Source organism: Loxodonta africana, chromosome 3 (genome assembly GCF_030014295.1).
Source record: "Loxodonta africana isolate mLoxAfr1 chromosome 3, mLoxAfr1.hap2, whole genome shotgun sequence".
NCBI classification, from domain to species: Eukaryota; Metazoa; Chordata; class Mammalia; order Proboscidea; family Elephantidae; genus Loxodonta; species Loxodonta africana.
This window is the reverse complement of record NC_087344.1, coordinates 195,556,522-195,621,478: the sequence shown is the minus strand read 5'-3', so window position 1 is coordinate 195,621,478 and position 64,957 is coordinate 195,556,522. Positions and strand designations below refer to the sequence as shown.

Below are 64,957 nucleotides of genomic sequence, written 5' to 3'. Positions count from 1 at the left end.
AAATAGAAGATCTCAACAGACCCATAACAAGTGAAAAGATTGAATCAGCAATTAAAAACTTCCCTCACACACACACCAAAAAATAAAAATAAAAAAAGTCCTGGACTAAATGACTTCATTGGAGAATACTAGCAAACATTTATAGAAGTGACACCAACCCTTCTTAAACTCTTCCAAAAAAACAGAAGAGGAGGGAGCACTTCCTAACTCATTCTATGACGCTAGCATTAACCTGATCAAAGCCAGACAAAGATACTACAAGAAAAGATAGCTACAGTCCAATATCCCTTATGAATATAGAGGTAAAAATCCTCAACAAAATACTGATAAACCGAATCTAGCACCGTATTAAAAGGATCATACACCATGATCAAATGGGATTTTTTCTAAGAACGCAAGAGTGACTTAACATTAGAAAATCAATCAATGTAATACATCGCATTAATAGAACAAAGGAAAAGAACCACATGATCATCTCAATCAATGCAGAAAAGGCATTTGACAAAATCCAACACTTTTTTCGTGTTAATAAAAAATCGAACTAGGACTAGAATGGAAATTTCTAAATGTGATAAAGCTCATCTATGAAACCCCCACAGCCAACATCATACTCAATGGAGAAAGACAGAGATCTGTCCCCTTGAGATTAGGAAGAAGGATACCAGGATACTTGCTGTCACCACTACTATTCAATATAGTACTAGAAGTCCTAGCCAAAGCAATTAGGCAAGAAAAAGAAGTAAAAAGTATTCAACCCAGGAATGAAGAAGAAAAACTGTCCCTATTCTCAGATAATATGATCCTATATATAGGAAATTCCAAAGAATCCACAAGAAATCTACTAGAGCTAATAATTAATAAATTTAGTGAAGTTGCAGTGCGCAAGGTCAACATACAAAAATCAGTTGGGTTTCTACACTAGCAAAGAGCAATCTGAAAAGGAAATTAAGAAAACGATTCCATTTAGATTGCATATAAAAAAATAAAATACTTTCAATACTCTTAAGTATTTCATTATTTTATATTTATATTTAACCAGGGACATGAAAGACTTGTTCAATGAAAACTATTAAACATTCCTGAAGGAAATTAAAGATCTCAAATAAATAGAAAGATATCTTTGTTCCTGGATTGAAAGACTTAATACTGTTAAGATAACAATACAACACAAACTGACATATATATTCAATCCAATCCTCACCAGGATGCTTTCTTAGAAATGGAAAAGCCCCATGCAATTTATATGGAATCATAAAAAAATCCAAACCAAACCCACTGCTGTCGAGTCGATTCCAACTCATAGCGACCCTATATGGAATCATAATTGGCCCCAAATAACCAAAGTGATCTTTAAAAGAAGAACATAGTAGGGGGACTCACATGTCCCAATTTCAAAATGTATATAAAGCTACAATAATCAAAACAGTCTTGTACTGGTATAATATAGACATACAGACCCATGGAATAGAATTGAAAGTCCATAAATAAACCCATATATCTATGGTCAATTAATTTTTCACAAGAATGCTAAATCCATCCGATGGGGGAAAGAATAGTCTCTTCAATAAATAGTGCTGAGAACAGTGGATCTCCACATGCATAAATAAATAAAATAAAGCGGAATCCAGGCCTCACAACATTTATGAAAATTAACTAAAAATGGATCAATGACCTACATGTAAAAACTGAAACTATAAAACTCTTAAAACAAAACATAGGGTAATGTTTTGGGACTTAGCTTTCAACAATGGATTCTTAGATACGACATCAAAAACACAAACAACAAATGAAAAATAAATAACTTGGACTTCATCAAAATTAAAATCTTTTGTGAATCTATTGACATTATCAACAAAGTGAAGAGACAGTCTACAACATGAGAGAAAATATTTGGGACCATATATCTGATAAGAGTTTAATGTACAGAATATACAAAGAACTACAATTCAACAACAAAAAGATAAACAACCCAATTGAAAAATGGGCAAATAAATTGTACACTGAAGAAGATACACAAATGACCACATGAAAAGATACTCAACATCATTGGTCATTGTGTTGCTGGTAGTGGCACAGAATAACGCACGTAGTTCAACCATGTATATAAGACTAAATGGGCACACCAGCCCAGGGGCAAGGACAAGAAAGCAAGAGGAGACAGGAAAGCTAGACGAGTAGAATGGGGAACCCAAGGTCTAGAAGGGGAGTGTTAACACATCGCAGGGTTGGCAACCAATGTCACAAGACAATATGTGTATTAATTGTTTAATGACAAATTAATTTGTTCTGTAAGCTTTCACGTAAAGCGCGCACACGCGTGCACACACACACACACAGATTACAACTTGGAAACCACATGGGGCAGTTCTACCTTGTCCTATAGAGTTGTTATGAGTCGGAATTGACTTGATAGCAACAGGTTTGTTTTTTCTTTAAGTATATTGAAATGCAACTGATTTTTGTGCTTTGGTCTTATATCCCGTAACTTTGCTGAATTTGTTTATTAAGGCTGATAGTTTTGATGAGTTCTTTATGATTTTCTACACGTAAGATTATGCAATCTGTGAAAAGGGATAGTTTTATACTTCCAATTTACAAAAAACCAAAACCAAACCCACTGCCTTCTATTTGATCCCGACTCATAGCTACCCTATAGGACAGAGTAGAACTGCCCCATAGAGTTTCCAAGCAGTGCCTGGTGGATTCGAATTGCTGACCGTTTGGTTAGCAGCCATAGCTCTTAACCACTACGCCACCAGGGTTTCCACTTCCAGTTTAAAAAAAGATGCCTTTTATTTCTTAATTGATGTAGCTAGAACTTCCAGTGCAATGTTGATTAAAAGTGGTGAAAATGGGAATCTTTCTCTTATTCTGATCTAACCCACTATTTTGATCTAGGGGGAAGTTTTTCAGTATTTCACCACTGAGTATCAAGCTAGCTATGGATTTTTCATAAATGCCTTTTATCAGATTGAGGAAGTTCCCTTCATAACTAGATTGTTAAGTGTTTTTAGAATGAAACCATGTTGGACTTTGTCAAATGCTTTTCTGCATCAATTAATATGATCATGTGGGGCTTATTTTTCCTTCATTCTAATAATGTGGTATATTATTACATCGATTGATTTTTATATGTTGAACTGCCCTTGTTTTCCTGGAATAAATCCTGTTTGGTTATGGTTTATAATTCTTTTACTGTATTTTTACACAAATAATGCATGCCATCTGTGCCGTTTCCCATGAGGTATTTTTGTAAGAATACTATGCTAATTTTTTACAGCAGCATGTAAAAAAAGTTGGCAAAAAAAATTGCTTATGAAAAATACCACATGGAGGAGGGCTTGGTTGGCAAACAAACATAAAAGGTGTGTTATTTGTGTAAAAAAACCCAAACCCATTGCCGTCAAGTTGATTCCAACTCATAGCAACCCTATAGGACAGAGTAGAACTGCCCCATAGAGTTTCCTAGGAGCACCTGGTGGATTCAAACTGCTGACGTTTTGGTTAGCAGCCGTAGCACTTAACCACTATGCCCCCAGAGATTCCTATTTGTGTAAAAGTATGGTAATATTCTGCTGGGCTTGGTTTGTTTGTATTTTGTTGAGAATTTTTGCATCTTTTTTATAAGGGATATCAGTCTGTAGTTTTCTTGTGATGTCTTTGACTTTGATATCAGGGTAATACTGGCCTCATAGAATAATTTAAGAATTTTTACCCACTTTTCTATTTTTTTGGGAATCTGAGAAGGATTGATGTTAATTGTTTTTAAATGATTGGTAGAATTTACCAATGAAGCCATTTGGTCCTGGGCTTTTCATTGTTGGGAGGGTTTTGATCACTGAGTCAATCTCTTTGTTCTGATTTTCTATTTCTTCTTGTGTCAGTTTTGGTAGTTTGTATATTTCTAGGAATTTTTTCATTTCGTCTAGGTTATCTAATCTGTTGGCATACAATTGCTCATAGTATTATCTTATAATCCTTTTATTTTTGTAGAGTTGGTAGTAATGTCTTCACTTCCATTTCTAAATTTAATAATTAGAATCTTCTCTCTTTCTTTCTCAGTCTAGCTAAAGATATGTCACATTTTTTGATCTTTTCAAAGAACCAAGCTTTGGTTTCATTAATTTTCTCCATTATTTTTCTATTCTCTATTTCATTTATTTCCACTCCAATGTTTTATTTTCTTAACTCTCTTTCCAAGCGCCTAAAATTTTTGTCCTGTGAGGAACTGATATTTTTACAGAGATAGAGATGTTGATTTACTTCAAGGAATTGGCTCATGCAATTGTGGGGGGCTGGCAAGCCCAAAAAATCCATACATCAGGTGACAGGTGGGAGACTCCTGCAGGCTTGCATCCCAAGATCCATAGGTCAAGTGATAGTAAGAGTGAACAGTGAAGTGAAAGTTCTGCCAAAATATCTATTTATAGTCTGGAGTCAGAACATGCTCAAGGAAACTCCCTTTGCAACTGCTTGATTGATTGCATTATATTAAATTACATTGTGGAAGATGATTACATTGTGATAATTACATTACATTATGGAAAGCAATCTACCCAAGGCCAGCTGATTTAGTCACATATAACTACTCTGTGACAGCAACTAGACTAGTGTTTGATCAAACAACTGGGAACTTAGGCAACTTGACACACAAAATTAGCCATCACATGACCTATGATTATGACCTAACTTTTATACTGTTATCTTCTGGTTAAACCAAAAAAAACCAAACCCGTTGCTGTTGAGTCGATTCCAACTCATAGTGACCCTAGGACAGAGTAGAACTGCCCCATGGGGTTTCCAAGGAATGGCTGGTGGATTCGAACTGCTGAACTTTTGGTTAGCAGCCAAGCTCTTAACCAGGGCTCCATCTTGTGATTAGAGGCCTCAAAAATTAAGGAATCTTAAAAGCCTCATTACCGATTAATTCTTGAGGCTCCACTCATTTCATACTTAGTCTCAACAGAGAAATTGCATTTGAATGCATTCATGTCCCTGCGCCTTGTTCATACTCTGCCCACTGTCCAGGATGCCCTTGCCCTCTTATAAACTGGGTTCTTCTTTAAAGGCCCAACACATGGTCCCTCCTCTCCACGGCTTTCTCAAATGTGATATTTATTGTACCTTCTTCTATGTTGCCACAGCACCTTGTACCTTTGTCCAGTGTAATTTGTCACATTGTAGGGTAATCATTTGCTGACATGCTGACTTCCCCACCTGGACTCTGATCCCTCGAAGGGAATACCCAAGCCTTGTGCCCGGCACATAGTAGGTCCCCAATAAATATTTGTTAAATTGCTTGAAGTTGTATATGTTCACTCTCTGCTGGAGAATGTTCTACCTGGTATATTCTTATATCCAGAAAAGTGGCCCAGTTCAGCTTTCAACACAGTAAGTAGCAAACTACAACCTCAGCTGTTAGTATTTTGATAAGAATTTTTGCATCTGTAGGGTCGCTATGAGTCAGAAATGACTCAACGGCAACGGTTTGGTTTTTTATATTCATAAGGGATATTGATCTGTAGTTTTCTTGTGATGTCAACTGAGGCTATAGTTTGCTATTTACTGTGTTAAGAGCACAAATGTGATCAGAGCTAACCATGGACCGGGATGTGGATACGCTCTAAACCTACAGATAAGGCAGCTTTTTTTTTTTCTTTTGGACCTTTACACTGAACTTGTTTCATGCTGAGCCAAAACAACCAACTGTAGCCCTCTTTCCTATAGACAGACTGTAGTCAGTTGTCCAGTTAGAAACCCAGTTTCCTTTGACTTTTATCTCTTTTTCAGAATGAGCTCAGTGCTACCTTTCTTCTCCCCATTCTAAAATACTGCTTTCTTTATACCCTCCTTCTCAAAAATGTAACATGTTTCTCAATACCCTCCAAAATAGAACCGTAATTTTTCAGGTGATCATTCAAAATTTTTCATGTTCTAATTCCAAATTCCAATCTGTTTAGTATTTATTGAATTTCCTGGGCCAGGTTCTGAAGGAATGGAGAGCTGACTAAGACATTATCCACGTTCCCAAGAAACACATAGTCTAGTGGATAAGAGAAACATGTGCACAAAGGTACTCCAAGTGTCCACTGGCTCCACATTCCCGCCAGAGACAAGGCAGGACCTCAGCACCATGTCAAGCTTCAAGTGGTTCCCTAGTGATTTATGAGGGTACCCAAAGGAATGCTCCCCATGGGCCCCCAAGGCAGCTTGGCAGTCACAGCCACCATGGGGCATCCTCCTGATTCTTAGTCTCCTCCTCTGGTTTCGGTCATCCACACATGCTACCAGGAGAGCCACCTGGGGGAGCCCCCACTGCCCTTCCTACCCCAATAACATCAATACCCATGTCAAGGGTGCTGACCCAGGACACACTCAAAGCATTAGGACTGATTCCAAGCAGAGCTGAGAAAATGGCCTCCTTGTGTCCTCTGTGACACCCCATGTCACCTAGAAGTAGCTCTGCTTGTGCTGAAAGTCTCACAGAGGATCATTTGAATGTTTTCAGCAACTTCTGACCTTCACTTTTCCAAAGCATAGTGGCTCAAATTCAGTTTTTTTAGGGCTGCAAGAAACTACTCCTACCATTCGCCCCATCTTCTCTCATTCTCCCATTCTCCTCTCCAGTACCAAACCAAATGCCCCATGAATATAAGCAGAGGTAAACAGATATTTGAGCTCCACCTTGAAGGATAAATAGGGACTCATCTGGTGGATAAAGTGGAAATGGGTGTTTTAGGCAGAGGGAAAAACAAGGCACTCTTAGAAGAATTAGAAATATTTGAGCAGTGGGGGAAATCCTAGTTTTCACTGTAAACCCTGCAACAATGTCATCTCCTCTGTGGTGCTTTCCCTGATAACCCCTGACTCCATCAGGCCCACTGTTGGGCTCTCAGAGACCTCTGAACATGCCTCTATCAATTCAATATTTATTGAGCTAGAAACCATGCTAAAAGCTAGGATAATAAGATTATAGAAAATAGAGGAATACAGTCTCACAAAGACCACAGCTTTCAGTATGGATTGCACCTCAACATAAAGAAAACAAAATTCCTCACAACTGGGCCAGTAGGCAACATCATAACAAACAGAGAAAAGAATGAACTTGTCAAGGATTTCATTTTACTTTGATCCACAATCAACACCCACGGAAGCAGCAGTCAAGAAATCAAAAGACGCATTGCATTGGGCAAATCTGCTACAAAAGACTTCTTTAAAGTATTGAAAAACAAAGATGTTACCTTGAAGACTAAGGTGGGTCTGATCCAAGCCATGTGTGTTTTCAATCGCCTCGTATGCATACCAAAGCTGGGTAATGAATTAGGAATACTGAAGAAGAACTGACACCTTTGAATCACAGTATTTGTGAGGATTATTGAACATACCATGGATTGCCAAAAGAACGAACAAATCTCTTTTGGAAAAAGTACAGCCGGAATGCTCCTTAGAAGCAAGGATGGTTAGACTGTGTCTCACATACTTTGAACATGTTATCAGGAAGAATCAGTCCCTGGAGAAGGCCATCATGCTTGGTAAAATAGAGGAACAGCATAAAAAAAGGAAGACCCTCAACAAGATGGATTGACACAGTGGCTACAACAATGGGCTCAAGCATAACAACAATTGTGAGAATGGCACACGACAGGGCTGTGTTTCATTCTGTTGTACATAGGGTCGCTATGAGTCAGAACTGACTTGACAGCACCTAACAACAACAATCTCACAATTAAAGCAAAGAGAGAAGTACTTGACGTTGAATGCACAGGGTGCAATGTGGAAGTGAGACCCTAGTCTAGGTGAGCACCTAACTCACCACACTGTAACTACTCTTTTACTTGTCTGGATCCTCTACCAGTGGTGAGCCCAGAGAACTGACAATGTCTTATTCATATTTGCATTCTCTGTCTGCAGCCCAGAAACTAGTACATAAAAGAATCTAATAAATATGGTCTGAATGCCAGAATTTCTTAGGTTTTACTCATTGAATTAGCATAGAACTTAGTTAATAGAAAATGAATGACTTAGTAAATAAGCGAATAATTGAAATCAGTAATTGTAAATCTATAAAAGCAAGAAACCTTAAAGGAGTGTGCTGGAAAAGGAAGGAACAGTTCCTGGGGAGTTTTTGAGCAATGGGTACGCCCAGAATCCTTACAAAGAGAAATTGGGCCTTAGCATCCTGGACAGAAAACCTCCAGGACAAGGGATGGAGATGTGTCCATTAATTAATGCTTATTATGTGCCAGGCACTACTGAAGAGTGTTCACAACAGTGAACAAGAAAAACAACAATCCATGCCTTCACGGAGCTTACATTATAAAGGAGAAAGAATAAACAAAACAAATGCATAAATTATAAAGTATGCTAGAAGGTATTATGGAGAAAAATAAATCCAAAAGCAGCTGAAGATTCAGCAGTGGAGGCTGGTGGTGAAGAAAGAGCGGTCACAGAAGGCCTCCTTGAGAGGAAATATTTGCATTAAAGACCTTAAGGAGGTGAAGGAGTGATTCATGCAGATAACTGGGAGAAGTACATTTCAGACAGAGGAAATTGCAAGTGCAAAAGCCTTGGCCTGGTCAAGGAACAGCAAGGAGGTCAGCATGATTGGAGCAAAGAGAACAAATGATAGAGTTGTAGGAAACAAGGTCAAAGAGATAAAAATAGCCAGGTCATTTCGGTCCTTATAGGCCATTGTAAGGATTTTGTTTTGTTTTGTTCCCTGTTGTTGTTTTAATCTTTTTTTTTTTCACTAAAATATGGCATACAAACAGAAAATTATACAAATCCTAAATGTCAGCTCAATGAATTTTCATAAAATGAATACATCTATGTAGCCAGACACAGGTCAAGAAATAGAACATACCAGTCCCTCAGAATCCCCCTTCACCCTCCCTCCTACTGACTACCCCTCCTAAATGATAATTTCTTTTATAAGGATGAGTACAAAGCTGGTTCCTATAAGGCAGGGGTTAAAGGTGTCCCAAATGTCCAATTTTTCCAAATTGCTGTATGACTCCACCATCCCTAACATCAACTACTCCTCCTCTCCTTGGTACTCTCTTTCCCGTCTTTGGGTTCCAAAGTTCACCGCAATGTCTCACAGAGCTTGTGAACCGTATCAAGGAAATGGTTCATGTGGTTGTAGACACTGGCAAGTCCCAAATCCTTGGGTCAGGTGCAGGCTTCCCCTGACTCACTGGCCATGGGGGCCAATGAACCCAAATCGGCAGGCCAGATGATAGGCTGCTGGCTCAAAAGGCTACAGAAGCTGGCAAATCAGGTCAGACGACAGACTGCTGGCTCATGGGACTTCGGAAGCTGATGAATCCCAGAATCAGTAGGTCAGACAGCAGACTGCTGGCTCAAGCCCCAAGAACCAGAGGTCAGATGATGACAAACCAGATGCAGGATCCAGAGTTAGAGAGCCCTACAAGAGCACCCACATATACACATTGGATGCAAGGCACACCCCAGGGAAGGGGTGACTTGAGTAGGGGTGGGACTTGAGTCACACCATCCTACAAGACTGTGACTAGTTCTGCCTCACTAACATATAGAGGTTAGGATTTACAACATATAAAGTGGAGGATAATCAGGATAATTACATCAGATCACAAAATGGAGGAGAACCACACAATACTGGGTATCATAGCCTAGCCAAGCTGATGCACAATACCAACCACAACATCTCATTAGGGTATTTGCATGGACCCACCCAATCATGGTTCGGGAGTCACAAAAACCAGGGCTAGAAGGGCCATGTTAAATAATTCACTGCGCTGCACCTCCCTCCTCCTCAAAGGTAACCATTATCCTGTCTTCTAACAGCATAGATTACTTTTGCCTGTTTTTAACTCACTGAAAATAATAGAATTACACAGTTGTATTCTTTTCATGTCTGAGTTTTTTTTTTTTCCTTAACATTTTGCTTGTAATATTTGTCATGTAATTCCAAGAAGGAAGAATGGTTGAAATGACAACAGTGTGTTTAAATGCTGATGGAAAAGATGTAGTACAGAGGGAGAATTGATGACAGCAGCATTCATGTGCCTAGAGTCCACGTGGCAATCCAGGAAAGAGAGAGGAAATCCAAGCTCACACAGGATCTGAGTGTCAGGATCCCAGCAGACATTTTCTCCAAAATTAAAGAATGAAACTGTCCCCAACATAAAATTTTGGAAACTGTAATGAGATGGCTTATGACCCAATATCAGAAAAAAACCCATCTCCCAATTAGTATTGTTCAAGATGCCATGAACGGCCTCAGGATGATATTCAGCAGGGGCATTGTTCAAGGGATTGGAGCATTAAATTGGTAATCAGACTAGATAATTTTAAAGGCCCCCGAGATTCTGTAATTCTTACCCACTGGAGAACCCATAGTGTCTAAAATTCACTCAGAGTCCTTTGGGGCAAGACATGAAAAAAAAAAAAAAGAAACCCGTTGCTGTCGAGTTGATTCCAACTCGTAGCAACTCTATAGAACAGAATAGAACTGCCCTATAGGGTTTCCAAGGAGTGGCTGTGGTGGATTCGAACTGCTGACCTTTTGGTTAGCAGCCATAGTTCTCAACCACTGCACCACACAGTATCCAAAAAAGTGCTGTTAAAATCAAATGTCTCTATATGCTTACATTTAATATCCCCTGAATAATTGGCAGGTTTGCCATGTTATATTAGTCAGAGTCATGTCCCTGAAAGAATAGGACACAGAACACATAAGTGTGATGGGAAGGAAAGGTAGTCTGGGGAAGTCCTGAATAGGACAGTCCAACCAAACGGGGGCATTATTAAATCACCCTGGGGCAGTGCATTAATCTCCTAGAGCTGCCTTTAGAAGTTACCACAAGCTGGGTGGCTTAAAACAACAGAAACTTATTCTCTCATAGTTCTGAAGGCCAAAACCCATTCCCATCAAGTCAATTCCGACTTACAGCTACCCTATAGGACAGAGTAGAACTGCCCCATAGGGTTTCCAAGGAGTGGCTGGTGGATTCAAACTGCTGGCCTTTTGGTTAACAGCTGAGCAATTAAGCACTGTGCCACCAGGGCTCACTCCAAAGGCCAGAAGTTCCAAATTAAGATGTGGGCTGTATTCCTTCTGGAGGCTCTAGGGAAGACTCCATTCTTTGCCTCTTCCCTTTCTGTTGGCTGTTGGCATTGCTTAGTGCTCCTGTGATCTCATCATTCCAATTCCTGCCTCTGTACTCACATTACCTCCTCCTCTGCGCTGGAATACCGCTCCTTTGGAGGTACATAAACATAGAGATGTATAAGCTACACTAGTTTGTTTTACAACAGTACAAAGGAATTTCAAGATATAAACTACACAGTTTAAAAAGAAACAAAACATTGTCCAGTGATTTTCCCTGTATGTGACAGGCTAAGGATTGCAACTAGATTTTATCTTATGGGCCAAGACCAATTAGTTGAGAGTGACTGTCTAGAATTTGGGAGCCCTGGTGGTACAGTGGTTAAGAGCTTGGCTGCTAACCAAGTCAGAATTCACCAGTTCAAATCTACCAGCTGCTCCTTGGAAACCCTGTGGGGGCAGTTCTACTCTGTCCTATAGGGTCTCTATGAATCGGAATCGACTCAGCGGCAACGGGTTTAGGTTTTTTTTTTTTTTTTGGTTACCTAGTTTACCGTTGAGAAATATGTTGAAGCCATGTTAAGTTATTCATATTATTTGTTGACCACAGACAATGTGTGAAGCACTATTCTAGGCACTTGAGACACGTAAATAAACAAAACAAAGATCTCTGCCCTTATATAGTTGGCATTCTGGGTGGAGAGTAGATAGAAGGTAAGAAACAAAAATAATATATAAATAAGCAAATGGTAAAGATGTTAGAAAGCCATAAGTGGCATAAAAAACAAACAAACAAGCAAACCCGTTGCCATCAAGTCAATTCTTATTCATAGTGACCCTTAAGACACGTAGAACTGTTGCATAGGCTTTCCAAGGAGTGGCTGGTAGATTCGAATTGCCAACCCTTTGGTTAGCAGCCAAGCTCTTAACCACTTCACCAACACGACTCCATAAGTGGTACAGGAAAAAGAAAATTAGAACAGAGTAAAGAGCATTCAGGAGTTTAAGATGGGGAAGGATCAACTTGAAATGGAGTAATCAGAACAGGCCTCATAGAAAAGATGACATTTGAAGGTCTGAGCCCTCAATGCAGAAATCCAGAGCCATCTAGCACAAGTAACAAGGTTCCCCTCTGCCTGGTATGTTTGAGGAACGTCAAGGCCAAACATCAATAAAACACAAGCAGTTGTTTACAGAGTATATAGGCCATAACATACAACAGACTGTTAAGTGGAATACAAGAACATTGAGGTGAAAGACACTTTTCACAGGGGGCTGAGCTGAGTCATTTATCCTTAATCTGGGACTTTTCTGTGTACACAGGACAAACGAGGAACCTAAAAATTACCAATAGCACTGTACTGTTTGGGAATAAGACCTGTGAGATCAACCTGACCTGCTCTGTGGAGAATCCAAATGACAGTGTCTCATTCACATGGCAGCCCCTAGGAAGGATGGGTCCAGACCTCACCATCTCCTGGGACCCTGAGATTTCCAATGAACAGAACTACAGTTGCATAGCTAAAAATCCTGTCAACAATTTATCCTCCACTTTAAAAAAAAAAAAAAAATTTTTTTTTTTTAAATCTGCCAAGAGTCTCTGTAAAGGTAACAGTCTGCATCAAGCTTCTCTAAGAGCCTTGACCAGGTATGCGGTGTGATGTGTGTTCATGCCCTAGGCCCTATGTGATTCCTAAAAGAGTGGCCCAGTGGGTGGTGGCCAAAGGGTCCTGAGAGAGGACCAACACCCTCTGGTGCTCTGTGTCTCTCACTGACCCCCAGAGGCTTCTCCTTTCCTCTCTTCCCCTTTAGCAGGCCCTTCCCCAGCCCTTCCTCCAGACCCTGTCTACTCAGAGCCCAGGAGAAAAGGCCTCAAGAAAGTAGGATTGCTTCCTTCCCCTGACTCTATTAGGCCCCACCATGCCTTGCCTGCCACAGACCATTCCCACTCCCCAGAAAGCCTGACCAGAGTCTCAGAGCCCCAGGGTATAAACGAACCCACCCAGTCCCCACAGGCAGCCTAGAAAAGGCTCAGTGGAGGCTCTGAGTAAAACCTCTGGTCTGCAATTGGTGTGTCTCAAGTGCCATTTCCTTTTTTCAGATGATACCGAAAACCCACCAATGAATATCGTGTGGGTTATGACTATGATTCTTGTGATATGTATATTCATCTCTGTGTGGTTGCTTGTTTGGAGGAAAAGAACAAGCAGGTTTTCTTTATCCCTACTTGTCTCTTCTCCAAGGTTCCAGGGATTTACAGTCTGGGGCCTCTGCTCCCAGAGGTTTCTTGTAGAGGACAGGTGAAGGGGGGATGAAAACCCTGGGTTGGCTAGTCCACTGGGGTGACCCCTGGGTTGTGGCCACATACTTGCTAATGTCCCGATGGAGGTGTCCTATTGAGAAATCCAGGACTCAGCCTCAGGGCTCTCCTGCCCTTTCATTTCGGGTCCCAGGAGGAGCCTCCTCTCCCATCACATCTTCTAGTGAGACACCCAAGGGAATTGGAGTGGAAGGCCTTTCTCACTGCAATCATAAATTTTGATTTTCTGATTTTATTTTTCAGGTATCTTTTGTTTCTCTGCTCTGCAAGCCCAGTGTCTTGGTGAGCTTCCAGACTCTTTTTTTTTTTTTTTAATTGTGCTTTAAGCAAAAGTTTACAATTCAAGTCTGCCTTTCATACAAAAGCTTATACGCACATTGTTATATGACCCTAATTGCTCTCCCTACAAAGTGACAGCACACTCTTTCTCTCTACCCTGTATTTCCTGTGTCCATTCAACCTGATCCTGTCCCCCTCTGCCTTCTCATCTCACCTCCAGACGGGAGCTATCCACTTAGTCTCATGTGTCTACTTGAGCTAAGAAGCACTCTCCTCACCAGTATCATTTTATGTCTTATAGTTCAGCCTAATTTTTGTCTGAAGATTTGGCTTCGGGAATGGTTTTAGTTTTGGGCTAACAGAGAGTCCAGGGATCATGTTTTCTGGGGTCCTACCAGTCTCAGTCAGACCATTAAGTCTGGTCTTATTGCTAGAATTTGAGGTCTACATCCTACTTTTCTCCTGAACCATTACGGATTCTCTGTTGAGTTCCCTGTCAGGGCAGTCATTGGTGATAGACAGGCTCCATCTAGTTCTTATGGTCTCAGGCTGATGGAGTCTCTGGTTTATGTGGCCCTTTCTTCTCTTGGGCTCATATTTTCCTTGTGTCTTTGGTGTTCTTCATTCTCCTTTGCTCCAGGGGGGTTGAGGCCGATTGATGGCGTCTTAGATGGCTGCTTGCTAGCTTTTAAGACCCCAGGTGCCACTCACCAAAGTGGAATGCAGAACGTTTCCTTTATACACTTTGTTATGCCAATTGACCTAGATGTCCCCTGAAACCATGGTCCCCAGACCCCAGCCCTGTTACTCTGTCCCTTGAAGTGTTTGGTTGTATTCAGAAAAATTCTTAGCTTTTGGATTAGTCTGGTTGTGTTGACTTTCCCTGTATTGTGTGTTGTCCTTCCCTTTACCTAAAATAATTCTTGTCTACTATCTAATTAGTGACTACCCTTCTCCCTTTCTCCCCACTCTTGTAACCATCAAAGAATGTTTTCTTCCGTTTTTAAAGCTTTTCTCGAGTTCTTATAATGGTGGTCTCGTACAATATTTGTCCTTTTGTGACTAATTTCACTCAGCATAATGCTTTCCAGATTCCTCCATGTTATCAGATTTTTCAGGGATTCTTCGTTGTTCTTCATTGTTGCATAGTATTCCATTGTGTGAATATACCATAATCTGTTTATCCATTCATCCGTTGATGGGCAGCTTGGTTGTTTTCATCCTTTTGCTATTGTAAACAGTGCTGCAATGAACATGGGTGTGCATATATTTATTCGTGTGAAGGCTCTTATTTATGTAGGATATATTCCAGGAGCAGGATTGCTGGATCGAGCTTCCAGACTCTTAATTTCCAGTCATAAAGCGAATGGGAGAAGCTGAATGGAAGAGGAAGGCGGCTGGCCAGAGGGCTGAAGAATGAGACAGGAGGGGGCACGATGTTATTACTCAGACTGACCGCACGCATAGTGCTAGGGTAGATGACTTATAACTGTGCATATTTTTCCCCTGTGGGGCCTACAGCGCTCCTTACAAGCATATGAACTGGTCACTCACACAGTTTCTCGGAGTGGGATTAAGGTCAGTCCCACCCTGTGGATGGAGAAACGAAAAAACCAAAACCAAACCCGTTGCTGTCGAGCTGATTCTGACTCATAGTGACCCTATAGGACAGAGCAGAGCTGTCCCATAGGGTTTCTAAAGCTATAAATTTTTCTGGAAGCAGACTGCCACATTTTTCTCCTGCAGAGTGGCCCTTAGGTTCAAACTGCCAACCTTTTGGTCAGCAGCCAAGTGTTCTAACAACTGCACCACCAGGTCTCTAATGGCCAATGAAAAGGGCTCCTTGTCTGTCCATTATCAGCAAGTACAGGGCAGAGACAGGAGTAGAGCTCGAACCATCAAAGGCCCAAAACCAAACTGCCTGGCTCCATCACTAGTGTTCAGCCAGGGTTTGGGCATTTGATACACACAGTCAAAAGAGAAAATGTGGTATAGAGGCAAGAACACAGACTCTGGACTCAGATTGGCTTTGAAATCTGATCCCATGGGCAAGAGATATATGATGCCATGTGTAGAGCAAAGGGCCCAAGATTTGGACTCAGGAGACATGCAGTCAAGTTCTTGTTTGATCACTCTCTGTGTGACTTTGCACAAGCCAGTTGAACTTTTTAAGCCTCCAGTTCCTCATCTTTAAAATGCATATAAACAAGTTAACCTTCAGCGGCCTTTGAAAAGTTTAGAAAAATCATATATGTGAAATAGTCTGGCCTTTTTTAGTATGTTAGCCAATGATATGCCTCTAGTTCTTATGTGCTAGTTGCTGTTGAGTCAGTTCCGGTGACCCCCTGTGTCAGGGTAGAACTGTACTCCATAGAGTTTTCAGTGGCTGATATTTTTGGAATTAGATGGTCAGGCCTTTCTTCTGAGGTGCGTCTACATGGGCTTAAACCTCCATCCTTTCAGTTAGCATCTGAGCACTTTAACTGTCTCTACCACCAAATAGCTCTGTGTAGGCAGAGCTATTTGGTCCCAGGGCTTCCTGGCCCACATGTAAAACCTGAGGGAGACTCTGAAGCTTTAAGGTACATCAAAACCACCATCCCTCTCCTCCCCCCACCAAGAGATGAGGTCAAAATCAGATCACACACTTGAGAAGGTTTTGATTCAACCCAAAACTCCAAAGAGTGTCAAAATGAATAAACCCTAAGGAAGGGCAGGGCCTCAAAATCCTGGGGCAGGCAAAGCCCGTGAGAGAACAGTCCCAGGGTTCTTTTGCCACTGATTATGCCTTCCTGTGTTAACAGCAGAGACCACAGGGAACATAGAGTACAATTTGGTGCCTCCAGGGAACACTGTGTATGCTCAGGTCAGTCACCCAAACAAGGTGAGTTCTTTCAGCTTTATACTCCTCCATTGTCATTATTTTTACAGTCATCATTCACAAGCTGGTCTCCACAATCATCTGGCTTATCCAAATGACATACGCCATTGAGGGGAGGGGAAGAGAAGGCAGTGACCGGGGCTACAAAGTCATATGCGTGGCTGTTCTAGCCCCCACCTAATGGAATATTTACTTATACCCTGCTTTACACTGTTCCCTAATTGCTTAATGCATTGATAAGTTTTGTCCCTCCAGCTTAATTACAAGCTGCCTTAGTGCAAATTATGTCTTCCCTCTCTTCCGCTATGTCCTAGCATGATGCTCACTAAATACTTCAGTTAGGTCTGAGAGTTTCCAAATGGGACAGTTCCGTACCAGAGGCTTCTCACCCTGGATATAGGGGAACTGAGGGACCTCAGAATCTGCTTCTGAGGGGAAGAGGGGCAAGAATTTGCAACCCCTCCACAGTAGGAGACACTAACTACAGTAGCCCTCAATCCTCCTCCCCTCTCTAGCAAGGTCATAGGATGGCCTCCATCAAGCATCAGGAATCCCACCACCACCTCAAAATAGAGCACCTGTGGTAGGACATTTCTAAACAACACAGCACATCCTGGGCAGGGAGGCAGTTGCCATGTCTTCTAAAAAATAAACCAAGAACATTTGGTATTCTCCAATTGATGAAAGCAACTGTCTAGCTAGGAATCTTGGGTTTTCCAAGCAAATTTTCCCTCCCTCAGCCCCCTCCTCTACCTTTGCAAAGTATGCTCCTTGAAGAGAGGGGACAAGAAGGTAGCATCTCACTTGTTCAGATATTTCTATTGCTTTTCCAATTTTCTCTTGAAGACCAGATGAATCACTCCCCAGCAAACCAAGAAGCTAATCTCCAGAAAATTTGCCAGCTTTTTCCTTAGCAAAAGACAAAACAACAAAAACCTGTACTTTGGAGAGTTTCAGAGGTCTTGATGATATTCCAAACATTCCTTAGTTAATTTAAAGTGTTGAAACTTATTGTCTCAGTCATCTAGTGCTGCTATAACAGAAATACTACAGGTGGATGGCTTTAACAAAGAGAAGTTTATTCTCTCACAGGCCAGTAGGCTAAAAGTCGGAATTCAGGGTGCCAGCTCCAGGGGAAAGCTTTCTCTCTCTGTCGGCTCTCAGTGCAAGAACCTCAGGTCCAAAGGACATGCTGTGTTCCTGGTGCTGCTTTCTTGGTGGTATGAGGTCCCCAACTCTCTGCTTGCTTACCTTTCCTTTTATCTCTTGAGAGATAGAAGGTGGTGCAGGCCACACCCCAGGGAAATTCCCTTTACATTGAATCAGGAAGGTGACCTGAGAAAGAGTGTTACATCCCACCCTAATCCTTTTAACCACAGGCAGAGATTATGATTTATAACACACAGGAAAATCACAAAATGGAGGAAAACCACACATGGCCTAACCAAGTTGACACGTATTTTGGGGGGACACAATTCAATCCATTACACTTATTAAGCAGTTTTTTTCTTTTTTCTGGGGATGAGGGGCCTCTGCTGTTATTAGTGTACTGTGTGCTCCATGTAGAGCCAGTCTTTAGGCCACTTGTTCTTATTCTCCCGGTTCCCCATGCTTGCGGAGTCTCCAGTAACATGGTGACCAGGCAACTAGAATAGCAGGACAAAACAGAGCAGGTAATACCTTCAGTTATTGCTTAGTAAAGGCCTGACAAAAGATAAAATAAAATAGCCATCTGGCATACAAGTTTGTTCTTTAAAAGGGAGGAAGGAGAGCAGACTTGGATGCAGGACAAGAATGCTTCCTTCTCTTCACACATTCTGTGCCTACAAGGCTGCTCTTCTGTCTGTCTCTGGTCCACTAGTTTGCTGGGATGTTGTGCTTCTGTTTGGGGCTCAGGAAATGCTACCAAATCTGCGCAAGTTCAAGAGCAGGTGGTACCTGGGCTCTAGTTCCTTTTGCTAAACACTCCTTGATCTTCCCCCTGAAGAACTTGGATGTCTTCCCTCTTGTCACACACCCTTCCCCAAAAATATATCTGTGCATGAGTATCTCTCTGTGTGAACCATGTGGGTGTGATTATCTTTACAGAAAACAGAAATTCCAAAACCTGTGACAAACAAGGATCCAACCACAGTTTATTCCACTGTTCAGCAGCCTAAAGGGTAAACCCATGATTCTCCCATGTTCTTACATTCTTACCCCTCTTCCCAGGCCTATAACTTTGCAAATAAAGTACTGGACAGCTATTTTACAGATATACAAATATCAGCAAGATCCAGAGAGTCTCAGGATGTCACCAAAACATAGCCAAGATTTTTTAATTTAATTCTGCCTTATACTATCAATACCCCTCCTCTCTGTGTTTTAGTGCTCTCTAGACTTCCCTCTACATCCACAACAGGCAGCCTGAGGCTCCGGTCCCTATTAACCCGCCTCATCATCTTCTTTTTTCCATTTCCCATTAGAAACCATTACTTCCAGGGCAACTGCCCTGGACAAACATCATCTAAGTTGTTGAAAGGCATCAAAGGAATTCAGGAATGGTCTCCTGATCCCGTGGGAGAGACCAAAAAGCAGGAAGTTTGGTTTTCTGCCTGGCAACAGAATCTGGACATCTGGGATTAATTACCACTTCCAGTCCTTCAGACTTGAACCTGCTAATCCAAATCAAACACCTAAAGAGTAACATCCTTTCCAGCATTTAATCCAAATCACATTTGCCAATCTGCGCCAGGCCAAACTATGCTTCAGGTGCCACACCTGCATATTGACTGTTTTCATTGGTAACCAAACAAATGGAGTTATGGATGACAGATGGATTATAATTCCAAAGACAAAGACTTCTCTTCTTTCAGAAAGCATCAGGACTGTGACTTGTCGGGAGAGGGTAGAGCGTGTTGGTTATATGGGTAGTCTGTGGAGTTGGACCGGCCCAGGCTCATATACTCATACACCATGTGCCTTGGGACATGTTAGCTAATCTCTCAGAGCTTGCGACTCCTTTACTGAAAAAGGAGAAAAAAAAAGGAGGAGGGAGGTAATACATCATCAGCCTGTCGCTGAAGCCAGAAACCTGAGTCATTCCAGTCTCCAGCTTCTCTATCACCAGGCCCTTTGGACTCTACCTCCAAAATATATCTCAGATTTATCCACATCTCTCCAACTTCTTGGCCACCATCCTCTATCCAACTACCACCATCCCTAATCTGAAATACTACAATAACCTTCAAATTGCTCTCCTTACTTGTCCCCCTCGAATCCATTCTCCAGGAGACAGCCAGAGTATTATTTTTTTTTAATATAAATCATATCCTTCCCTTGCCTGATTAAAACCCTGCAAGGCTTCCCATTGTACTAAGAATGAAATCCAGTCCCCATGGCCCTGCATGATCCGGCCATCTCCAGCCTCACTGGCATCACTATTCCTCCACCCACCCACTCTTTGTATTTAGCCTCCCCGATCTTCTTTCAGCTCCTCTATTAGTGCCTAAAGGGCTTCCTCTGCCAGGCCCTTCCTCCTTATACTTCAGGTCTCTGCTTAAATGTCACCTTCAGCAGAGACCTCCCCAGCCTATATTAGGCTGGGTTCTCTAGAGGGTCGAATCAGTGATGTGTACATAAAGAGAGAGATTTATTTCAAGGAAATGGCTCACACAGTTATGGATGCTGGCAAGTCCCAAATCTGTGGGTCAGGGGTCAGGCTGGAGGTTTTCCTGACTCATGTGGTGGTGAACCCAAAATCAACAGGTCAGATAGCAGGCTGCTAGCTCACAGGACTGCGGGAGCTGACAAATCCCCAAATCTGCAGGTCAGACAGCAGACTGCTGGTTCATGTCCCAAGAGCCGGAGCTCAGTCAGCTGCAGACGGAGTGAGAACAAGCTTTGGCAGAACATCCACATATATTGGATGCAGGCCACACCCCACGGAAACTCACCTTTCAACTGAGTGGTTGCTTACATCAGATCACAAAATGGAGGATGATTACTTAATAGCTGCCAAACCACTGAGAACAATGGCCTAGCCAAGTTGGCATAACCTTAATCATCACAACAGGTCTATCTAAAGTGGGCCCCCCATTGTTCTGTCACACCTTGCATGTCATTTGTCGCATGTACTTAAATATTTATTTTTGTTTGTTTAATTCCCATTTCTCACATTGTACTGTAAGCTCTTTGAGGGCAGACACCATGACTGTTTTGTCTATCACGTATCAATAAATATTTTTTTAATAAAAAAATAAATATGCAACGGGTTTTTTAAATAAAACACCTGAAGCCCTTAGGGTAGTGCCTAGCGTATAAAAGATCTCTGCAAACATTACCCATCATTGTTATTATTATTATTGATGCTATTTTTTTTTTTTTTTTTTACGCAATAAGAAAGGAGAAATAAGTTGTCTGCTTAGTCCACCTTCATGTCGGTTCCTACCTTCTCCTGGCTCAAGTTTTCAAACTCCATTCTTTTATCCCATATATGGAACAATGTTCCTTTTTCTTGGGGTGGAATTCTCTGGTATTTTATGGGTTAGAGGTATTTGGGTTTTTTTTTTTTTAATGTATCATTTTTTAGTATGTTATTTTCTGATCACAAAAATAATAAATACATGTTTATTGCATAATTCAAATATTTCACAATCAAAAATTCCCTAAAATACCCAGGATAGCTGCCGTTAATGGTTCCATGTTAAAATAATAACTTATTCACAACAAGAAAATTCTTTTTTTTTTTTTTTTTTTTGCTTAACTTATCTCTTAAACAGCATTCCAGTGTCTGATTATATTATGTCAGGCCTCCTACATTCTCTTCATTTTGAACTAATTGTTATCAGTTTTACCTGCAAATAGTTTTATTTTGTTTTTTAATACTCAATTTTATTTTTGGTGAAAATATACACAGCGAAACCTGCTCCCATTCGTAAACATAGCATGGTGGGGCCATCTGACTCTCTCTAACTCCACAAGGGGGAAGGAGAATAAAGATCAACAGCCAAAGGCTTATTCCTATGAGGCAGAGGTCAGACATGCCTCCACCCTCCAACCTTTTTACCAATTCCGACACCATCTGTCCCTCTCATGGCTCTCTCTACTTCTCTGCTGGGTTCAGTAATTCGTTGTAATGGCCACACAGAACTCACAGACCATACTCATGATTATGGAGTTTATTAGTGAATAACAGGTTAAAATTCAGGATCAGAAAATACTTAGGGTGCAGTTCTTTGATCAGGACAGTCTCTTCTCAGCTTTGCCCACAGGCAGGACTCTCTCTGACCCTCAGCCACTCATCCCAGCCTTTTTCCTATTCAGGCAAGTGTTACAAAGCTCTTTAGCTCTGCCAACAAGTGCTTGGGGGCAACCCACTCTAGCAGGAAGCCTCCTGCCCCGAAGGTGCTTAGTTTTCTTGCTCCATGATCTGGGAAGCTTACCCCACCATCTCCTGTTGTTCTCCTGATTCTGCTGCTTCTGCTGCCTCTCCCTGTATTCTGTGTTACAGCTCCTTTCTCTCTCCCCGTGTCTCCCTTTAAGCCCAGCAGAATGGTAAAACTGATCACCTTTTTAGTGTTCCAGACACTTTATTTGCATGGTCCCACCTCTGCAATGGTGCCATGCACCTTATTTGCATTATCAGCAAGCTGTTCAATCCCCTTGGTGGTCCACAAGCACCTTATTTGCATAGCCCCACCTAATCTTTTGGTGGGACTTACAAGGCCAAGGCGAGAAGGGGCATATAAAAGCAATCGATTGCACCCAACATTCCACAGTTTCCAAACGTAATAATCAGTGACATTAGTTGCATTCTTCACATTTAGTGTGTTAACATTCTCACTCTGTTCTGGTTGTTTCGCTTCTGAGGCCGACAGCCTCGGGGCACCACTGCCAACACCCAACTTGTAAGTAGAGTGGCATGAGCCACCTCCCCTTCTAACTGGTTTCTCCAGATGTTTTTTAGGCAACCAACCAACTTCCTGCCCAAGATAAGAACACAACCTTGTCATCTGTGCTTGAAAATAGCTGTTGACCCTTTGGTCTTATATAGATAATTTATTTTTTGAACATAATTCTCAAAGGTGGCAATCTTTACTCTTAGGGCTAAACAGTTACTTAGTTTAAAGTTGGCTTCATGGAGTAGTTTCAATTCAAGATTAAAAGAGCAACTCAAGATCATAGTCTCGGGGACTCCTCCAGCTTCAATAGGTCCAGTAAGCGTGGATTCTTCAAGAATTTGAAGTTCTTTTCCACATTTTCTCCTTTTTATTAGAACCAATTCACCTATTGTGTCCCTGATCAGAATGTTCAGTAGTGGTAGCCACCCACCTAGTTCTTCTGGTCTCAAGGTTCATGATCCTCAAATAGTTTTTAAAGATCAAATAGTGCTTTAAAATGTGCATAAAAACTGTGTGGGCTCTTATTTTATATTCTCGACTCATACCTCCCCTCCTATACATACACACACACACAACACATATTATCTATTACCTTTTCGTGGTTGTTTATACTCATTCTTTCCCTTCCCCTTCCTGCTAATGTAAATACATCTCAATTTTGTTTAAATACATATTCAATGATTTCTTCATCATGACCATCTAAAATACGGTTTGTTATTGAGTCAGGAAGTGACTATGATTACATTTTTTTCTTGTACAACTTTTATTTCTTCTTGAAATTAACAATTGCCTCATTTTTCATTTTGTTTTAACATTTGACTATCTTCCCACACCCTCCATCAGCTTTCTAAAATGTTTCTCAATATAATTTTCCATCAGTTAAACAATTTATCAGTTTCTTGTTCTTCTAGAGACGTAGTTCCTGGAGCATCTGACCTCCTATTCCATCCTGAGTTGGGTACCTTCTATGCCTGTTGCAGCACAATTGTCATGGGACTTCCCTTTGCCATTATCTTAAAAAAAAAAAAAAAAAAAAAGTTGCTTTGGAGTCAATTCCAACTCATGGAAAGCTCAAGTGTGTAAGAGTAGAACTATGCTCCACGGTCAATTCAATGGTTGAATTTTTCAAAAGTAGATCCCAGGCCGTTCTTCTGAGATGCCTGTCAGGGGACTCAAACCTTTAACGTTTCAGTCAGCAGCCAAGTGAGCTAACCTTCTCCACCACTCAAGGACTCTGCCATCATCCTAGACAATCTTTTTATTTCTGTTCTCTGTGAGATACCCCAACTTTTGTGTTCCATGATTTCTTCTACATATCTTTGAATTATTAAAAATGATATAGCAATACTGTATTGTTCTTTGATTTTAAAACCATCAACATCTTCTAAAATTTTAAATCAAAAAAATTTTTTTTTATTAAGCACACCGCACCGGGCTATTGGAGGAAACTCATGTGCTGGAGACTATGTGATGGAGACCAGCTCTCAAAACTTCAAGATTAAATCTCGGTGTTCATTACAGCACTATTTACCAAAGCCAAAAGGTGGAAACAGCCCAAGTGTACATCGACAGACGAAAAGGTAAGCGAAATGTGGTATATACATACAATGGAATAATACTCAGCTGTAAAAAAAAAAATGAAGTTCTGATATATGCTATGACATGGATGAATCTTGAAAACGTTATGCTGAGTGAAATAAGTCAGACACAAAAGGACATTTATTGTATGACCCCACTTACATGAAATATCTAGAATAGGCAAATGAATAGAGGCAAAAGATTATTCATGGTTGCCAGGGACTGTGGGGAGGGAAAAATGGAGAGTTATTGCTTAAGCGATAGTGAGTTTCTGTTTAAGGTAATGAAAAAAAAATGAGAAAAAGGATAGCAGCGATGTTTGCACAACATGGTGAAATGTAATTAATGTCACTGAATTGCACACTTAGAAACAGTTAAAATGGCACAATTAAAAAAAATTAAATGGTGAGGTGCGGGGACGTTGAAGTGGGGAAAAATTAAAGGCTGCAAACAATAAGTGAGGAAAACAAAATTCACCAATGTTAAATCAATCTTAAACACTTGCTATTCAACAAAATAAATAAAATTATCTTTAAAGTCAACAGATAAATAACAACAAGCAGAGAGTGGGAATGGCCACATCAGAAGCAGAGTCAGGGTCCAAACACATCTCTTCAGACAGAGAAAAGGTCCCGATCCAAAAAGTCAAAAACTGAGCAGGATAAATGTTATATCCCAAAACCCCTCCAATGTATGACCACCATCAGTGTGACATAGCGGCCAAAAACAAATGTAACAGGTAACCATTTAAAAAATGCTAAAAAAAATACTTGCTATTAATTACAGTATTAGTCACTGGGGCAGGACAGGACCCAGCCTGAAGCCCTGGTGGTACAGCAGTTAAGCTCTCAGCTGCTAACCAAAAGATCATCAGTTCGAACCCACCAATTGCTCCATGGAAGAAAGAATGTGGGAGTCTGCTCCTGAAAAGATTTACAGCCTTGGAAACCCTATGGGGCAGTTCTACTCTGTCCTATAGGGTCGATATGAGTTGAAATCCACTTGAGGGCACACAACAACAACAACACCCAACCTGTGGTTAAGCTCTTGGCTAAGTGAAAGGTTGGCAAATCAAACACACCCAGTGGCTCTGCGGGAAAAAGACCTGCCAAACTGCTTCTGTAAAGACTACAGCCAAAAAAACCCTGTGGGACCATTCTACTCAGTCACATGGGGCCTAACTGTTCCTAACCCAATTTAAATTCCATAGTCAGTCATTATCACCACTCCCTCCTATGCACCCTCCAATTCTTGTTCTTCTCTTGATTGTACTTGCCTGGCAAAAACATCAAGTCTTCTTAAATCAGACTCTTTTTGACTCTTTCATCCCTGAATTTATACAACTAAAAACAGCTAGAGAAAAGCATACAACCATGCTGACTAGTCTCACTTGAATCTATGATCCCTAACATCAAACAACAAACATCAAATAGGCCTTTTGTGCTGCCAGGCAATTATACTGTTTCCCTGCTTCATTCTCGCACTCTCCTAGACAACTAGCAGATGAAGTCAGGAAGTGATGGAGGGCATCAACCTTCCAATAATTCTTCACCCATCTTCACTTGAGGCTTCCTTATTGAGAAAACAGAAGACAATTGAAGAATATTTCCATACACTTCCACCATGACATCTACCTACTGCCCCACTGGGTTTCCAAGGAACAACTGGTGGATTCGAACTGCCAACCTCTTGGTTAGCAGCCAAGTTCTTAACCACTGTGCCACCATGGCTCTCTACCTACTGTAGACACCCCCAAAGTCCTAAATAGGCTGTGCTGGGCCAGCTGAAAGAGGTCAACTTGAGGTCAGCAACAAGAAACCTCCCCTAAAGCAAAATTCCTTAAAGACCAAATTTCCAGATGTCCTTTGATATACGGCACGGCCTTAATAACTCCATTTTTACAACTGACTGGCCTTGAAACCCTTCACATGCTCTCGTTCTATCTCCCGAGAAACTAACATGAAAGGAATTTACAATGGCCTTCAGGAGACTGCCCTGCCTGGACGCCAATACTTTAAATTCTTAAGAACTGACCACCATGAGGACTGACGCACATGATTTTTGACAAAAGGTATAATGCTATATCCAAAGCACACCCAGTGAAGATCTGTTACGTATACAGTCTGCTTTCACTATCTCCTCTTCAGATTGCCTTCGATATACTTTTGGTTTAAAGTTGCCTGATTCTAATAGTGCCTACTCACAAGAAGAATATTCAGTTACTAATTTCTGGTGTTTCTCCACGTGTTCAGGTTTTTGATGCTACCTACCTACACCTGTGCCCTATTCTAGGAGAATTGACTGTGCTTCTAGCAAATGACTATTTCTCTATGCATTGTTATTGTTGTGTGCGTCAAGTTGATTCCGTCTCGTAGAGACTCCATGTGACAGATTAGAACTGCCCCATACGGTTTCCTAAGCTGTAATCTTCACAGGAGCAGATTGCCAGGTCCTTTCTCCTGTGGAGTAGCTGGTGGGTTCAAACTTTCGGTTAGCAGCAGAGCACTTAACCACTGTGCCACCAGGGCGCCTTACTTATGCACTAAACTGAAAAAATTCACACTTGTTGCTGTCAAGTCAACCCTATATGACAGAGAAGAAACTGCCTCATAGGGTTTCCAAGGAGCAGCTGGTGAATTCGAACTGCCAATCTTTTTAGTTAGCAGAGCCAGACTTCTTAACCACCAAGCCACTTAAACACTAACCAAAACCAAAAAACCAAACCCAGTGCTGTCGAGTCGATTCCGACTCATAGCGACCCTATAGGACAGAGTACAACTGCCCCATAGAGTTTCCAAGGAGCGGCTGGTGGATTCAAACTGCTGACCCTTTGGTTAGCAGCTGTAGCACTTAACCACTACACCACCAGTGTTTCCACTTATGCACTAAAAAAAAAAAAATGACCCTGCTCCAGCAATCCTCTCACCTTTCTCCCTGCTTTAAGAAATTCCTTCTCTACTGGATTTTTCCCCATCAGATTACAAACATGTTATTTCTCCCATCTAATAGGCAAAACAACACTCTCTTGAGCCCACTTTTCACTCCAGCTACTGTGCCATTTTTTCAGGAAAATTTCTTTTTCTCTCCTCTCACTGTCTTGACCCATTCATTGAAACACTCAGTCTGCATCTTACTTGACCCATCAACAGCATTCCATAGTCTTGAAACATTTTCTCCAGTGATATTCCAGGACACCATACTCTCCTCAATTTTTTTCTCACCTTACTATCCACTTCTCCTTAGTCTCCTTTGCTAGTACCTTTTCATCTTTCCTATCATTAAAAAATAAAATCTTGTGTCAGATCAAAAGAATAACACAATATTTGATTTCTCTATTACTTCATAAACAATTTTCAAATTCCGGCAACATTTCCCTCATGCAAGAGGAACTCCCTTTCAGAGAATGAAGAATTCACAGAGATTTTAAAAATTTTTGCTTGATGAATACCAGTCTCCATGGTGATGAAGTACTTAATGGTTACTGAGTTACCATTAAAAAGAGATTTCTGGAAATTTGCCCCTTTACCCATTGTTAGCTATGAGACCTCTTGAAACTAAAATTTGGAGAAGCCCAGAGACTTTTTCATTAAATCACAAGGTAATGGTTTTGTTATTGACTGTTCTTTGAATAGGAAAGAAAAGTCAATTAGCAACTTTGGGTGAAAAAAACAGGCCAGTGAAGCTGCAGGCAAGAACAATTGTGGGTCAAGAATTTTTATGTTTATGGACAAGAAAAGCCTCTTGAAATTAAAGTAAAATAGTTTTAATAAGAGCTTTATTCCACAATCTCTTCAACATTAGATTTCTCCAGGGCTCAGTTCTTAGAACTTTTCACTTTTCTATCTATTCTCATTTCAAAGGTGATCTCACCTAGCTTCATAAATTTAAAGACCATCTGCAGGGCCCAAAGACCATCAAATGGGGAAAAGACAGTCTTTTTAACAAATGGTTCTGGCAAAACTGGATGTCTATCTGCAAAAAAATGAAACAGGATCCATACCTCACGCCATACACAAAAACTAATTCATTATGGATCAAAGACCTAAATATAAAGCCAAAAACTATGAAGTTCATAGAAGAAAAAATAGGATAAACGCTAAAGGCCCTAATACAGAGCATTGATAGGATGCAAACCACAACCAACAACACACAAACTCCAGAAGATAAGCTAAAAAACTGGGGTCTTCTAAAAATTAAATACTTAATGCTCATCAAAAGGCTTCACCAAAAGAGTAAAAAGAGAACCTGCAGACTGGGAAAAAAATTTTGGCTATCACAACTCAGACAAAGGTCTAATCTCTAAAATCTACAAGAAAATCCAACACCTGTACAACAAAAAGACAAATAATCCAGTTAAAAAAGGGGCAAAGGAAATGAACAGACACTTCACCAAAGAAGATATTCAAGCGGCCAACAGACACATGAGGAAATTCTCGTGATCACTAGCCATTAAAAAATTAGAGAAGTGCAAATCAAAACCACAATGGGATACCATCTCGCCTGGCATTACTGGCATGAATCAAAAAAACAGGAAATAACAAATGTTGGAGAGGCTGCGGGGAAGTCGGAACACTTACGCACTGCTGGTGAGAATGCAAAATGATACAACCATTTTGGAAGATGACACAGTGCTTCCTTAGGAAGCTAGAAATAGAAATACCATATGATCTAGCAACCCCATTCCTAGGAATATATCCTACAGAAATAAGAGTCATCACGCTAACACATATGCACACCCATGTTCATTGCAGCATTTTCCACAATAGCAAAAAAATGGAAACAACCTAGATGCCCTTCAACAGATGGACAGATAAACAAACTATGGTACATACACATGATGGAGTATTATACAACTATAAAGAACAACAATGAATCTGTGAAGCATCTCATAGCATGGATGCATCTGGAGGGTAACCTGCTGAGTGAAATAAGTCAATCACAAAACTACAAATACTGTACGAGACCACTACTGTAAAAACTCATGAAAAGGTTTACACACAACAAGAAACAGTCTTTGATGGGGGATGGGAAAACACTAAATAGACAATAGATAAGTGATAACTGGTGAAGAGTAAGACAGTACACAATACCGGGGAAGCCAGCAAAACTTGTACAAGGCAAGGTCATGGAAGCTCCCTGAGGGATGGGATTGCTGGGCTGAGGGCTGTGGGGACCACGGTCTCGGGGAACATCTAGCTCAACTGGCATAACGTACTTTATAAAGAGAATGTTCTACATTCCACTTTGATGAGTAGTGTCTGGGGTCTTAAAAGTCCATGAGTGGCCATCTAGGATATTCCACTGGTCTCACCCCTTCAGGAGCAAGGAATAATGAAGAAAACTAAAGATACAAGTGAAAGATTAGTCCAAAAGACTAATGGACCACATCTACCATGACCTACACCAGACTGAGTCCAGTACAACTAGATGGTGCCTGGCTACCACCACTGACTGCTCTGACAGGGATCACAACAGAGGGTCCTGGACAGAGCTGGAGAAAAATGTTGAACAAAATTGTAACTCAACAAGAAAGACCAGACTTGCTGGCCTGATGGAGTCTGGAGAAACCCTAAGAGTATGGCCCCCGGACACCCTTTCAGCTCAGTAATGAAGTCACTCCTGAGGTGCACCCTTCAGCAAAAGATTGGACAGGCCCATAAAACAAAACGAGACTAAAGGGCACACCAGCCCTGGGGCAAGGACTAGAAGGCAGAAGGGGACAGGAAAGCTGGTAACAGGGAACCCAAAATTGAGAAGGGAGAGTGTTGACATGTCGTGGGGTTGTTAACCAATGTCATAGAACAATGTGTGTACTAATATGTGTAAACCTTCATCTAAAGTGCAATAAAAAAAAAAAATACCATCTGCAGGCTTTTTTATATCTTGCAATGGTTAAGCACTCGGCTGCCAACCATTAGGTTGGCAGCTTAAACCCACCAAGTTACTCCATGGGAGAAAGACCTAGTCATCTGCTTCCATAAAAATTGTTATTGTTCTTGTTTTTAGGTGCCATCAAATTTGTTCCCACTCACAGCAACAACAACAGAACAAAACACTGCCTGGTCCTGAGCCAGTCTCACAATCTTTATGCTTGAACCCATTCTTGCAGCCACTGTGTCAATCCATCTCTTTGAGGGTCTTCTTCTCTTTCACTGACCCTGTAGTTTACTAAGCATGTTGTCCTTCTCCAGGGACTGGTCCCTCCTGATAACATGTCCAAAGTATGTGAGATGAAGTCTCACCATCCTTGCTTTTAAGGAGTATTCCGGCTGTATTTCCTTCAAGACAGATTTGTTAATCTTTTGGCAGTCCATGGTATATTCAACATTCTTCACCAACACCATAATTCAAAGGTGTCAATTCTTCTCCTGTCTTCCTTATTCATTGTCCAGCTTTCACATGAATGTAAGGCGATTGAAAAAGCCATAACTTGGGTCAGGCACACCTTAATCCTTAAAGTGACATCTTTACTTTCTAACACTTTAAAAAGATCTTTTGCAGCAGATTACAGCAGAATCCATAAAGATTACAGCCAAGAAAACAGTATGCAGCAGTTAGTTCTACTCTCTCAAAAGGGATCACTATGAGTCGGATTCAACTCCCCAACACCCAACAACAACAGTCCCACTGAGACAGAGTCCCCCGCAGTATTACATTAAAAATCCTGTTTCCTTTGCTGGGCTTCCTCCCCTCCAGCTTTGCATTTGAATCCAGCTTTTGCTTGGAGGTTATACACAAACCCCATTGCACCTGTGTAGTATATGATTAAGAATGTTGCTGACATAACTTGTATGAACTCCTTACTTGTGAACCCCTTAAAAGTAACTTGTCTGCCTGCTCTTGGGAAGCACTCTTGGCAGCAGCAGCGCAGACTGGCTCCTTTTCCTTGTACAATGATATAACGATGCTTTTCCTGTTCTTGCACCTCGGTCTCTTGTTTATTGGCCAATATGAGTCATGCTGAACAAGAACCTGGAGTTCCACCTGTTGACACCACTTAGCCACTAACCTCCATTCTTCTTTATCCAGCTGCCTCAAGACATCTCCACCTGAATGTCTGTCTAGTAGGCATCTCATATTTAATTCTTCCAAACCTGAACCCCCAATCTTTCCCAGTAACTCAGGCTGAAATTCCTCAAGTCTTCCTTTTTCTAAGACCTCATCTCCTAGCTGTCATTTTATGCTATGTGCTCTCTGTTGGCTACATCATTTCTATCACCCTGGTTCAGATCACCATCATCTCTCATCTAAACTACTGCAATAACATCCTAATCGATATCCCTGCTTCCTCTCTTGTTCTTTTCAATTTATTCTTAACGCAGAGTGATCCTTTTCAAACTGCAGTCACAGCATATCATTTCCAAACCACTCCCAGTAGAAGTTAGGGTCATTAAAATGTCCTTTAAAGCCTTACATAATCCCCACACACACACACACCACCTTTACTTCTCTGATCTCATTTCCTACTAATTTTTTCTTCACTCCTTCAGCTCCAGCCATACTGCCTCTCTGCTGTTCTTTTAACATGACAAACACATCCCCACTTCAGGGCCTTTTCACTGGCTATTTCCACTCTCTGGAATGGTATCGTTCCAGATATTCATATGGCTAATCTCTCACCTTCTAGTTTTTCGCTCATATGTCATGGTTGGGGCTGGAGATACAGATTTGGGAGCCATTTGCATTTGCATAGCAGCTGAAGCCATGGTATTGGTGAGATCAAACAAGGACTGTGTGTATGATGAAAAGAGAAGATGACCAAGTACAGAGCCCTGGGAAACATTACTGAGGAAAAGAATCCCAACAGAAGAAAAAAAAAAGCATTGACAGAGAGGTAAGAGAACCGGAAAATCCCAGTGTCACAAAATTCAAGGAAAGGAAGAGTTCCAAGAGATAGAAGTGTGCAAATTCTGTAGAAAACTTAAGTAATATAAGATTTGATGAGTAAGAAGTCATCAGAGACCTTAGCAAGGACAGTTTCATTGTGATGGTGGAGGTTGAAGCTGGTAAATACTGAGTTGAGAAATGATTGGAATATGTGGAAGTAGAAGCTGAAATTGGAGACCACTCTTTTGAGAAACTTGGTGTGGTAGAGAAATTAGGTATTAGCTGGGGATGGGGGGAGTGCTAACATACAAGAATGAATGTTTGTGTTCTTTTGAGGGTTTTTGTTTTGTTTCGTTTTGCCTTATAGGATGAGAGAAGCTTGAATGTGTTTATAGGCTAAAAGATGGAAGGTAAGAAAGTGAGAAGTGAAAGATTCAGTAGAAGAAAAAGATAGTTGAGATACCAAAGTTCTACGAAAGGATTCAATAGCATCCAACAGATATTTATGATGTGCCTAATACATGCTAGTCATGATGGCAAGTGTTGGGATATGATAGAAGTGGAATAAACATCAGGTAGGTGGCAACAAATTGGTGCCTCGGTGGTACAAATGGTTAAGTCCTGGACTACTAACCAAATTGTTGATAGAGTAAACCTACCCATCAGCACCTTGGAAGTAAGACCTGGCAATCTGTTTCTGAAAGGTCACAGCTTTGAAAACTCTATGGAGTGGTTCTTCTCTGCACACATAGGGTTGCCATGAGTTGGAATTGACTAGATTGCAGCTAACAACAAGAAGTTTGCAACAAAATGGATGTAAATGAGGTTAAAAACCACAATTATAGATTCTGGTCTTAGTACTGAAGGGAAACTAAAAGAAAAGGGGAAAGATTGGTTAGAGGACATTTAGAAACTTCATATTTAATAGCCTCAATTTTCTCAACAAAGCAAAAAACTGCAACCCGTTGGAAGTAACATGAATGTGAGAAAGGAGCTCAAGAAAGGTAGCATAGCTTAAAGATTTTCAATAACAGTTAAAGGGCATAGGAAAGGAAGTTATAACACTCAAAAAAAAAAAAAAAAAAACTAAGAAGCAGCTCTGAGTGCCTAAATAATATGAAATGCTGTTAATCTGTAGAAGCTCCAATCTCTACATTACTGTGATTTTTAGCCAATAACACTCAGCCACTTGAGTAGGAATTGACTTGACAACAACTGATGTGGCTTTTTTTGTTTACTCAAATACAGGAAGATTTGTAGAACTAGACCGGGGTTGGTGATTTGTTGGGCAGGTGAAAACATAAGATAAGGTGCTAAAAGTCAGAGAATAAACCAAGTTACTGACTTGGGATTGTCCATTTCCAAATCTTTTTTCCTTTGCCTCTAATATAGCAATGGTAAAAGCTATACACTAAATTCCCAAGCTTCCCTGAAGCTAGGAAACACTATGTGACATAATTCTGACCAATGACTCATAAGCATAAGTCTGCTAATGCTCTCTCTTCTACTTCCTTCTGCCTAGAGCACAGTCGTGAGGCCTGGAGAACCAGCAACCATTTGGCAATCTTGAGGCAACAAGTTGTAGAAATAAAATCAACATGTTAAGGATGCCAGAGCGGAAATGTAAAAGAATTTGGATTCCTAAGTGTCTTCTTGAGCTGCTGCACCGCGTCAAGACTGTCCTACCCTAGGGTTCTCATTATTTGAGCCAAACGAACCCTTATTTATGTAAGACATAATTTTTGCATTTTCTGGTAATTTGCAATCAAGTGCATTCATACCTGAAACAGAGGCCAGGGTAGGTAGCTGTGTTAGCCACAATTCTTTGGGTTGCAAGAAATAAAGATATAATAAATTAATGTTAGAAAAGAAAAAGAGATGGGAGAGGGTTTATTGGCTTGTATAACTGGAAAGTCCAAAAGCTTTAGGCCCAGCAGGATCTATGGTTCAAATAATGTCGTAAAGATGTCATTTGTCTTCATCTTTCAGTTCTTCTTGCCTCTGATTGACTTAACTCTCTCCCAGATCTCTAAATATGATGGTACCTCCAGCAACTCCCTTCTTTCATATTCTTTACAGCTAACGACTCCATAGGCAGACCCTGACCCTTTCCCTCACAGTGTACATATCAATCCCCCACAAGAATTGCCTGGTCAGCTTGGGTCAGGAGTCCACACATATGGTGGGTGTTATTAGGCCACATAACCAACAGCCCCACTAACACTTTGTGCAGTGGAAGAAGCGCAGTTCCCAAAAGACATGGATGTTCAACATGAAGAAAAGTAATAGTTGTCAGCTATAGTAGAAAAACAAAGCGGGTACAGAAAGGAGGCTAATAAGCTGAGAGAAAATGAGTTATTGTACTAGAGATATTATTGAGGCTTATAATTTGTGTGGAGAAAGGACACAAGATATAAATGGATAGGAATTTGTGCTTAAAAGGTAAGATATAGAACTTCAATATCTCAGAAGGGTGAAACAGTTCTAGATACTGTAAGTAATGTATATATAATGTAATACCTAGAAAAACAATTTAAAAAGTCACGCAAAGAGATATGCTCAAAAGCATTGTAGACAAATCAAAATTCAATAGACGTGTTAAATACCAGATTAGATTCATCTGAATGGAGGGTCATGAACTGGAAGACAGACTAATTTAATCATTAAAAAAATTAAAAAAACAGCAAATACTTACTGCATATTTACTACGTGCAAGATATTCTTCCAAGGGATGAGGAAATTGTAGAGAAAAAAACAGTCCCTGCCTTCATGGAACTAGTAAGCAGAGATGGAAGTCAATTAAATAAATATTAATTATATAATTTAAACCAGGAGGAAAATTTGTCATTTTAAATATATATGATTGAAAAGTAGGATTAAAAGTTAATAATCTAAGTATTCAATGTAAATATTTGGAAATAAAATAGAGTAAACCTAAAGAAAATAGTTGGAGTCCTGGTGGCACAACAGTTAAGCTCTTGGCTACTAGCTGAAAGATTGGCGGTTTGAACACACCTAGCTGGGTTGGGTTAGTGGCTCTGCAGGAGAAAGACCTGGCACTCTGTTCCCGTAAAGCCTGGAAAACTCTATGGGGCAGTTCTATTCTATCACTGGGATCGCTATGAGTCGAAATTTTGCACCCTGACAGCACCTGAAAACAACGATAACAAAGAAGACAGAAGAGCATTGTAAGTAAAAATCATTAAAATATACCACAGACCATTACATTTAGAGAGCTATAGAATAATCTAAGTGTAAGGCAACGAAAACCCAATGGATCACAACACTCCGATTCCACTGTGCATGGGTTTGCCATGAGTTAGGGCAGACTTGACAAAAAACAACAACAAAAGTGGTAAGAATAAAAATGGAGGGACAAAGCAACATCACTAAGGAAACACTGACAGGATTTCAAAACTGATAGTGTGTGGGAAACAAGGAAGTTACTCAAAGATGACTCAATGGCCTCATACTTGGGTGATTACGATATAAAAATAGAAACTTGATAGTGTGGAGAAGGTGCTGGCTTGAAAGAATACATGAGTTTGTTTGGAAATAAATGTAAAATGAGGTTAAAGCAGAAAAAAAAAATTTTTTTTTTTTTTAAAAAAAGCAGAACATGAAGTGAAAAACAATAGAAGCATAATTTATACTTCTTGTTAAAATTCAAACAACTCAGACAAATTGGGAAGGTGGTTACAGATGGTTTTTTAAAACTCAAATGTACTCAACCCACCTGGATCAAAGGAGAATGAAGAACACCAATGTCACATGGTAACTATGAGCCCGAGACAGAAAGGGCCACATGAACTAGAGACTTACATCATCCTGAGACCAGAAGAACTAGGTGGTGCCCGGCCACAATCGATGACTACCCTGACAGGGAGAACAACAGAGAACCCCTGAGGGAGCAGGAGAACAGTGGGATGCAGACCCCAAATTCTCATAAAAAGACCAGACTTAATGGTCTGACTGAGACTAGAGGAATCTTGGCGGTCATGGTCCCCAAACCTTCTGTTGGCCCAGGACAGGAACCATTCCCAAAGACAACTCATCAGACATGGAAAGGACTGGACAATGGGTTGGAGAGAGATGCTGACGAAGAGTGAGCTACTTGTATCAGGTGGACACTTGAGACCGTGTTGGCATCTCCTGTCTGGAGGGGAGATAGGAGGGTAGAGAGGGTTAGAAACTGGCAAAACGGTCATGAAAGGAGAGACTGGAAGAAGGGAGCAGGCTGACTCATTAGGAGGGAGAGTAAGAGGGAGTATGGAGTAAGGTGTATATAAGCTTATATGTGACAGACTGACTTGATTTGTAAACTTTCACTTAAAAAAAATAAAGCACAATAAAAATTATTAAAAAAAAAAAAAAAAAGGAATGAACCACTACACACACACACACACAAAAACTCAAATGTAGAAATTAGACAGTGAATCTGCATTTACCCAGCATCCTCAAGGAACAAAGTGATTTGAATTAATGATTTTTTTTTCAGATAACTGAAATTTACCTCCTCAAATAACTTCTTTTTGCTATTAACATTTTTGATGGAGCTTTGTCTAGAATGTTTAACTAGCCTCTTCCTTCTTAAATAGATGATAGTAGCTATTTCATCATTTCTTGATGAATCATGGCATCATTACAGCTATTAATTATTGTACTTTATTAGGTTTTCCCACAGCCTCCTACTCTATCAGAGAACAATAGTTACTTCTTTTGCCATAGAGCCTGTCTCTTATAACACGGGTACCTACTAACCTGCTATTTTATCTTTGCTGTGTCCTGAGAAATACAATTACTGCTGATTCTGTATGAATTAAGAGCTGGTGGGCTCTGAAGGATGGCCCAAGGGCCTCTACTATGGACGTTAGGACAAAGACATGGTGGCAGCCATTTTGGCAACTAAACTCTAATTCCTATTCTCCCGGTCAGGTATTCTGAATGTCTAAAATTCCTGAAAGTCTGGGTTTATTTCTGTAATAAGTTTGCTTGTATAACTTTTGGGACTTGCTTTTAGTACACATCGGCATGCCATCCCTATTGCCAAGAGAGGAATAGGGATGGAAAAGTGACCCCCCCGAAACTAGTACAATAACTTCATTTATTCAACCTAAGGAAATAATCAAACCTTATTCATCTAAACCATTTTTAAAATAAAGTTATTTCTTAAGTACGTAAAACCAAATGTTTCTAACTCTTAGCCTTCAAGGGTCACCCTTTCCTTTAACATCAAAATAAAACACCTTAAAACCCCATCCCACACTCAGTTGGAAATTCATATTTCTGAGGATTGCTGGATGAGTGAGATAGGGGGGTTGGTGTTTATATTCTCCCAGTAACCTGTCACTCCAAATTGCTGCACCTCCAGAATTTCCATCCCTCTTGTCACCTCGTCCTCCATAGCTGTGTTCTTTTCACACCACACATCTCAAGCATGGAACCTGGCCCTCACAATTCATTTCTCAAAGTACCACCAACACAAGCCTCTGTGTCTACCACATTTTCACTCAAAAAGTTTGAGGACAAGGGCAGGCGTCTACAGCACAGAGTAGAAAACAAAGTAAAATTGAGTTCTTAACACCACTGTCCTCAGAGTCCATTGGCCATCCCTGCCCAGACTTTCTTACTGCACACAACTTCAATTCCTGGGATGTATCCTTCCTGGGGGCCCACTCTCATTCCCACTCCCCTCCACTCTTAGTTCCAGGACCCCCAGAGCTAGTGGTGTGCTGGAATCTGCTCATGCAGACTCACAGGAGTCAATAGTAAACGCAGCCATTGTTAAAAATTAAGTTATATCAGCCTACATTTAAATGAATTATCTTATTGAAAAAGTAATAAGTACTCAAAATGTTTCACTTCCTAATTATTTTACTGTACTTTGCTATTATCTATGCTGTTGAAGTTATTTACACCTGTCGTATCTACAGGGAGACCCTGGTGGCGTAGTGATTAAGAGCTATGAGTGCCTACCAAAAGCTCAGCAGTTCAAATTCACCAGGCATTCCTTGGAAACCCTATGGAGCAGTTCTAGTCTGTCCTATAGGGTCGCTAAGAGTCAGAATTGATTTGGCAGCAACTGGTTTTTTTTTGTTTTTTTTTTTTGAATCAGCAGAGTGGAAATTTCTTCCCAATTCTGCGTACAGTGATAACACAAACCCTACCACAGAAAAGGGCAAATGCTACAAATCAGGGTTTTGCATTTTTTTGTTTGGCTGTTTTTTATTGGAGGCACTTTAAAGCAGTTTACTATTATCTATTCCCCCCTGCCTCCGGGGAAAAACTGAAACACATCTGTTACTCTATTATGCAGACCAATTCAAAGTCTTCTCTGCCATCTGTAAACTCATTGCCATTGAGTCAATTCTGACTCGCAGTGATCCTACAGGACAGAGTAGAGCTGCCCCATAGAGTTTCCAAGGAGCAGCTGGTAGATTCAAACTGCTGACCTTCTGGTTAGCAGCCAAGCTCTTTACCACTCTGCCACCAGGGCTCCTTCTCTGTCACCGTAGCTCCTTTTTCAGACCAGGCTCTGGGACCTAGGTCTGAACAAAAGAGACATGTGGAGATTTTCTTTTTTTTAATTTTTAATTGTACTTTAGATGAAGGTGTACAGAACAAACTAGTTTCTCATGAAACAGTCAGTACACACATTGTTCTCTGACATTGGTTAACAGCCCCACAACATGTCAACACTCTCTCTTCTCAACCTTGGGTTCCCTATTACCAACTTCCCTGTTCCCTCCTGCCTCCTAGTCGCTGCCTCTGGGCTGATGTGCCCCTTTAGTCTCATTTTGTTTAATGAAGTCAGGAGTGACTTCATTACTGAGGTAAAAGAGTTTCCAGAGGCCATACTCTCAGGGTTTCTCCAGTTTCTGCTAGGCCTGCAATATTGGTCTTTCTTTTTAAGTTAGAATTTTGTTCTACATTTTTCTCCAGCTCTGTCCAGGACTCTGTATTGTGGTCCTTGTCAGAGCGGTCAGTGGTGGTAGCCAGGTACCATCTAGTTGTACTGGACTCAGTCTGGCGGAGACCATGGTAGATGTGGTTCATTAGTCCTTTGAACTAATCTCTCCCTTGTCTCTTCAGTTTTCTTCATTCTTCCTTGCTCCTGAAGGGGTGAGACCAGTGAAGTATCCTAAATGGCCATTCACAGGCTTTTAAGACCCCAGACGCTACTCACCAAAGTAGGATGTAGAACATTATCTTTATAAACTATGTTATGCCAATTCAGCTAGATGTTCCTCTAGATCATGGTCCCCACAGCCCTCAGCCCAGCAATTCAGTCCCTCAGGGAGTTTGGATGTGTCTATGGAATTTCCATGACCTTGCCTTGTACAAGCTGTGCTGGCTTCCCCAGTATTGTGTACTATCTTATGTTTCACCAAAGTTTCCACTTATCTATTGTCTACTTAGTGTTTTTCCATCCCCCACCCCTCCCCTCCTTCATAACCATCAAAGATTGTTTCTTTTTGTGTGTAAATCTTCTCATGAGCTTTTACAGTAGCGGTCTCATACAATATTTGCCCTTTTGTGATTGACTTATTTCACCCAGCATAATGTCCTCCAGATTCATCCACGTTATGAGATGCTTCACAGATTCATCGTTGTTCTTTATCATTGCATAATACTCCATCGTGTGTATGTACCACTGTTTGTTTATCCATCCATCTGTTGATGGGCATCTAGGTTGTTTCCATCTTTTTGCTATTGTGAACAATGCCACAATGAACATGGGTGTGCATATGTCTATTCGTGTGACAACTCTTGTTTCTCTAGGATATATTTCTAGGAGTGGGATTGCTGGATCATATGGTATTTCTATTTCTAGCTTTCTAAGGAAGCGCCATATCGGTTTCCAAAATGATTGTATCATTTTGCATTCCCACCAGCAATGCGTAAGAGTTCCGATCTCCCCACAGCCTCGCCAACATTTGTTATCTTCTGTTTTTTGATCGATGGCAGTAAATGCCGGGTAGGATGGTATCTCATTGTGGTTTTGATTTGCATTTCTCTAACAGCTAGTGACCGTGAGAATTTTTCATGTGTCTCTTGACGGCTCAAATGTCTTCTTTGGTGAAGTGTCCGTTCATTTCTCTTGCCCATTTTTTAATTGGATTATTTGCCTTTTTGTTGTAGAGGTGTTGGATTTTCTATAAGGTTTTAGACAGTAGATCTTCGTCTGATTTGTAATAGCCAAAAATTTTTCCCAGTCTGTAGGTTCAAAGAGATTTTCTAAACCCGAGAGTCTCCTACTTCTCAGATGAATTCTACCAACTTCCCTAAAATTTCAATCTCCAGGGTGGTTTTTTGGAATAATTCATTTACAAATCTTTGACTAATCCTATTTTCTTCAATAGCTAATACTGAACACAAGTATTCGGTATTAAGATGGCTTATGAGAAGTCAGAGTGAAAAAAAGGGCAGGGAAGTTTTTTGCGACTTCGGAAAAACTGAATCCACCTCGTAGAAGAGTTAGAAGAGGTTGTCGTTAAAGACAAACTCCTAAAAACAAAGCTAAAGGAAATTCTTCTCTCAGTGAGGGGGATAATAAAAGTGAGGGAAGCGCCCCCTTCTATAGTTCATGAGTCATTTCCTGTTTTAATTCTTCCTGTTTGTCCTTGTTTTTCCACAAGTAATTGTTGAGTCTCTACCTTTCATCTTACTCAGCTTTCCCAGGTCATGATGATCACAGTCCCAGCACAGGGTAAACACGTTGGCAATTGTTAAGCACTCTGATGTCGAAAGCTGTTAAGGAGCAAGAAATGACTTCTAAGCTTGCAAACTTTCCAGTCACAGTTAATCTACCTGATTAAACATGTATTTACAAGCATCAAACTTATCCCTGGTCTGAATGTTCTTGTCTTTCTTTCTTTCTTTCTCTCTCCCTTTCTTGAGTGTTGCTTTCAGTAATTTAAACATGTCTCAATTCGGAAGTGCTATCATAAAGAAAGGAAGTAAGATTTCAAGCATAAGGTTTTGAGACTCAAAACTGAACTACTTTTGGTCCACCAGAGCTGTGAGAAAGAGATGGACAGATAAGAGAAAGGAGCAAAACAGTGTTCCTTTGAAAGAGAAAGAATAAAAATGAAGCTTCTCAGTCTTGTTTACCCTTTTCCAAATAACATCAGGAAACCTACTTCTGAGAACAATAATAACTAGGCTTTGTGGTGCTACTTTCTTCTGAAGTGTTCATGTAGCTAGAAAGAGCAGAAACTTTGTTGTGGGACAGCCCTGAGAATAAACCCTTGCTCGCTCCTCACTTGCTAAGCTACTCAATCTCTCTACGTCGCTAAACCTGTTTCCTCAAAACACACATAGAGTTAGGAGGCTTGAATCCAGGGCTGATACTTAGGCAGTCCTCACCAACACAGCCCTATTGGCTGTTAATGGCCACTGCCATTCTTATTGGTCAGTGATTGTGTTGTGTCTGCTATTGATATTTTTTTAATCAACCCTGATTAAATTAAATAGTGTATGTAAAGAATCTGCCACAGATTCTGCCAGATACCTAGTAGTAGGTGTTCAACAGATTTTGTTCTACCATTTTCTTTCCTACCCACCCACCCTCAAAATTCATCTTCAAACAAATCTCTGTGGGAAGCTGTTCAAAAAAAAAAAGTATTATTATTATGTTCCACAGGAAAACTTAAGCACAGAGGTGAAGGGACTAAGCACAATAGTGAGTCAGAGGCACCAGTTCTTGAAAAAGGCTCCTGATGCCCAACTCAGAGAATTAACCACAGCACTCCAGGCCTTCCTGGTAATTAATTACCAGCTATAAAGTGGCAATAGCACAGACTCTGGAGTCAGGAAGATCTGGCTTTGGATTCTGTTCCTGCCACTTACTCTCTATATGATCTTGAACAAGTCACTTCACTTTTCTAGCCTTAATTTCCCCATGTGTAAAGTGGGACCAATATACCCAACCTCACATAATTATCATGAAGATTAAATGATTGAGATAATGCACTTGTTTGATAGGCGCCATCTAGTTGGCTCCAATTTATAGTGATCTAATATATAACAGAACAGGAGCCCTGGTGGTGCAGTAGTTAAGTGATACAGCTGCTAACCAAAAGGTCAGTAGTTCAAATCCACCAGCCCCTCCTTAGAAACCCTATGGGGCAGTTCTACTCTGTCCTATAGAGTTCCTACACTTCAGGATCAACTCGACAGCAAAGGGTTTGTTTTTGTTTGTTTTTTAAGGTATAACAGAACTAAACTTTTTCCAGTCCTACACCATCTGCATGATGGTTGATATGTTTGAGTCTGTTGTTTTGGCTGTTGTATCAATCTATCTCATTAAGGGCGTAAGAGAATGTTAAAATGAGATTTTTTCTTTTTTAGCTTGGGTTGAGGCACCTAAAACCAAGAACAAAACAATAGATACTAAACTTTCCCCACATTACAAAGTTTATCAACTCTTTCAGGGATTTACAGAGGAGGTGACCAAAAGCTGGCTTTGTGATCCTTAGCACATCATGTATGTCAGGCACTGAAGCTGAAGAGCAGGGGGAGAGAGAGTTGTTGTAATGCTGTATTCCATGGGAGAAGGAGACCTCCCCCTCACCTCAAGCCAGTTAGACTGGCTTCAATGAGAGGAAGATCATTCAGGGTGCCATGTATCCTCTGGAGCTTGAGGTACATAAGGACTGTGAAGACAGGCTGTGGATAGATGGGTCTGAGGCCACAGAACAGAGAAAGAAAGAGGGCTGACAATCCTGAGGAGAATCCTCAGATGGTGGGGCAGAATTGCAGCAGTGTTTCCCCAGACCATACACGGGCTCCTCAGGATGCCTTTGGGCTGGAGCCAGTTGAAAGATCATCTCTACGTAAAGGCCTCTAGAGGGAGAGTCATGACACTCATGAGAAGCTAAATGCTGAGAGTTGAAGTTAAAACCAGCCAGTCATCCCAGTAATTCCATTCTTAGATATATACTCAAAAGACTTGAAAGCAGGGATTAAAACAGAAACTTGTACACTGATATTTATTGCAGCATTATTCACAATAGCCAAACAGTGAAAACAATCCAAGTGTCCACCAGCAGATGATTAAATAAACAAAATGCGGTAGATACATACAATGAAATGTTATTCATCCATAAGGAGAAATAAAGTTCTTACATATGCTACCACATGGATAAGTCTTGAAAACATATACTGAGTGAAATAAGTCAGACACAAAAGAACAAATATTATATGAGCCCACTTACATAAGATAGCCAGAATAGGCAAAAGCATCGAGACCAAAATTTATCAGTCATTACCAGGATCTGGGAGAAGGGGGAATGGGGAGTCATTGCTGACAGGTACTGAGTCTCTGTTTGGGGTGATGAAAATTTTGGGAAATGTATAGTGGTGATAATGTTCCTGGATTGTATACTTCAAATTGGTTAAAATGGCAACTTTTTGTTATATATATTTTACCACATTAAAAAAAAAAAAAAAACAGCCAGTCAGATAAGAAGCATCACCCACATCAAGGTTCCCAGAAGGGGAATCTTTGGAAAACTCACAAATATACCCCCATAGGAAAAACAGCCAGCAAGTGTACATCTGCTCCATGTCAGGTCACAACAGTACATAAGATGGACTCAAACTCCATTCCACATCTTTTGGCAATTCAATGCCCTCTTTCTTGGCATTATTTTCATGGTCACCTCTAGCCCCAAGTTCTTGCTTCTGTTTAATTAGTTCAATTTATAAATAATTTGACCCACTTGTTTGTGTTCCTTACTACCTCAACCCAGGCAAGGCTCAGAATTCTTTCCATAATTTCTAGCTACATAAGGCTGTTGCATGTATAGAAAAACATTCTAATTGTACTAAAGGTTTTTGATAGAGGGACTGGTTTACAGATTGAATTGTGTCAACTTGGTTAGGCCGTGATTCCTAGTACTGTGTGGTTGTTCTCCATTTTGTGATTGTAATTTTATTTTAAAGAGGATTAGGGTGGGATTGTAACACCCTTACTAAGGTCACATCCCTGATCCAATGTGAAGGGAGTTTCCCTGGGGTGTGGCCTGCACCACCTTTTCTCTCTCAAGAGATAAAAGGAAAGGAAATCAAGCAGAGAGTTGGGGACCTCATACCACCAAGAAAGAAGCACCTGGAGCAGAGCGCCTCTGTTAGACCCAGGGTTCCTGCACAGAGAAACTCCTAGTCCAGGGGAAGATTGACAAGAAAGACCTTCCTCCAGAGCTGGCAGAGAGAAAACCTTCCCCTGGAGCTGACGGCCTGAATTTGGACTTCTAGCCTACTAGATTGTGAGAAAATAAATTTCTGTTTTTTAAAGCCATCCACGTGTGGTATTTCTGTTATAAGCGGCACTAGATGACTAAGACAACACTAAAGCAATACAAAGTGGCAAGTACTATTTTTATCTTCCCAGCAAATATTTCCACCGCAATTTTTCTAGTAATATCCCCTGTCCCCCTAGCCAAAAATGTCGGCACATGACCTATGCAGGACAATCCTACTGTCCTATTTTCCTAGCATTGATGATTGGTCCAAGAGATGGACATGTAATCCAAGGAAGACCAATTAGAATAGGACCCTGGCATTGTTATACGGATACTGGGACATAAAAGCTCTCTTTCTATGGTTGCTGAGCTGGGCCTGGCAGCAACGATGTTTCCTGTTGCATAGCAAAATCCAGTCAACAGTAGGAAAACGTGAGGTCAACGTGAAACGAGAGAGAGAGTAAAGTAGAGGTGAACAAGAGAGGAAGGTAAGGAGGGAGGAAGGGAAAAAGAGAGAGAACTAGCAATGTTAAAGTCAAGTTTCTGGTTCCAATTCCTACGGCTCTGTTGTTGTGGTTAGCTGCAGTTGAGTTGGCTTTTGACTCATGGTGATCCCATGCACAAGGGAACGAAACATTCCCTCTTCCTGCTCCATTCCCATGAGCAGCTCAGATCGAACTGTTGCGATCCATAGGGTTTTAACTGGTTGATTTTCATATGTAGGTAACCACACCTTTCTTCCTAGTCCACCTAAGTCTGGAAACTCCACTGAAACTTGTTCAGCATTATAGTGACATGAAAGACACCACTGATAGGTAGGTGTTGGCTGCCCTTGAGGTACTTTGGCCAGGACTCTAACACAGGTCTCCACATGGAAGGTGAGAATTCTGCCACTGATCCCCCTGGTTTCTGTAGTTTTCCCTGAAGTGCTGCAAACTATTCTACTATCCTTCTGCGGGGTAAAGAATTACTTTATATAAAGTAATTTGGTCTTTGATTCCTGAGTGGTAACTCTAAACCCTTAGAAATTCCTGAGCAATTGGGGTGCCTTAGTCACCTATAAGCCTCAAGACCACACTTGAGAGTTTATGCTATTGAGATGACTTTTGGGTGGGTGCTTGCTAGGTCAGAAAGATCATGGAATATTAGTCTACCTTATGGAAGGAGGAGCCTGAGGTCCCAATAAAGGCTGTGGACACAGAAACTCCATAGGCTTCCTGGCTGGTGAAAAACACTGATGCTCATGGAAGGTGTCTTAGTCATCTAGTGCTGCGATAACAGAAATACAACAAGTGGATGGCTTTAACAGGGAGAAGTTTATTCTCTCACAGTCCAGTAGGCTAGACATCCAGATTCAGGGTGCTGGCTCCAGGGGAAGGCTTTGTCTCTCTGTCAGCTCTGAAGGAAGGTCCTTGTGATGCATCAGTCTTCCCTTGGTCTTGGAGCATCTCAGCACAGGAACCTCAGATCCAAAGGATGCACTCTGCTCCCGGTGCTGCTTTCTTGGTGGTATGATGTTCCCGTGTCTCTTTGCTCACTTCTCTCTTTCATATCTCAAAAGAGATTGGCTTAAGACACTATCTAATCTTGTAGACCTCATCAGTATAAGTGCCATTAATCCATCTATTACATCATGGTGATAGGACTTATGCCACGTAAGGAAATCACATCAGAAGATAAAATGGTAGACAATCTTACAATCATACAAGGGAATCATGACCTAGTCAAGTTGACAGCTATTTTGGGGGAACACAATTCAATCCATGACAGAAGGATAGCATGCCCTTTTTGGGACACAAAAGCACTACATTAAGGACCCTCCCAGACCCTACATTATGCATCTCTTCTTTGTATTGGTCCTGAGTTGTCACCTTTTGATATAATAAAATTGTTCTGTGAGTCATTCTCGCAAATTACCAAACACAAGAGGGTAATAGGAGCTAGCAGGTCAGAAGTAAAGGGGGCTGGGAACCCTTGAGCATACAGTTGGTATCCTGAGGGAATAGAGGGAACCCCCAAATTTGTAGCCAGCAACTCAGAAGTGAGGAGAGCCTTTGGGGACTCCTGAACTTATCTATGGTTGGTATCTTGAAAAGGCAGTAGGAAAACCACAGATTTGTAGCCAGCGGGTCAGAAGTGACGGTGTCATGAGGACTCCCAAGATTGCAACTGTTGTCTGAGATTTGGGGTACACTTAGCAGTCTGGAAGCCTGTACCCTTGTGAGATCTGACCTAATTCCAGGTAGTTAGGGTCAGAAGAAGAAGTGCTGCATGTGCAGCTGATATCAGAACAGAAGGGTAGAGAAGTGAAAAGTGAGGATTTGACATATCCTTACACCTTCCAAATTTGTGAGCTATTAAGGTCCCTTTTTTACGTGCTTTCTTTGAACTGGGTTTCTGTCATTTTCAAACAAAAAAAAAGCTGAACCCCCTTAATAAGCTCAGAGATATTAAATGACTTGTCCTTTGCTAAAAGGAGTTCATGGTAGTGAGACAGATACAGTTAAATGTACTGGTGGAACAGAAGAGCTGTTAAAAGATTATCATCTAGAAGTTGGGTAAATAGGAACCACACCCTGTCAGCATAAGATAAGGTTGAAACAACCTGTGAATTACTATCTCCTTCTTAGTGTTTTTCTAGTCCCTTCCCCCTTTACGGGCTCGCATGTGCAGAAGAACAAAGTGTGACTGATGTTTAACCTTCCTTAGCCCTCCAAAGATGGAGATGTAATGCCAAAGATCAGTGCTCTTGTGCTATATCCCATAATAAGTGATGCCAAGGGCTGCAGAGAAGACTCCATCTTGAACATCAGCAGGTTCCATCTTGGATTCCAGATGCGCATGCAACCTAATTAGCGTGCACCGCCATTCTGAGAAGTACCTGCCCCTTGAAAGAAGCCCATTAAATGTTCATTACTCTATTGTCTCCACTAAACCCATATAAGCCCTAGCCTTGTTTCCCTCTTCCAGTCAGTCTTTTGGCGAGGCTCAATCCCCCACTGACTCCTTTTTCTTGGTTCAACCAATATAAAGCTTGCTGAAGATAAAGTTCACCTCTCATGTGTATTCTTACCCAGAAAAAGACAAGGATCTTTGAGTCAGATTGGCGATTGGTAACAGTAGTGTCATGGGCTAGAACATTGGGCTCCTGAAAATCCCAGGCTATCAAGAAAAGGAACAGTACAAGGGAGAATACTGAGGGAAGGAGGAATAGCTACTGTTAGAGATGATGAAGTGGTACAGGAGCTTGGGAAAGTTGGACATTTGGGGAATCTTTAAGTTCTGCCTCATAGGAACTACCCTTGTACTGATCCTTGTTTAAAAAAAAAAAAAAATATTCATTTAGTTGATATCAGAATGGTTGGATTCACTGCAATGACCCAGACTTACTGAAATATATGGTTTTTGGAAAAAAGGAATAAACAGGATAATGAGAAAACCTTTGCTTTCTGAATGGGATAAAATACACCCATAGATTGAAGCAGTTATTGTGTTGCAATCAGTTACCCAAGGCAAAAGCTATTCAAGAAAATTAGGAGTGGTGGATCTAACTCCTGAAGAATTGACTAGTTAGATGCCTATGGAAATACAGAGTGATAAGGAAAGGGTGAAATATAAAATTCCTTGGTTGCTGTTATCAGTAATAGCTACAAGAGAAGCAAAAAGAACGTAGGGGTGGATTGTAGTACTAAGCCGAGCCCAGATCTGGTTTGGTCAGAGACCTGCCAGTCTCAGAACCAACCCAAAAAGGAAAAATCATGTTGGAACAACAGGAAGTATCCCCAGGACCAATGGTCACTAAGAAGGTAGTCCAGGAGGGGAACAGGCAAAACCAAGAAACTATTCAAACCAGGGACTATAGCATAAAAGAGTTGCTTCAATTTGTAGATTGGTATTGATCTTGAATGTAGAGTAACTAAAGCAAAAGGAAGAAATGATGAAGTAAAAAAAGCTGAACAGAAGATTTCAAAGAGCAAGCCAAGAACACAAAGTAAAATATTATAATGAAATATGAAAGGACCTGGAGTTAGAAAACCAAAAGAGAAGAACACGTTCTGCATTTCTTAAGCTGAAAGAATTGAAGAAAAAATTCACATCTCGAGTTGCAATTTTGAAGAATTCTATTGAATGGTGCAGGAAGCATCAAAAGTAGATGGGAAAACTACACAGAGTCACTGTACCAAAAAGAATTGGTCCACAGTCAACCATTTCAGGATGTAGCATATGAGCAAGAACCTATGGTATTGAAGGAAGAAGTCCAAGCTGCATTGAAGGCATAGGCAAAAAACAAGGCTCCAGGAATTAACAGAATACCAACTGAAATGTTTCAGCAAACAAAGATAGCACTGGAGGTGCTCACTCATCTATGCCAAGAAGTTTGGAAGACAACTACCTGGCCAACCAACTGGAATGCATCCATATTTGAGCCATTACAAAGAAAGGTGATCCGACAGGATGAGGAAGTTATCAAACAATACGATTAATATCACCCTCAAGTAAAATTTTGCTGAAGATCATTCAAGAGCAGTTGCAGCAGTACATGAACACGGAAGTGCCAGAAATTCAAGCCAGGTATGGAAGAGGACATGGAATGAAGGATATCATTGCTGATGTCAGATGGGTCTTGGCTGAAGGCAGAGAATACCAGAAAGCTGTTTACTTGTCTTTTATTAAGTATGCAAAGACACTCAACTATGTGGATCTCAACAAATTATGGATAACATTGCAAAGAATAGGAATTCCAGAACATTTAATTGAGCTCATGAGGAACCTGTACATAGATCAAAAGGCAGTCATTCGAACAGAAAAAGGGTATAATGCATGGTTTTAAATCAAGAAAGGTGTGCATCAAGATTGCATCCTTCCGACAATACTCAATACACGGAAGGTCAGCTCAACTGGACTGGACCAAAAGCAAAGAAGTTTCTGGGATAAACTGAATGTTTCAAAGGTCAGTGGAGCAAGGGCGGGGGTTTGGGGACTATGGCTTAAGGGGACTTCTAAGTCAATTGGCAAAATAATTCTATTATGAAAGCATTCTGCATCCCACTTTGAAATGTGGTGTCTGGGGTCTTAAATGCTAACAAGCGGCCATCTAAGATGAATCAATTGGTCTCAACCCACCTAGTTAAAGGAGAATGAAGAATACCAAGGTCACACGATAACCGTGAGCCCAAGAGACAGAAAGGGCCACATGAACCAGAGACTTACATCATCCTGAGACCAGAAGAACTAGGTGGTGCCCAGCCACAACCAATGACTGCCCTGACAGGGAGCACAACAGAGAACCCCTGAAGGAGCAGAGATCAGTGGGATGCAGACCCCAAATTCTCATAAAAAGACCAGACTTAATGGTCTGGCTGAGACTAGAGGAATCCCAGTGGTCATGGTCCCCAAACCTTCTGTTGGCCCAGGACAGGAACCATTCCCGAAGACAACTCATCAGACAAGGAAGGGACTGGACAATGGGTAGGAGAGAGATGCTGGTGAAGAGTGAGCTACTTGTATCAGGTGGACACTTGAGACTGTGTTGGCATCTCCTGTCTGGAGGTGAGATAGGAGGGTAGAGAGAGTTAGAAACTGGCAAAATTGTCACGAAAGGAGAGACTGCAAGGGCTGACTTATTAGGGGGAGAGTAAGTGGAAGCATGGAGTAAAGTGTATATAAGCTTATATGTGACAGACTGACTTGATTTGTAAATGTTCACTTAAAGCTCAATAAAAATTATTAAAAAAGAAAAAAATTAAAAAAAAAAAAGATTGCATCCTTCCACCATACTTATTCAACCTGTATACTGAGCAAATAATCGGAGAAGCTGGACTATATGAGGAAGTAGGCGGCACCAGGATTGGTGGAAGACTCATTAACAACCTGCGTGATATGTAGATGACACGACTTTGCTTGCTGAAAGTGAAGAGGACTTGATGCACTTACTGATGAAAATCAAAGACTCCAGCCTTCGGTATGGATTACACCTCAACATAAAGAAAACAAAACTCCTCACATCTGGACCAATAAGCAACATCATTATAAATGGAAAAAAGATTGACGTTGTCAAGAATTTCATTTTACTTGGATCTACAACCAACACCCATGGAACCAGCAATCAGGAAATCAAATGACATATTACATTGGGCAAATCTGTTGAAAAAGACCTCTTTAAAGTGTTAAAAAGTGAAGATGTCACTTTGAGGACTAAGGTTTGCTTGACCCAAGCAATGATATTTTCAATCTCTTCATAGGCATGTGAAAGCTGGACATTGAATAAGGGAGACTGTAGAAAAATAATAATGCTTTTGAATTATGGTGTTGATGAAGAATATTGACTATACCATGGACTGCCAGAAGAATGAACAAGTCTGTCTTGGAAGAAATGCTCCTTAGAGGCAAGGATGACAAGACTTTATCTCGCGTACTTTGGAAATGTTATCAGGAGGGATCAGTCCCTGGAGAAGAACGTCATCCTTGGTAAAGCAGAGGGTCAGCAAAAGAGAGGAATACCCTAGGCAAGATGGATTGACACAGTGGCTGCAACAACGGGCTGAAACATAACAACCATTGTGAAAATGGCACAGGAGTAGGCGGTGTTTCATTCTGTTGTACATAGTTAGGGTCGCTATAAGTCAGAACCAATTCGATGGTACCTAACAACAACAACAACAATCATCAGCTTCCTGAGGAACATTACTAAAATGGATTGTGAAAGCAACTAATTTAAGGGCAATATCTTTAGTTTTGAATGCTTCTAAATGGAAGAATATGTTTAGATTGATGCAAGACTCACAAATCACTATGGAACAGTCACAAATGATAATAAAAGATCCAGTTACACAGGTTAACCCAGAAGGGACAGCCAGCCTGATGGTGGATTGAATAAAATTTGCAGTGAGATTTGTTTACTCAGAGAAGGGAAACAACCACTCTCCCCCTCTTAATAACCAGTGGAACACTCCAGAGGAAGCAGTTGATGCTCTGCTTATGTAAGCCAAGAATGGTTTTACGGTAATTAGGGTATTCACTCAATGAGTATGCCCCTAACACAGGTCATGGTAGATAATGGTAATCAAGTGAGCTCTTTCAATGTGGGCACCCCATGTAACCTTCTATTGCAAAACAAAGCAACAGCCTGAGAAGCTTTGTTGGATCTGTTGGCACAGCTTCCCCACATGGGTCCTACAGATGAAAGAAGCCTAACGGCAATTCATAGGAGAATAAAAGGAGGCAATGGGGAAAAATCTTACCCTGGCAGGACAGAAATTTTTAAATGGTTACTAAGGAATGGGATGACTTATTAGACATTGATAGAGTTGAGAAAAAAGGTTCTAATGCAGCACTACATGAGTCTGAGTAGACCAACAGAAACTACTGCTTGTCTCCCAGTGTTAAAGAGGCCTAAACAAGTCTGTTCTATTCACCCAAGTCAGGGGGACTTTAATGATGGAAGACCCACGTGGGACCATTTGAAGCAGAGGCTCCACTAGTCAATCAAGATAAAGATTGACAAGCTGGCCAGGATCTTCTGGTCCAGTCCTGAACAGGGGACCCAAAGCCGTATGCACAGGTGTGGCTGAAATGGCCTGGGGGTGGGGAAGAGACCTTTTGGGCCTCCTCAACACAGGAGCCAAATGTACCATAATCCCAAAACCTATCAATAAAATCTTGAAGGGGCCTAAATTTAGAGGATATTGGGATGCCATGGTTGATGAGACTAAGGTGAACATTTGGATGAGAACTGGGAGATTTAAACAGATCCTGTATGAAGTAGTTGCATTTTCCTTACCTGAATGTATTACTGGTATGGATATTATGTCTAATTGGGGAACAATCCCTCTACCTGACATTGTAAAACTGAAGGTGTGTAAATCTGCCCTTAGGCCAGTATTGATTCAATACGCTAAATAGGAATCATTAGAATTGCCCAAACCCATTCAGGTTGTTAATTTGAAACACTATAGAATATCTGGTGGACAAAAGGAGATTACTGCTTTGATTAAAGACATATTAAAGGCTGGAGTACTGGTGCCAACAGATTCTCTGTATAACAGCCCTATATGGCCCATGAAAAAGGCAGATGGCGCATGGAGGTTGACAGTAGACTATTGAGGCCTAAATACACTGTGCCATCTGTGGCTTCAGCTGCTCCACACATGCTATCAAAGGTGCAGGACATACAGCAGACTAAAGGAAACTGGTACTCAGTTGTCATGGATTGAATTGTGTCCCTCCAAAAATGTGTCAACTTGGTTAGGCCATGATTCCCAGTATTGTGTGGTTGTCCTCCATTTTGTGATTGTAATTTTATGTTGAGAGGACACCACCCTTACTCAGGTCACCTCCCCGATCCAAGGTAAAGGGAGTTTCCCTGGGGTGTGGCCTACACCACCTTCTATCTCTCAAGAGAGAAAAAGAAAGGGAAACAAGCAGAGAGTTGGGGACCTCATACCACCAAGAAAACAGCACCAGGAGCAGAGCACATCCTATGGACCTGGGGTCCCTGTGCCTGAGAATCTCCTTGACCATGGGAAGATTGAGAAGAAGGACATTCCTCCAGAGCTGACAGAGAGAAAGCCTTTGCCTGGAGTTGACGCCTTGAATTTGTACTTAAACCTTCTTTACTGTGAGGAAATAAATTTATTTTTGTTAAAGCTATCCACTTGTGGTATTTGTGTTATGGCAGCACTAGATGAGTAAGACATCAGTGATTGATCTTGCAAATGCATTTCTTGATCCTAATCTCAGAAAAGAGTCAACCACAGTTTGTTTTCACATTGGAAGGATCCCAATTTACTTTTACTGTATTGCCACAGGGTTACTTGAATTCAGGTGCTTACCGTCAGTTTGGCTAGAAGAGGCTGGAACTTAGTCCAGATCTCAAGTGTAACAATACATTACAATGATGATATTATGTTAATATCAAACACTGAAGAATAGGCTAGGGCTGATTTGAATACAGTGGTGGCCTACATGACCAACAGAGGCTAGTCAATAAATACAGCCAAAATCCAGGGCTCTGTCCAAATGGTGAAATTCTTGGGAATAACTTGGGCAGAAGCCCCCTCTGACATTCCACAGGCAACCAGTAATAAATTGCTGTTGCTACCTACACCTAAAACTAAGCAGAAGGCCCAACGTTTGGTTAGCCTGTTAGGATTTGGGAGAATGTATATTTCATATCTGGGAATATTGCTGGTTCCCATCCATAAAAACACTTGGAAGAAAACTGCATTCGAATGGGGGCCAGAGCAACAGCAGGCTATGTCTGAATTACAGAAAGCAGTCTCACTCTCTCTGTGTTTTGGCCCTTATGTTCCACATTCAGTCATGATTTTAGAGGTGTCTGCCACATGTGCTTATGCAGACTAGAGCTTATGGCAAAAACCTGAGAATGTCACCCTATGGTGACCATTGGAATTCTGAACTAGAAAGTTTCGAGATGCTGCAGCAAGGCATGCTATTTGAAAGGCAATTACTTACCTGCTTTGGGGCATTGATTGAGACTGCCTCAATGACAGAGGATATAAAATCATCATGAGACCTGAAATACACATAATGTCTTTAGGTGATGTCAGAAAAAAACTCTAATAAGGAAGGTGGTACCCAAAACAGTTCCATAATAAAATGAGAATGGCTCATACAAGAACATACTACTGAGGAAATACAGGAAGGCACACACCATATCCACAAGCTGGTAGCCTCTTTTCCCATAGGTCCTACCTTGCAACCACTTGAGAAGCTGCCAGAGCCCATTGCTACATGGACAGTGTCACATGAACAACTTTCTGCTGATGAGCAGAAGGCTGCTTGAGTCATGGATGGCAGTTCCAGGGTACATGGGCAACATTTGATGTAGAAATCTGCTGCATTAAGACCAGCAGATGGAAAGACCATTATTGAAGAGAGTAAGAACAAACATGTCAGCTCAATGGGCTAAACTGCATGCAGTCTTCCTAGCCATGATGGAAGAACTGGACAATGGCAAAAGCCCATAGGTTTGGACTTTTACTGATCCACAGGCAGTGGCCAATGGCCTGGCTATATAGCCAGACAAATTGGCAATGTAAAACTGAACTATTAAGGGGACATCCATGTGGGGCATGGACATATGAAAAGCACTCTGGAAACTTAGAAGGTGCATTAGAGTAGGACGTGTCAATGCCCTTCAGAAGATCCTCCTTCCCGGATCAGAAGGCAATTGAAATCAGCAAGTGGACCTGTTAGTATGCTCACTTGAGGTAGCTCATTGGGTCCATGAAATGAGTGGGCATGGGAGTTGTGCAGCAATGCAGAGATTGACTGAATCTAGACACATCCTTCTTGCATCCTCTGAGACACAAAATGCCAGTAAAGACTGCTCTGTCCTTAGCAAGAAAGACCAAGGTTGCAAATGGCTTTGTGGCAGATTCCTTGAGGGGAAGGCCCTGCATATAGCTGGAAAGGTGATTATATTGGGTCAATAACACCAGTGGCATCAAATGCTACAAACGGGTCCTCACAGGAATAGATACTTACTCTGGACTGGGCTTTGCATATCCCGTGACAGATGCAAATGCAAAAAACACCATTGAGAGCCTGGAACAAAAGGTACCGTACCAATTTGGGCCGTTGAGTTATATTTCATTAGACCAAGGAACACACTTTACAGCCCACAGGGTGCACATTGGGCCAAGAAGTAACATATTAAATGGATATACCATGTTGCTTACCATCCTCCCTGTAGTGGTTTGATAACAAATTGGAACGGGCAATTTGAAACATTTGTTATCTAAAATAGGGGGTGTTATGATGGATTGAACTGTGTGCCCCAAAAATGTGTGTCAATGTGGCTAGGCCATGATTCCCAGTATTGTATGATTGTCCACCATTTTGTCATCTGATGTAGTTTTCCAATGTGTTGTAAATCCTACCTCTATAACATTGATGAGGCAGGGTTAGAGGCAGTTATACTAATGAGGCAGGACTCAATCTAAAAGATTAGGTTGTGTCTTGAGTCAATCTCTTTTGAGATATAAAAGAGAGAAGCAAGTGGAGAAGAGAAGGATCTACTACCGCCAAGAAAGCAAAGCTGGGAGCGGATCACATCCTTTGGACCTGAGGTCCCTGCGCTGAGACACTTCTAGGCCAGGGGAAGATTGATGACAAGGACCTACCCCCAGAACCAACAGAGAGAGAAAGGCTTTGCCTGAATCTGGCATCCTGAATTTGGACTTCTAACCTCCTAAACTGAGAGAATAAATTTCCCTTTGTTAAAGCCATCCACCTGTAGTATTTCTGTAATAGCAGCACTAGTTAATTGAGGGGAGATAAAAGCATGAAGGGCTGGCTCACACGCCTTCATGAGTGTGTGTTCACATTCAACATGTTGTTGTTGTTGTCAGATGCTGTCAAGTTGGTTCTGACTCATAGCAACCCTATATACAACAGAATGAAAAACCTCCCGATCCTGTGCCATCCTCACAATCATTGTTATGCTTGAGCTCATTGTTGCAGCTGCTGTCTCAATCCATCATATTGAGGGTCTTCCTCTTTTTTTTTTTTTTTTCTACCAAGCATAATGTTCTTCTCCAGGGACTGATCCCTCCTGATAACATGTCCAAAGTATGTGAGATGTAGTCTCACCATTCGTGCTTCTAAGGAGCACACTGGCTGTATTTCTTCCAAGACAGATTTGTTCGTTCTTTTGGCAGTCCATGGTATATTCAATATTCTTTGCCAACACCACAATTGAAAGGCATCAATTCTCCTTTGGTCTTCCTTATTCATTTTCCAGCTTTCGCATGCATATGAGGTGATTGAAAACACCAAGGCTTGGGTCAGGCACACCTTCATCTTCAATGTGACATCTTTGCTTTTTAACACTTTAAAGAGAGCTTTTGCAGCAGATTTACCCAATGCAGTGTGTCATTTGATTTCTTGACTGCTGCTTCCATGGCTGTTGATTGTGGATCCAAGTAAAATGAAATCCTGACTTCAATCTCTTCTCTGTTTATCATGGTGTTGCTTATTGGTCCAGTTGTGAGGGTTTTTGTTTTCTTTATGCTGAGGTGTAATCCACACTGAAGGCTGCGGTCTTTGACCTTATCAGTAAGTGCTTCATGTCCTCTTCACTTTTAGCAAGCAAAATGTGCCATCTGCAAATGCAGGTTGTTAATGAGTTTTCCTCCAATCCTGATGCCCCATTCTTCTTCATATAGTCCAGATTCTCAGATTATTTGTTCAGCATACAGATTGAATAAGTATGGTGAAATAATACAACTCCGACACACACCTTTCTGACCATGAAGTATCCTCTGTTTCTGTTGGAACTACTGCCTCTTGATCTATGCACAGGTTCTTCATGAGCACAATTGTGTTCTAGAATTCCCATTCTTCCCAATGTTATCCATAATTTGTTATGATCCACACAATCAAATGCCTTTGCATAGTCAATAAAACACAAGTAAATGTTTCTGGTAATCTCTGTTTTCAGCCAGGATCCATCCAACATCAGCAATGATATCCCTGGTTCTACATCATCTTCTGAATTCAACTTGAAATTCTGGCAGTTCTCTGTTGATATACTGCTGCAGCCGCTTTTGAACCATCGTCAGCAAAATTTTACTTGCATGTGATATTAATGATATTGACTGATAATTTCTGCCTTGGGTTGGATCACCTTTCTTTGGCATAGGCATAACTATGGACCTCTTCTAATCAGTTAGCCAGGTAGCTGTCTTCCAAATTTCTTGGCATAGCTGAGTGAGCACTTCTAGGGCTGCATCCATTTGTTGAGACATATCAATTGATATTCCTTCAATTCCTGGGCACTCAACATGTGGGGGGCAAAATGAGAGTCACAACAGGATGGATTCCTATGCTTCTCTGGGGGATATGGAAAAGAAGGGGTTGGGAGGACACTGGTGCCACTACCCAGATCTTCCCCACATCACCTAAAATTGCTTTTTTCCTCCTGGTTGCTGTGGCCCCAGGACCATGGATGCAAATGTGGATGTTGGAAGCAGGGGTGATTCTTAAGCCAGAGATTGTAACTATACCCTTTGTCTTAGTTATCTAGTGTTGCTATAACAGAAGTAACAGAAGTGGGTATCTTTAACAAAGAGAAATTTATTCTCTCACAATCTAAGAGGATAGAAGTCTGAACTGAGGTGCCAGCTTCACGGGAAGCCTTTCTCTCTGTCAGTTCTGGGGAAGGTCCTTGTCATCAATCTTCCCCAGTCTAGGGGTGTCTCAGCAATGGGACCCCAGGTTCAAAGGAAGTACACTGCTCCCGGCTCTGCTTTCTTGGTGGTATGAGGTTCCTGACCTCCATGCTCACTTCTCTCTTTATATCTCAAAAGAGATTGACTCAAGATACAACCTCATCTTGTAGATTGAGCCCTGCCTCATTAACATAACTGCCTCAAATCTTACCTCATTAACATCATAAAGGTAGAATTTACAACACATTGGAAAATTGCATCAGATGACAAAATAGTGGACAATTATACAATACCATAAGTGATGGTCTAGCTAGGTTGACACACATTTTTGAGGGACACAATTCAATCTATAACATTCCATCCTTTTGCCCCCCAAAATCCATGTCCTTGCCTCCTGTAAAACACATTCACCCCATCATATCATAACAAAAGCCTTAAATCAGATCAAAGTTCCAAATCCAACAAATTCTCCTTCATTTGTGAAATCTAATATAAAATTATCTGCTTCCAAAGTACAATGGTGCAACAAGCAGACAAAAGCTAGACATTTCTATTACAAATGGAAGAAATTAAAGGGAAAGAAGGGATAACAGGCACTAATCAAGTTACCAGAATACACTACACTAGCTCTCAGGGCTTGAAAATAATCCTCTGTTCTCTGAGATCATTCAGGTAATGGCCTGCCCTCCAGACTCTGGGTGTTGCCATACTCCCCTGGCTCTGAGTAGGGGCCCCTCAGCCCTGGGCTTCAGCTCCACCTTCCAGGCCCACTGGGACAGCAACTCCGCTTTCTCAGCTTTAGGCAGCCCCATTCTCCTAGTCCATCTAAGGGGTGACTCCATCCTTTGAGACCCCAGAGGCCATGGTCCTACCCTTTGAAACTGAGGCAACTCTGCTCCTGTGATCCTTGTCTCTTCAGCTTCTGCTTCCTGGTTCCTTGGTCTCTCAGCCCGTTGGGCCTCTCCGACCGAGTCTGCCCTGCTGGGGCAAGTGCTCCAAAGCTCTTTTGCTCCACCGATAAGTGCCTGGAGGCACCTTACTCCATCAGTAAACTTCAACCAGAAGGCACTCAGCTCTCTTGCTCCGTGGGTTGGCAGCCAGCTCCACTGATAAGTGTCCGGAGGCACCCCACTCCCCCAGGTAGCCTCCTGCATAAAGGCACTCAGCTCTCTTGCTCCGAGGGCTGGCTCCAGTACTGTATTGCACTGGTCTCCTGGTTCTGCTGATGCAATTTCTCTGCTGCTGCCTCTCCCTGTCTGCACCATGTCCAGTGCAACAGCTGTCCTCATTTCCTTCTAAATCCTCACCAGAATTGTCTTTGATGTGCATAATTCCACCAATAGTCTCTTTAAGGCAATCTAAGCTTTTACTATGAGGCACTTTAAAACTCTTCCAGCCTCTATGCATTCACAGTTTCAAAACTGCTTTCACATTTTAGGTATCTGTTATAGCAGCACCCTTCTCTCTCGGTACCAAATTCTGTCTTAGTTATCTGGTGTTGCTATAACAGAAATACCACAAGTAGATGGCTTTAACAAAGACAAATTTATTCTCTCATGGTCTAGGAAGCTAGAAGTCCAAACTCAGGGTACAAGTTCCAGGGGAAGGCTTTCTTTCTCTGTCGACTCTGAATGAAGGTCCTTGTCATCAATCTTCCCCTGGTCAAGGAGCTTCTTGGCACAAGGACCCTGGGTCCAAAGGTCACACTATTTTCCTGGTTCTTGTTTTTTGGTGGTATGAGGTTCCCACATCTCTCTGCTCAATTCTCTCTTTCTTATCTCAAAAGAGATTGACTTAACACACAACTCAGTCTTGTAGATTGAGTCCTGCTTCATTAACATAACTACCTCTAATTCTGCCTCATTAGCTTCATAGAGGTAGGATTTGCAACACATAGGAAAATCATATCAGGTGACAAAGTGGTGGACAATCACACAATACTGGGAGTCATGGACTAGCCAAGTTGACACACGTGTTTTTGCAGGGCACAATTTAATTCATAATGCCCCTGAACCTGTATGCCAGAATTCCCAAGGACCTGATGGGATGGATTGTACCTTCCCCCATCTGGCAAAATTTGGGTTGACAGTGAATACTGTCTTATTGCCTACTGGTTGAGATAGCCCATTGTGTTGTACCTATGTAACCCTACCCAACACCAATGGGAGCAGACTGAGCAAGAAGCAACTGCTACACTGGTCTTGCTACCAGCAATCTGCATTGGCATAGTAGCTGAACTTGATGTCTCTTCCCAAGGTGGAAAAGTTTGGGTAAAAATAAATGACAAATGGAAAGGAGGAGAAATAAGAGCTGAAAGTAAAGGAATGAATAAATGGGCTATGCACTGAGAGAAGTGTAACATTACATTGATACCTCAGGAAAAACTTAGAGCAAGAAAATAATCTTGCCTCAGTTAAATTTTATCAGAGGCCAGAGAGGGTGAAGCCAAGATGGCCTTTTGGAGAACCAGATCAGCTCAGATGGATACCTGAAGCAGACCTGAATGGCTGGCACCTGAGTAACCTTACCCTAAGGACTCTTTGCCCTATTGAAGGACTAATCGTTAATGACTGTTTTGGACTGGTAAAATGATTGGGAGGGGGACATTATCCTTTACATATAAAAGAGCCCTGGCTAGAAGAGCCAGGGGGTGACTCGTGGTGCTTTTACATGGCCTTGTGATTGCTTTTATATGGCCTTTCTTGCCATGGTCTTGTAACTCCCACCAAATGGTTAGGTGAGACTATGCAAATGAGATGCTTGTGGGCTACCAAGGGACTGGATAAGCTTGCAATTAACATAAAATAAGGTGCATGGCACCCTCGTGGGAATGCGACTGTGCAAAAAAAAAGGTCTATGAACACTAACAAGGGGATTGGCCAGTTTCCCCATCCCGTTAGGCTTAAAAGGAGATATGGCAAGAGGGAGGAGCTCTAACACAAAAGATGACAAGAGATAGCAGCAGCAACAGCAGTGTGAGATGGCCAGAACTAGGAGACCAGTGTGAGACGGCTGCGGAGGGGCTTGCTGATCCACAGAGCTAAGAGCTGTAACACTTGCCTGAGAAGGCCCTGTGCAGGGCTGGCAGCAGCAAGGCCCCAGCAAGGCCTGGTAGCAGCAAGGCCCCAGCAGGGCCCTGTGGCAGAGGGTGAGAAGCTGTCCTGAGGAAAGAAATGCATCTTGAGTTATTCCTGTTACTTCCAAGTTAATCCTGATCCTGTGATTTATCCTGTTACTTTCCTAATAAACCACTTAATTGTAAACGTCTGTGAGATGTTGCAGTGAATTTCAGAACTCAGAGACAGGATAGATAGTACTGAGGGGAAGGGAAGTCATTGGTGTTAGAGATGACAGAGTGGTACAGCAGTTTGGGAAAGGTAGACATTTGAGGCATGTTTAACTTCCTCCTCATAGGAACCAGCTTTGTGCTGGTCCTTATAAAATAAATTATTCATTTAGTGTGTTAGTTCAGATCCTCCCAGAGGCAGATGCCAAAAATAGGATTCGACGTGCAAGAGATTTCCCTATGAGGGAGAAGCGAGAGGTAGCTGGAGAAGGTGCGGAGAGCCTATAGATCATGAAGCAAGTCTGACTTCAAGAAAGAAGAAAGGAAAAGAAGAATGATTGGATGAGAAGAGTCTTAAGCTGCTGTTGTTGCTGGGTGAAAACCCCAGGTTTTGTTCAGCATGACTTGTTACAACGGATAAACAAGAGGTGGGAGATCAAAAAGACACCTTTATTTCACTGTACAAGGAAAGGAGCAACCGGCACTGTTGCCTCCAAGACTGCTCACAGGCAGCTTGGGGAGGCGGACTTTTAAAGAGAGCAGACAAGGCAATGTAAATTCATTATGAATATTCAGGATTGACCGTTGCACAGGTGCTCAGAGCATGGGGATGAATATGCATTTTCTTTAGACAAATGTTTGATCCTCCAGGATGGGGGAAGGGAGGAATTTTTCTTCATTAGAATGTTAAGTCTCCACCTAGAGGTGGGTTGAGGCCACCTATGGACCACCTGTGCTTATGTTGTCAAGGACAATTTCAGAAGAAAGGGCAGCTTGTTCTGCTCAGGGTAGGAGGATAAGTCAGAGCAGGTGTCTCTTAGAAGAGTTGGGCTCTGAGGCTGCCTGCCTCACTGTGAAGTTGTAAAAAATTTTCAGCCAGGCTGTTGAGGAGTCCTTAACTCAAAGCCACTTATCAGAGGAGGCTGCATCTTCCAGGATAGGCCTGGCTCGGTACCCCTGCCGTGCTCAATCATTGGCTAGGAGCAGCCCATGAAACGTGTGGCTTTAGTGCAAACACAAGGGTGGATTGAGAGGACAGCTTCTGGAGTCATCAATCAATTAGGCTCTTTACAGCAGGAAATCTGAGTGGCACACATTCATGGCTGCCGTATAAAATAAAAACAGTTTTTAAAAAAAGTTACATTTGGTTCTTTTCTATATTTTCCACTCCTTTCCTCATTGTGTTCACCTGGAAAGGAATGGAAGATACAGAAAAGAATCAAATGGAAGTTCTAGAATTGAAAAACACGATATCTGATATGAACATTCACTGGTTGGGCTTAACTGCTATAGAAGAAATGACCAGTGGACTTGAAAACATAGTAACAGAAACTACCCAAACTGAAGCACAGAGAAGGAAAAAAAAAAAAAAAAAAAAATGAACAGACTCTAAGTGAAGTGTGAGACAATATTAAACGGTTGTCTTAGTTGTCTAGTGCTGCCGTAACAGAAATACCACAAGTGGGTAGCTTTAAAGTATGGAAACTTATTTTCTCACAGTTCAGGAGGCAAGAAGTCTGAATTTAGGGCATGGCTCTAGGGGAAGGCCCTTCCTTACCTATTTCAGCGTATAGTAGCTGCCAGCAATTCTTGTAGAAGTATCTGTCACTGTAGTCAGCCTTCCTCTTCTCTCTGTGTGTCTCTGTGGCCATTCTGCTCTTTTTATAACTCAAAAGTGATTAACTAATATAACAAAAAAATCATATTTCCAAACAGGATCATACTTGCAGGTAGAAGGGCCAGAACTTCGATAAATATTTTAGGAGGACAAAATTCAATCCGTAATGGCAGTATAAAGTAATACAATCAGAGATCTGGGGAGGGGAGAGTAGAAAAGTATTTAAAAGAATAATAGTTGAAACATTCCAAATTTGATAAAATTATAAACTCACAAATGTAAGATGCTCAATGAACCCCAGGCAGAGTAAGCATAAAGAAAACTGTACTAGGTAATATCATAATCAAATTGATAAAAAACAAGTGATAAAGAAAAAATCATAAAAGCAGCCAGAGAAAAATAATATTATATACAGGAAAAGAAAGATAAGAATTGATGCAGACTTCTTGCTAAAATTTTTGCAAGCAAGTAGGCAAAGAAATAGTGTCTTTAAAGTGTTGAAAGAAAAACACTGAATCTAAAATTCTATGGCTAGAGAAAATATCCTTTGGAAAGGAAGAAAATTAAAGACTTTTTCAGACAAGTAAAAACAGATAAAAAAAATTTAGGGTCAGATGACCTGCATTACTAGAAATTTTTTTTTAATTAATTCTGGCTGAAATAAAAAATTTTCAGCTAGAAACTCAGACACATGCAAAGGAATTAAGCACACTGGAAATGGAAAATTTGTGGGCAAATATAAGACTTCTTTTGTAATTCTTAATTTCTTCAAAACGTAATTAACTATTTAAAGCAAAAATTATAACTATGTATTGTAGGAATTATATGTAAAAGTAAAATGTATAAAAACAATAGGTCAAAGGACAGGAGGGAGGAATAGAAGTATACTGTTTTAAGGAAGTGATAAACATCATTTGAATGTAGATAAGTTAGATAAACATTGTCAACCTTAGAGCAACCAGTAAAAAAATAAAAATATATACAATAAGCCAATTAAGATGATAAAATGGAATACTAAAAAATACTCAATTATTTTCTTAAAAAAGACAGAAAATGAAAGAAAAAAATAACAAGAACAAATACGACAAGTAGAAAGCAAATAAGCAAGTTAGTAGACTTAAACTAAATCATCACATCAATAGTTACATTCAATATAAATGGCCAAAACCAGAGTTTCTTAATATTAGCACTATTGACATTTTGGGCCAAATAATTCTTTGTTGTGTGGACCGTCCTATGCAATATTGGAAGTTTGGCAACATCTCTAGGCTCCACCCAGATGCCAGTAGCACCCCTCCAGCATGAAATTCAAAAACATTTTCCAAAACCAAAAAACCAAACCTGGTGCCATTGAATGAATTTCAACTCATACAGACGTTGCTAAAAGTAGCCAAGAAAGCAAAAGTGCCCCCAGTTGAGAACCGCTGGTCTAAACATTGCAATTAAAAGGCAGAGATCAGCAGAGAAAAGGTTATTAAAAAGAAAAAGCTAGGTATATTATGTGCTGTCTGCAAGAAACGCACTTTAGGGGTCTTAAATGCTTGTGAACGGCCATCTAGGATACTCCACTGGTCTCACCCCATCAGGAGCAAGGGAGAATGAAGAAAACCAAAGACACAAGGGAAAGATTAATCCAAAGGTCTAATGAACCACAACTACTGCAGCATCTACCAGACTGAGTCCAGCACAACTAGATGGTGCCTGGCTATCACCACTGATTGCTCTGACAGGGGTTACAATAGAAGATGGGACAGAGCTGGAGAAAAATGTAGAACAAAACTCTAACTCACAAAAAAAGACCAGATTCACTGGTTTGACAGAGACTGGAGAAACCCCAAGAGTATGGCCCCTGAACACGCTTTTAACTCAGTACTAAAGTCACTTTTGAGGTTCACCCTTCGGTCAAAGATTAGACAGGCCCATAAAACAAAATGAGACTAAATGGACAGACCAGCCCAGCAGCAGGGATGAGAAGGCAGGAGGGGACAGGAAAGCTGGTAATGAGGAACCCAAGGTAGAGAAGGGGAGAGTATTGACATGTTATGGGCTTGGCAACCAATGTCACAAAACAATATGTTTATTGTTTAATGAGAAACTAATTTGCTCTGTAAATCTTCAGCTAAAGTACAATTTAAAAAAAAGAAAAAAATGCACTTTAAATCTAAGCACAATTAGGGTAAATACAAAAGGATGGAAAAAGATGTATTATGCAAACTCTAATCATAAGAAAGCTGGGTTTGGTATATTAATATTAAACAAAGTGATTTCAGGAAAAAGAAGAATTTTACCAAAGTTACAGAGAGACATTTCATAATGATAAGAAAGTCAATTCATTAAAAATAAATAACAACCTTAAATATGCATGCATGTAGTAACAGAACAGAAGCCCTGTTGGCAAAGTGGTTAAGCACTAGGCTGCTAACTGAAAGGTCAGTGGTTTGGTCCCACTAGTGGCTCCATGGAAGAAAAAACCTGGTGATCTCCTCCTGTTTATAGCCTAGGAAACCCTGTGGGGGCTGTTTTACTCTGTCCTGTAAGGTTGTTATGAGTCAGAATCAACTCAATGGCACACAACAACAATGACAAAATGTCAAAATATGTGAAACAAAACTACAAGGATAAATAGAAAAATCTACAATTATAGTTGGAAATTTCAATACTTTTTTTTCAGTAAATGACATTTTTAAAAAATCAACAAGGATATAGAAGATTTGAACACTCTCCAACAACTTGATCTAATTATGACTTAT

General features: G+C 41.1%; 1 protein-coding gene and 1 long non-coding RNA gene across 2 annotated transcripts; both read left to right on the top strand.

Annotated features, from left to right (window-relative positions):
- Positions 1-9,759: 9,759 nt before the first annotated feature.
- On the top strand, positions 9,760-20,906 carry SLAMF6 (SLAM family member 6). Its single transcript, XM_064280009.1, has 4 exons — positions 9,760-9,802; positions 12,344-12,740; positions 13,656-13,694; positions 16,482-20,906. The coding sequence occupies exons 1-4, from the start codon at positions 9,760-9,762 to the stop codon at positions 16,681-16,683; spliced, it is 681 nt and encodes a 226-aa protein (XP_064136079.1). The 3' UTR covers positions 16,684-20,906.
- Positions 20,907-24,040: 3,134 nt separating this feature from the next.
- On the top strand, positions 24,041-36,236 carry LOC135230823 (uncharacterized). The gene is made up of 2 exons (XR_010321578.1): positions 24,041-31,866; positions 33,382-36,236. It is a non-coding gene; the product is annotated as an uncharacterized LOC135230823 (long non-coding RNA).
- The last annotated feature ends 28,721 nt before the right edge of the window (positions 36,237-64,957 follow it).

What these genes read in the sequence shown, in the direction of transcription:
- SLAMF6 (XM_064280009.1), top strand. Translation starts at nt 9,760, where the DNA reads ATGTTAAATAATTCACTGCGCTGCACCTCCCTCCTCCTCAAAG. An exon ending in TCTCTAAGAGCCTTGACCAG is followed by an intron (nt 12,741 to 13,655) that starts GTATGCGGTGTG and finishes TTTATTTTTCAG; the next exon opens with GTATCTTTTGTTTCTCTGCT. An exon ending in TCTGCAAGCCCAGTGTCTTG is followed by an intron (nt 13,695 to 16,481) that starts GTGAGCTTCCAG and finishes CTGATTATGCCT; the next exon opens with TCCTGTGTTAACAGCAGAGA.